Raw genomic sequence first — 60,948 nt, forward strand, 5'->3', positions numbered from 1 at the left:
AGCCTGGTGCACTGCAGCTTTCGCTATTGCAAAGCTGTAGGCTGAGCTCTGTTCCATCACCTCCGCCCCCAAAGCAAAGTTTTTCGCAGTGCCACCTCCTGAGAAGTCTGTAGCCAGGTTTACAAGTGACCTGGTAAGGGCTAGCATCTATCCTGATAGAACGCACCTGAGCAGGCCTGAAATAGGACATTTAGTTAGAAATCTGAATTACATTAGATGCTATTGCTATAAAAAAGAACTACTAACCACCAAATCTGTGATGCATTTACAGTATTAGCACCTGAACTTGTTGCTATGCAGGCAGCAGCCACCTGGATGGATGTCACACCTGTTCCCAACACAGCCTTCCTGCAGGTTCAGTGCCCTGTCCCCAGGGAGGGCAGCAGAATGCATTGCTGTGAGCACCACACTCACCCCTGCTAACACTTCCCTCCTGCCACCAGGCCCCTGCAGTGCTTTCTGCACCTCCCAACCACTCACTGTTTGCATCTGCTGGAGCTTGGAAGAGCTCCTCCTCTCCCTCCATGGCTTATAGGACCTTCCCTAGAGCTGGAGATGCAGAGCTGGTGGTTGGCAGCCCTGCATGGGGGGGGTTGGAGCTGGGAGGTCTGTCAGCATTCATCCAACCCATCCATTCCATGATTGTAACTGTAGCTTCTGCCATGGAGCATTTTCTGCTGATGCTGCCTCAGAATTGTGCTCCAATGGAGTATTATTTCATCTCAACTTTTCCACTATTGTGACTTTCCTAGTCCAAAGGTCCAACATCAACAAAGATTAAAACTTCCACTCTGGTTACATATCTACGAAAGCAGCAGCCTCCTTCTTGGGAGATAAACACTACCAGATGCTCTGGTAAACAGCAGACAGGGGAGAGAGGGGGAAAAAACAATGGTTGGGAAAAGGAAAGGGGTGAAAATAAGATAGAAACGGCTGAAGGAGAGACTAGAAAAGTAATTCTTGGTGGCTCCTGGTGCATGGCAGTGAAGAGGTTAAGCCCCAGTGCGCTGCCATCTCCAGACAGAATTGGTTGTTATTGCATTGATAAAACCCCGGGTTGTGTTTTCCTTGTCCATTTTGACCCGTAACTGACGTTAGCATTGCAAATGATGTCTGCTGCCATTCAACCAGCCGAAGTGAGCGGACAGAAACAAGACAGAGAGCTCCACAAGACGCTACTAATGGAAGGGGTGGGGAAAAGTCTGATTTGCATGTAATTAATGATTATTTATATAAAAACCATATCACTGTGGTGGTTCTTGACATCATTTAAAGCCGCTTTTCAGAAGTGGAGTCTCTCCTGTTAGCGCTCCGATCTTTTCTGTGCTGTATGAATGGAGGTGGAGGTGCCCACTGTGCTGATAACCACTGCTGGGGGCTGAGCAGCACGGTGCTGCCCTCAGTCCCAAACCTCTGCAGCAGTTGCCCTAGGAGCCATTTGGTGGAGCACCGTCGGCTCTCAGGCTGATGCTCTGCAGAAGGTGATGGAGCTATGCACAGATGTTGCGAAGGAGTTTCAGATTAAATAAATGGATTTTCTTCCGAGCTTGTAAAATGATTAACTTATTTGATTTCAACATCTAATCGCGAAATAATTGCCTAGCCCAGCCCCGAGATATCTTGGCAGAGTTGTTTGAGATGCTTTGGCACAGACAATAAGCTCCCGCAGGAAGGCATCCATCTCTCTGCACCAATGAAACCGGTCCTTGGAAAGGAAGGGCGCAGCTCCGCCCCGGCTCCTGCACACCCATAGCTCCCAGTCACATCCCTGTACACCGGCCCAGCCAGCTTGGGCTGCATATGGCAGCATGACCTAATTTATTGGGCTCTGCTGGACAAAATCTGCGTGGCGGAAGGCTTATTGGCTGCCTCTCACAGATTCCCTCTAATTTGCCCAAGGAGCTGCTGGGTAGGAAACTCAACCTCAATGATGGCAGGGACAGATTAAAGAGAGCTGGGCTCAAAAACAAGCAGGTCTCAAGCACCCTTCTTAATAAAGAAAAGCAAACCACAGCACTAATTGGAGCAATTGGACAGAGCAGCAACTGAGGCTCGAGCCTGGGAGAGGGGGGGACAGCCTGAGCTCAGGTGGGAGGAATGTCACACTGGGGATGCTCCAACGCAGAGCAAACCTGGGTGTGCTGCTGCAGATCAAAGACCACCACAGGCAGATATCCACCTGCAAGGTCCCACCCAGCCTTCTGCTTTTCGAGAACAGCATCATACGTCATGTTCTCCCATCACTGCCTCCTGGCAGCACCAAAGCATAGCTCATTGCACCTAGGGGAACAGGTCACCCCCAGAACACACAAAGCAGCCCAAACTGCCCACTTCCATGTTGCTCAGCGTGTGTTGTGGCTGGGGTGGGAGGCCCATCCTACCTTCAGCAATGGTCAGCTGGTGGGGTGAGATGGCTCATCCAGCCTTGCCCAGATTGAGCAGGAATTGATGCCAGACGGGCACCCAGACTCCTAGGTTAAAAAAGAAAGAAAAAGAGGAAAAAAAGAAAAGCAAAAGTGATTTCTCATAGTAGATCTCATCTCCCCCTTTGCATTATTTTATCAAAAGTAGCCTGATGAAGAGCTACTGCCATTGTGAGCATTGTGCAAACCCAGGTAACAAGCAGCACGCTTGGCAGAAGGAGCTCCTGGAGCAGACTCCAGGAAGGTTGGTTCCCTTGCCAGCCACCCCATTTCAGACTTCAATGCTTTCCATTCCATTTCCAGTATTTTTCACTTATATCATCAACACTTTTCTCCCCGTTGTTTTATTTGTAAGTCACACTTGCCATAGGGCTGCTATCTCTGCATTCCAACATTCACATTCGGCAGAACTGAGTGAGGTCAGCATCAGGACTGTTTCCCCCCTGAAATTAGCACAAAAATGGGACAGGAGCAATATCAGAGCTACCGAAAGCTTTCTTTATCAGCTTGACCTGGAGACCAGATGTTTTGCTACAAACTCTTCAGCTCTCAGTGGTTCACAAGCGCTCTCTGCCATCTCCGCACATCAAACGTTGGCAGAGCAAAGAGTGTTTTGAATCTCAGCAAAATTTCAGACTTTCAGGAGGGCCATTATTTCTGGGAGAAGAAATTACTTAAATGGAATCCTCACGCCCAAGAGCCTTCTGGCTGTTTCTTCCTGCTCAGGGTAATTCTCTGGCAGACGCGTTGCAGCTTCCACCCCGATACTGAGAGGCTGAGGCACATCTCCGCCAACCCTCGGACTGCCTTAATCACATCAGATATTTTGTTTACGAAGCTCAGCTCTACAAAGCCCAACCTGGAAGCAGGTATTCATCCTCCCATAGACAACTACTTTTGCTGTAATTTCTTCTAGAGTCAAAGCTGATCCTTATCTACAAAAGGCCAGAGCAATAAGGACTTAATGTGTTTAGAAAACATGGCTCTTTCACCACACCTGCAGCCTGGCTGCCAGTTTTCCACCATCTGCACTCTCTGCTGCTCTGGGAGCCATGAGGGAAGCAGGAGAGCTTTCCCTGCCATCCCTTCCAGCCGGCACCTCTCCCAGATGTCTGCACACACTCACATGCCCAAAGGGCTTTGCTCTGGTCCAGCATTTCCAAAGACTCATGTTTTGCAGTAGGAACTGGTGGCGCTTAGTTTGGTTTTTTCCTGCTCCACTTCCTCCATGCTGTCCTATTCATGACTTTGCAACAGACACAGAAGAACTCTTGCTGCTGAGCAACGGCAGGACCCATTTCAGGAGGTACTCCTAAGATTTTTCTGTCCCCCTTTTTAAGAGATGGATTAAATCCCCCTCTTTTTCAGGCTTCCAGAGGCAGTAGCTTGTCCCAGCTCCCCAGTTTGCTTCTGCCATTTACTTCTGTCTTACACAAGGCAGCATCCTGTACATCCCTCCCTTGAGCTCATTTTGATGCTCCCTCCCAGTGCTCATTTTGGTCATAGCAATGCCACCAAACAAACTTCAAAGAAAAAGCAGCGTGGAGCAGCGTGGAGCCAAGGAGAAGTGCCTGGGGTGGGGCAAGGGGTGAGAGCACGCAGGTAACAAATCTCCCAGCAGCATCCTCATGCCAACAGCCACAAAGCTTTTGTGCCTCCAAGTCCTGTCACGATTTCCCAAGATCCCAGTTCATTTTGGAAAAGAAAGAAGCAGGCAAGGGTTAAAGCCCAGCCGTGCACCCCACCCCCAGCCCATTCACAGCAGAAGGAAATCTGTCTCTCCCACCCCTCAGCATCCTGTCTGTGCTGCCTTGGAAAACACAGCTCCCTGCCCGCATCCGGAGGTGCCGGACCTCAGCACGACCCCGGCCCCTGCCCCCCTGCAGCAGCCTCTGGGTGCTGTCCTGGCAGTTCCCGTGGCCAGGTGCCCACACCCAACCCCAGGTGAACTCCCCAAAAGCAGCTTTCATCCCCGATCCCTCTCAGGAGGTCTGGCCCAATGGGTCATTTCCCTTTTTCTCCCTCCAGCTGACGTGAGCAGACAGAATGGAGTTGGAACTGCTCACTCCCAGCTGTCCCATGCTCATCCCACTGGTCTCCCAAGACTTCCCCATGCGACCCAATGGTTCCAAGGAGCTGAGACACACCACCCTCATGGCAACAAGCAGTTGGAGATAGGGTGCATGGAGTTTCAATGGCAAGTGAAGCCCCAATTGGTCATACAGTGTCATTGCTTTCCCAAACAAGGCCCCTGGCACTGCAGAGCACACTCGCCTGGCCATGCAGAAAGGCCACAGGTCCTTATTCTCCTCCTCTCCAACAGACCTAGAAGATGCACAATTGATCCATTTGCCCCTACAAGAAGCCAAGGAGGGAACACAGCACTGCACTCAGCAGGTCTCAGAGCACTCTGAGGCTGGAGGGCCCAACATGTGTACAACAGCATCACCTAGGAGCCATGCCCATGCTAGAAGTGCACATGCAACACTCAAAGCTACTTCTGGTCCACCACCACATGGCTGCCAGCTAGAGGGGCTCCAACGCACACACCCCAAATTACTCAGATAGAGGCATGTCCTGAGACTGTTCCCAAAGGGCAGGTACACAGGGAATGCATGCCATAGAAGCAGGGCTCTGTGGATTCCCAGCCCAGCTCTCTGTGCTGGGACTTGTTGGTGCAGACAGACGAGCCCCGTGTGGCTCCTTCCAGCGCTCCTGGCCACGTGGGAGCAGAGCTGTGGCCGTGCCAGAGCCGAGCACTCAAAATCATGAGTCACAGTTTCCAAAAGTTATCTAACTGGTATTAAAAAAAAAAAAAGGAATTTAATGAATTCCATTTTTTCATTTTTCAGATGACACCCAAAAGTTTCTCCACAGCTCTCGGTGCTGGAAACCAAAGGAAAAACAAACACATGACAGAAAGCAGAAGTAAGAGATTTTCATGCATTCTCGTGATCCCAGGAGCTGGAGCTTTAAGGAGAAGAAAACAACAAACAACAAAAGCATATGATATAAGAATTATGATTTGGCTGGCAGCAGAAGGAAAGCCTCATGATTTATGCGACAAACCTCAACGAACAACCCAGCTCAAAAACTTGGAAAAAGGTGAAACATTCCAGCATCGTTCAGGCTGCCAAAATAACAGCAACAATCATGCAGAATTCCAGCACAAGAAAAAAAAAATAAAATGAATGAGATTTTCTTCACTTTCATGAACTCAAAGACAAACAGATGTTGACAAGAAGATGTTGCAAACACTTTTGCTGTTGTTGAGCTGAGCCCAGCTCACAGCAATAGCAGCACATCTCTCCCTCATTGCCAGCCCTTCTGCTCTCAGTGGAGCTCAGGCAGCAGCCACCATCCACATGCTGTGTGCTCTTCCACATCTTGTTCCAACACAAGGGGTTTAATTACAGCTTCTTGTATGCCACATTAACACTTGCAATTAGTTACTAAGCATTCATTCTACTGGAGAACACCCACACTGGGTACTTCCCTAAAAGTGTACAGCCCTATGAAAAGTGCCCCACTCAGTAACATCTGCACTTGTCAGTGCAGTCCTACAATTCTATGTGTTCCAAAGGGCCCGTCTGACTCCTGCGTGCTACTTTCTGTGCTCCTTTAATACTGAAGAAGCCATTAATTTTATTTAGCAGAGATTAGACTTGCAGGACCCAACCTGATACAGAGTTCCAAGAGGCCCTCTCCTGGAAAAAGGCCTCAGAAATGGATCCCATGTCCAAATGGAAGATGACGCCAGCACTGGTTTCATTTCAAGGCCATCCAGATGTTCTGTAAAGTGATTAGGAAGTGCCGTGTATCAAATATAAGATACCCTGCATTGAACTAATGCATTTATTTGCTCTGAATGGTTTTCCAGTTCAGGGCAGCACTTTGCCTGTCACAAGTAAAGTGCTTTGACAGAACACATGGACATTTCTGCTGCTTAAACTGAGCCAGGGTACAGAGTGGCCAGCAACTCTTAGATCTCAGCAAGAGCCCAGAGAAGTACTTTCACTCTGATATATTTATTTCCTGGTCAACTAAAAGATGAGTCCAAATCCCATTTGTCAGCATCCTGCACATCCACAGTCATTTGAAAGGAAGCAAATAAACATAATGTTATCATGGAGTCATTGAGTTTCCACTGTGTTACAGGCTAGCAGGTGTCCAGAACATCACAGAGATTGGGTAATGCAGCCCTCTGCTTTGAAGAATGGCAACTGAGAGCTGGTCCTGTCTATTGGGGATGTTGAATCTCCACCCAGACATGCTTGGTTTCCTCCAGCGCTGGATCCAAGCACACTTGGAGTGGTGAGGTGTTGGTACAGATGTCCTATCCCTAGAGGTGTTCAAGACCTGGCAGGATGGGGTGCTGGGCAGCCTAAGATGGCGAGTGGCCATCAGTCCACGGCAGGGGGAGAGACCTAGGGGACCTTTAGAGGCCTTGGAGACCTTCAGTGCCCCTTCCAACCTTAGCAAGCTACGATTCTGATAACCTGGCCTCAGCTGTGTGGCTGTGACAAGGGCAATGCCATGGGAACCTGCTGGTGAAGAAGCTTTCAGCAGATGTGTTGACATCACCTCTGTCATTGATTTTTTTTTTTTTTAGGGTTACAAAAAAACAACTCCAAATAGTCACAAAAACAAACAAACAACCACCACTATTCCTAGAGACACCACAGCCTATGTGAATGTGGCTCCATCCAGATCAGGAGGGCATGAGCTACACCATCCCATCCAAACACAGTATCCACTCATGTGCATGGGAGCTTCTGTGCTGACAGGGACCCTCCTGACTTCAGGTTTGGTCTCTGCTGTCTCACCAAGCTTCTCTTTGCACCTTCTACTTGTGTACAGGAGAGAACTCACAGGCACATGGGAGGAAAAATATCCAGATAAGAAAATGCAGCTGGATTGTAATTTGTAGTTTCACAGTCCTCTGTGGATAAGCCCCTACACAATACATCCATTTGCCTGCAAATTGAGAATTGTGTTAAACCCACAGTAGTTCTGATGTAACAATATCTTCATGCTGAGAAACTTGAAGACTGCTGAGAAATACGGCACTTAAGCAGAACAAAAAGCAAATTCCCAGCAGCACCTTCCACCCCCATGTTTTTATTGAGTTTTAGTAGAAAAGAATTCAAGAATACAGAGGGCCTGCCGACCAGACTAGGCATTGTCTGCATTAATTTGGGGTATACATTACTTTCAGCTGATACTCAGCTGAAGAATTAACCCAGCATTCCTCCATGGCTTGGGATTTCGCCAACAAGCGTTGCAGACACATCCCTGCTCCCTGGATGCAAAGCTCTACAGTTCCACTTCCACAGGCAGGAGGAGCAGCAGCTCTGGGTGGGAGCATCAGGGGGCTGAAGTCTCCCAAGTGGGACAAGGCCAAGCAGAGCAGCCACAGCTCAGAGCCCTTCTGGAAGCAGCAATAGCAATGGGACTTCTCACCAGCTCCAGTGAGCACAGACTTTGGCCACCAGGTATCTGACCTGTGCTGGCCACACAAAAGCAAGTATTGGGAATAAAATGGAGTGGCAACAAGATCTTCAGCAGTGCCTGAAGGAACTGGAATCCACACCTCCACCCCTTGGTTTGAGGTAGCTTTGATGATTTTTATCCAAAGCTTTTTCCTTAAGCCAAAAGACAAAGTGTCCTAAGATACAGAGGTATCATGCTCCCAGCTGCTCTTACATTGCTATCACAAGACTTTCATTCTCAGTATATGTAATTTGATAGATGTCATTTCATTAGGTTATAGTTTATTTCTGACAGGCATTTTCATCAATCGCACATGACTTAGAATTATTTAGGTTGGAAAAGACCACTAAGATCACCAACCCCAACCCATTCCCACTAATCGTGCTCCTCAGTGGGGCATCTACTTAGTGGGACAATGCCTCCAGAAACAGTGTCTCCAACTTCAAGCACCCAAGGCCCTTCCTTTCACCACACTTGGGCTCCAGAAGCTCCACTACAAAACTCACTTGAGCCCCACCAATTGCCCTGCAGGATCCCAAGGCACGCAGTTCACCTCCAGCTCTACCAAAGCTGCTTCTCCCCTGCAGCACCCAAGGAAAAGAACAGAACAGCAAGACTTACCTCTCTTCCTCACCTTCAGCTCTCTTCCCATAGATCTGTGCTCTCTTCCTTCCAATCCATCCCCCAAAAAAGAAAACGCCGCTTCCTCTTGGGCTCTTATATCCCTGGGGAGCTCTGGGATAGCAGCACAGGCCCATTCCATCACCCCCTGCCCACAGGTGTGGGCACTTCCCTCTCCTGGCAATGGCTGCAGAAGCACCATGAACCACCCCATCCCACTAGGAGAGCTGAGCCTTTTTACAACAGATAAGGACAACATCAGTGTCAGTACTAGAGAAAGTCAAACATTCCATTTGCAACAAAATAAATTAAAAGCAATGCTAGCTGCAAGAGGTTGGCAAGAATTATCTTGGGCATCGTCACTGGAGTGTGGTCCAAAGCTGCAGCCACTAAACGTGGCCATTTCCATCGGGCATCACTCTGAAGATGCCCAGTGAAAGCAAATCATTGGGTGAGAAATGAAAATCAAGGAGGAAAAATATATCTGTGTTTCTGATTATTCTACCTTAATGTTGTGTTCTGTCATTACGGCAGATTGCTTAATTGTGCTGCTGATTACTTTTCCTGAATTCTTCCTACAGCTGTAGTTTTTGCAGTGCCGTGGAAACACTAATTAGTGGGAAGAACATTGCCTTGAATTTTGTTAGAATATCATACATGTTAAAAAAAAAAATAGAAAACCACAGTGTTACTTACTTGGTTCCTTCTCTTGTTGACTTAACTCAGCACACCGCCGTCCGTCCGTCTGTCCTGAGCGAGGTGCGGGTGGGAGTGCTGTGCCAGTGATGTCACCCAGACACGTAGCATAGATCAGCCCTTTCCACCCCACAGCGCTCACCTTGCAGAGCAATCCAAACATACACTTACCACAGGACAGGCCAGACTTTGCCTGCGTTCGCTGCTACCAGGAATTATCTCTATACTTTGCAATATGCAAAACAAGCTGCCGGTACAGAACATCTGCACGATGCTGTAATCTTACTGCACATTTAGGCTCCACATTCTTAATGATCCATCACGGGGAATGATTTGATGTTGTTTAACTCTTGTTTTACTAAGCTGGGGCGCGCATTCCCCCTACTTGTTCTGCAATATATCCACACGCTATGGAGAAAAGCTTCTTATTGTGTGAAAATTAATGCTGTGACTTTTTATTGTTGATTTTTCTGTCCCTAAGTGTTAGCTGCTGGCCCAGCCAGCCTTTCTCTTCTTTCTTCTCAATCATTCAATGAGCTCAATTCAGCACCTTCAACAGTGGGACATGCCCAAAAGTTGCCAGAATGGAGTTTGGCCATCTGGAAATTGGGAAAGAAATTGGAAATCTGGGCACAGCTAAGGACAGATCGCTGGGCTTCGTCTACAAGTGAGAATCCAACCAATGAGTGCTCTGGAGCAGAGGCAATGATGCACTGCCAGGTACTGCTCATGGGTATGACATAGATTGGCTTCTTCCTGCATATGGTTTCCCACCAATACACCGCTCCTGAAACACTGCTAAGGCATTGAGCAGCAGGGCAGGAAGGCAGAATACACCCTAATGGATAGGGAAAGCAGACAGCAGCCAAGATCAGACATTCATCCCAGCACCAGTCCGGGTTCATCAGGGTATAGGCACAAGAACCTCACTGCTAACCAAATCCCACTGATGTCACTGGACCTCTGTTCTCAGTCCCCACCCAAAACAGTGAGGAGCAGGAGGCAGGCAGCAGGGATCAGTGAAAACCAGCAGCACACACAGCAGACTGCTACAAACCAACACCAAACGCACCTCCTCCAGGAGAAAAGCCACTCTCTCTGCCGGTTCCTGGTAAGCACAGGAAGAGGTTTTGTGGTCACTACAAGTATTAGGATTGAATAATGTTGGCTATATTAACCCAAAGTGCACAGCAGGGAATAAGGTAATTTTTCCATCCTCTTGATTATATGTAGAAATTTTATATGCGCTTTTTGTGGATTTGATTGCAGCAGCTTGGGACGCTTCCCAATTTGCTCCTCTCCCAGGACTCTCTTTCTGGATCAGCTGCAAGCGAGCCCTGGTGGAACACATGGTATATAGTATTTGTTGCTTTAACATCTTAAACAATCTAGAGAGACAAGGTCACGCTCTCCTGGCACACGGCCCACGCGCTGCGCCTTCTTGTTCTGCTTTACTCTGCTGCAGCTGAGCAGCCAGAGTAGCGAGCTGGGGCTGCCATCCCCATGCACACATACAGGCACAAAGCCACGCTTCCCTTCCCTGGCACTCTTGCCTTTGCCAACAGTCTTCTGTGTGGTTACCGTGATGACATTTGACAACACCTTTCTGTCTGGTTACAGCACTGGCCTGTTGGCTAAAAGCAGCCTCCTCCCTTGCAGAGCATGCAGGTCACCTTGTTACTTAATTTCTGTGTTCCTCTATTAGAGGAGATGCTGCAAAGTACTCGAAATAATGTTCACAGCTGTGAACCGTGGTGCCCGATCAATGAGGGACACGACAGCCAATTACCCTTCCACTTTCTGATTGTCCCCAACAATCAGCCCGGATCGATGCCTTCAAACTCAATTGGCAGTGCATATCAAATCTGAAATAACCCTTTTCATTGTTTTGGAAGTGCTGTCATGTTACACACAGGTGGCCCCAGCATTTATTTAGTCATTCCTTCTGCTCCTGGCCCAGTCTGGCTGACCACGCTTCCAACTGTTCATATGCAGCGTTGCAGCACAAGCACCCATCAACTGCTGCAATGCACCCTGTGGGGAGCCTCAATGCAGGAACAGCTGTGTGGAGGGAGAAGAATGATGGAAACGGGGCAGGGTAGTGCAGCAGGAGGAGAGCGGGAATGGCAGCAGGAAAACTCATGGAGAAAGGAGATGGCGAGCACATATTCTGTCCATGCATCTGCCTTTGTTTCAGGAGACTCAGCAAAGCTTCCAAGCATTGGAAGCAGCACCGTGCCAGGAGCTCCTTCAGAGTTTCCTTTATAGGTGCCAGTTTGCACAGGCTTTTGTAATTGAGAAAGATCATTTACATGTGTAATGGTTTAAACCAAAAAACAGCCACCGTGCAGGTACCAGGAGCCCCTCGCTGTGGATCGATGCGAAAGAGCTCTCCTGTCCTACTGTCTTAAGCCCTGTAGGTTTGGGTTTGGTGCCCCAAAGCCTCCCTGTGGCTGCAGGCTCTCTACCTGCTTTAAAGCATAATCCCATGGTCCCACATGAGTGCTCCTCACAGCCATACAGGTGTGACTGCTCCCTGTGAACCTCTGAGCATCCCTGCCTTGCCTGATACCCCCAGTAAAACCCCCAGGTGACCGACCCCAGAGGGGGACAGCCATCTGCCCCAGGGCATCCTCCAGCTCCTATCCCTGCTCCTATTCCCACTCTGGACATGGTACTGCCTTTAGAGGCCAAGGTAATGAAATAGATGCAGATGAGCTCACCATGAGCTGCTTCATTGAGGTGCCCTGCATGCAAGGGAGGCAGGAGCGCAACGGAAAGCTAATGGGGCTGAAGCATTAGCTCTGTGATCGGAGCATGGCGAGGAGCCAAGGCACTCCCTTTTTGTTAATCCACAGCACTTGTTATAAGATTGAATATCCATTTGGGGGCAGAATTCACCCACTTTCCTTCGCCCATTCCCCTCTGAAAGCATTGTAATGCTTTACTTATTGGCATTTTATTTTGATGAATATGCTGTGACTGGCACAAAAAAAAAAATCCCAAATGGCATTAGGAGGCTCAGCCACGTGTCCGTTGGCCCATGTGCACTGAGTACCATCAGTCAAGGTTCATATTGCTCACAGGATGCTTCACCAAATGTTTTCCTAGCATCACCACCACCAGGAGCGTCAGCAGGGAAAAATCCCACTGCTGGTCCCATCACCAAACCCTCCACGTGCCACGGGGCAGGTTCCAAAATGCCACAGCCCACGTGCTGGCAGAGGGAAGGCTGCTACAATGCGTGGGTTGTGCCAGGATCCTGCCAGGATCGCTCCTGACCTTGTCAGCTTCACACGCGGGCACATCCCACTCTCCTTCTGAAGGCACGGAGCCATTGATGTGCCGCTGTTTGCTTTGGGAGCACAGCGGAGCCAAGGCCCTGTCTGAGCACTGCTCATGTTGTTTCTGGGCAAGGGAAGAGGAGGGAGGCAGCGATTCAGAAAGCAGTCCCTCTGCAGCACATAAAGAGGAGCCCTTCGTGGTTTAGGCTTTCTAATTACAATTAATTAGAAGTCATAGCTGTCGCGCTGCTTCTCGCACGGCTTCGGGCAGAACCGTTGGCAAAAGTTGTTTTCAAGAGCATTTTGTATCAAATCCATCACCAGCGCTGCAAGCACGGCCTGGGGAGGGCAGCACCTCAGGCTGGTGTGTGCTGGGAGAGGGGGAGCCCAGCAAAAGGCGATGACCGTTCTTAACGTGCTTTTATACACAGAAACGCCCCCAGCAACCAAAAGCTTTCTGAATTCGCCAGCAACGGTTAAAGAAAACCCATTTCCTTGTTGCTGCTCATAACTCAGAGAGCTTCCCCCTCTACTCCGCCGTTTATACACGAATTCTTACAGCGTTATGTGCTCTGTGTAAGCAGGAAAAGTCCGGTCCAGGCACGGCAGCGCTGAGTGACGGCACACCATCCCCCGCGAGCCGCGGGCAGCCCCGGGCTGTGCCGCCCATCCCCGGTCTCGCACTGCCATCTCATGGCAGCTCCGGGCCCGCGCTGAGCCCATCCGTTTCCTTTCAACTCTTCTCAAGTGTTTGATTCAGTTGCTCTGCGATGGTTTCAGATCTATACATTCAAACAAAACGCGGAGTGTAAATGAGTTTTTAATTACCGAAAGCTCGCCGTCCAAAACCTAGAAGCCTTCAAAGGCGGCCCTGGGATGGAGCACACCAGCACAGAGCTCATTTATCTCCTTGCGAGACATCCCGTCCAGACTGCTATATACATGTAACACTATCCAAACATGTGCCTTCCACATTACAGTCCATCTCTAATGGCTCCTTTATTTCAGGAGAGAGGGAGGGAAAAAAAAATGAATAAATAAAAAGGAGATAAAGCCAGACTGGAATCTGGAAGCCATCGCAGCCTTTGAGAAGGAAAGCTATCGCAAATGTGGAACTTCCATCACCGCCTCCTCGTGGCTCCAAGGAATTCCCAGCAGTAAAACCTCCCCATTGCAGGGACACCACATGCTGCACCTCTGGGTGCACAGAGGGACCCTTGGTCCCCTGAGGAGGAGGAGCTGCCACCCAACAAGCTGCCACCCCCCCGTCCCACAGCATGCTGCTGAGCCACAGAGGTGTGCCAGGAAAGCCATGCTGTCAAAGAGCTTTCCTCCCAGGCTTCAGCTCTCCCTGTGCCTGCAGGAGGATCAGAGGAGGCCTAATCCAGGGATTAGGGCTGGATGCAGGCGGAAGGAAGGGCTCAGCTGTGAGAGCACAGTGCTGCAGGGGGCAGCTGCCAGAGCAGCAAAGCCCAACAAAACTAGATTAACTTCTTTTTTTTTTTTTTTTTTTTTTTTTTTCTCCCCAATAGCTCAGGATCCTATTGCAAAGGACAAAACCATGATGGGAAATGGGACATTATCACAGAGTTGGGACCTGAGCACAGGACCCATCCTGGGGCACCATGGGTATCATCTCCTCCATGGAGCAGCACCCAGTCACAGCTGTGGGCTTTCACAGCATGCAATGCAAAGAGTGAGGAGCAAAGCCAGTCCAACCCACAGAGAATCCTCAGCCTGGAAGGTGGCTGGAGCCTGGCACCACATGTGGCTACAGTAAAGTCGGGCACAGCAGTGAAGAATGTAAGTTCCTCCCATTTTACATCTCAGAGCTCCAGAAGATCTCTGACCAACCCCACCACACCAATAGGTCCCTCTTTGGAAAAACCCTGTGTTTACACAGCTCTGCTGATGAACCACAAAACCCTCAATGACACGATGATGCTCTGCTCACCCAGAACAGCACCAGGCAATGCAAACTACAGTACAGCACAGGGCTACACACACTGCCTGGCACCTGTTGGATGCCTCGTTTTTCCTTTGCACACTTGTATGGAAATATAAGTGCAAAACATTCCTTCAAACTACTCCTCAGCGCACAAATATAGCTTTAAATGACTTCTCTAGGAAAGAATCCTCACTATTTTATACAAATTGTCTCGCATGTTTATTGCTCAGAATCATGATCCAAGAAGAAGGGGATTCATCCCATGCCTATTCATAACACTGCTCTCCCAGACTCATTACAAGCTGAATGCAGTCCAGGCCCTGCACATGATGGATGATGCCTGCTTTGGGCTCCGCTTTCAGTCTGCTCTGATTTGCTTATTTATGGAGCAGCACCAGTGGAAACCCTTCTTGCACAGTTTTACCTTTTCAGCTTTATCTCCTCCCAACCATAGGAATATCAACCCCACCATAGGAAAAATAGGAATTGTTACTTCTCTGTGCCATTACCTGGCTACAGCAAGGCACTGTCTAAGCCCCTCCTGCCCTGCAGAGCTTTGTGTTCTCAAGTACTGAGTTGATTAATTACTACTGACGAGAGCATGTCATCCTGCCCTGAGCCTGCCAGGCTGCAATAAAGGCCCACAGAGGACCCAGCAAGACCCATAGCACAAAGTGGCTTTAGACTGAAGATGCTTTGATGCATTCCTCCACAGTCAGCAGCATCCCTAAGGCACGCTGCACAACAGAAAATAAATAAATAAAAAATAAAAACAGCAGCAAACCCAAGCTGCCTGAGTCACACGCCTGCTGGAGAATGAAAGAACAAAGCCCTATGGCCAGAAGCAACTGCTTGGGTATGGGCTCTTGAGGCAGCATTGCCTATCCTTGCCTGCTAACTCTTAGCAGGCAACTCTTAACATTTCATCAAATAAGCTATGTTCAACAAACTGCCATTTAATTAGCAGAGCAGAATCCTGCTAATTAGCCTGGCCCAGAAGGCGGCCCTTCATCCCCACTAAGTGGCATTCCCAGCTAATCCCTGAGGGCACAGCTGTGCCACAGCCTGGGGAGATGAGCAGCACAGAGGTGGGTGTTCACAGCAAGGGAGGAGGGGGCTGCACATATTCTGCATGGCTTTTAAATGCAGTGCTTGCTAAACTCCAAAATGCCATTTGTCTGGTACCTGAAAGCTTGTATTGCACATTTTGATCCAAGCTCAGTTTCAGATTGTGGCATACTTGGAGAATTTTAGTCATCACTCATCAAACCAGGTATTAATTAGCATCATCAGAGTTTTAAGATGCCCAGGAAAAAAAAAATCCACAAAACAAATTAAAAACCCCAAACCGTAATTTAATTTTAATACTACAATAGGGACACTGAATAAGGAAAATGAATAAGGAAAACTTGACAAGCTTGCAAGGTATCCTTTGGTGGTGAACAGACAGCTCTTCCATATCATGGCTAAAATAAAATCACCACCTATCCAATATTCGAGCAGAGATCTTTCTTAAAGAAAGAGTAGGCAAGACAGCTAGAAAAATCCTTCCCTTCAGTGAGATGAGTAAGGTAATAACTAACCCATGACACTGCCAGGCGTCACCGAGGCCACGGAGCAGGAACACTTCATCCCAGAAATGCAATTTTTAGGGTGGAGACACATTGGAACAGGCTGCCCAAGGAGGCTGTGGATGCCCCATCCCTGGAGGCATTCAAGGTCAGGCTGGATGTGGCTCTGGGCAGCCTGGTCTGGTGGCTGGAGACCCTGCACACAGCAGGGGGTTGGAATTAGATAAGCTTTGTGGTCCTTTTCAACCCAGGCTTCTATGATGATTCAGAAAGCAACCGCAGAAGCAAGACATTGGATTTTCAAAGTTTTGTTTAATTAATAATGCTCGCTAACTGCACAGTTTGAATTCATAAATACAAAGTTGTAAAAAATAATAATAATAATAATAAAAAACAACCAACCTCTCCTATGTGTAATTCTTATTGCTACATTTGATTCTAATGGCTGCTTCTTCATACACCAAACATGTGGAGATCAGTGCCATTGGACCAGCTGCCAAACAAGAACTCTTACCCACAAAGCAATGCTGAGCAGAGTGCAAATCCTTCTCTATCTTATGGCTTCTTCTTGCACAAGGAGATAAATTAATCTTTGGTAGAACAGTAAAGCAAACCAGCACCTCAATTAATACAAACATTTACAGATTAAAGCAGTTAATATTCACATTCATGCCACAAAACAAAATCCATTTGTTTCCTGTAAATTAAAGAAAATAGGTGACCTGGGGAGCCATGACAGCTTGGAAGTACGAGTGACAGAATTTCTTCCTTTGCACCAAAGCAAACAGCACTTCTGATCTGAGCCTCTACAGGTGCAGGCCTAACATCTCCAGAAGCATGAGGGATGAATCAGGTTAGGCAAATGGGTTAGAAAGAATTTGTGACTTCTGTCATGAATGTACAGAGAAAGATCATAAGCTGAAAAGATTATAAGCACCATCCCTTCTGAAATAAATTGGAGGTGGGGGGTTCACAGGGTTTCTTACTGCAAAATCTCTAAATCCTAGCCTGAACCAGGGTTCTTTGGGAGTCACCACACTTTAAACATTCAACATCATCTCACCCGGGGTCAGACCATATAAATGCATCTCTTCAGCTGCCCATTCAGTGAACACTTTGCTATTTACTTTTGCAGGATGTGTGCTGTTGTCAGTGCAAGAGCCCGCTAGGATAATGCCATGCAACTCCTTCATCTCCCGGGACAAAGACAGGGAGTAGATCTTCATATGATAGGAATGTCTCAAAAGGAAAACTGAAACACATTTCACCCAGGCAGTATTCCTCCATCTCAAAAAAGCAGCACCCAACATTTGTGCATGTTTGCATTTAACTACAAACAGTTCAGAAAAATCCAAAGTGTTGTATCCTCATAGGAATCAAACGATCTGATTGAAAAAAATAGTGGCCAAATAACTTTTTAAAGAAAAAAAACCCAATGAATTAAAATCACAACTAAGCAAAAAGTCATGAATGGCACATTTAGCAGTCAGGGCAACTGTGTTTCCTCATTTTCAGTAGCAAGAGCCCAATGAGAAGCATAAAATTCAAGAGGACCATGACATGTTATGTTTCTGCAAGGCCTCCTGCTGTCCTTCTCACTCAGACACCTCACCACAGTGCAAGTGACAAATGTAAGGCTGCATTTAATGCCTCCCACGTCGGCCTTCAAAGGCATGGTGCTCTCTGTGTGCTGGGGGAGAGAGAAGGGGAAAGATGTACAAAAAACATCAGTTCTGCCAAGAAGTTGAAAAGATGAACAGAAGACAAAGATGCCCAAGCAGCCTAGGAAGATGCAGTGTGCTGAGCAATCTTTGGGAATGCACTACTTAAATACATGTTTAAATAGAGCCTAAAGAAAGAGATCCCTTCAATTCCCAAAGTTATAATTTCAGTGCAATGAGAGATGTTGCATTTCCAAACAGCTGATGAGGAACTAGTGAGGTTATTCCCATGGAAACACCCCACCAGCACCTTGTCTCTCTAACAAAGGTGGAGATCAGCCAGTAGAAAATACTCACGTTTGTAGAACACGGCTCTGAAAGAGGTGTGAGGCAGAAGTTTATGTATCTTTTCTAACACTTTTGCTTCACTTGCTAAGGAGGCATCCCCATTCCAGATTTGTACAACATCTTCACGGTCACGAACGCTGATGCTCACCCCTATGACTTCATCATCTGCAGAGCACAGGAAGCATCATTAAAAACTACTTTAAATGAGACATGTCTAATTCAATACTTATGTACTGTGAAAGTGCCCACAAGTTGAACAAACTGAAGCAATGAAGGAGCAGTCCCCAAAGAAGAGAATACCAATGCTCAAACCAGACAGAACAGTTAACAGAAGGAAACAAACACTGCATTTATAGAAACTGTTGTACTATGTAAATGTACCTCATAGTGGCTTTAATGAAGTGCCATAAAATCATTCACCTTTAATATCACTTCTATCCTTGCCTACACAGGAATCAAGAGCCCACCAGGGCTAACAGGGGCATCTATCCAACTTGGCTTCTTCCAACTCTGACAGTACTGTGGTACACAAACATAATTTGGGGTTCCAGAACTGTGGCACTGTAGAATTTAATACCAACCATTTAAATGCTGGCTAAGAGATGTTTACAACCCTGATAACCTGCCGTCCTCCCAGGAACACAGGCTGGTGAGCTGGGGACCAGAGGCAGCTCCATGCTGCAACACCAGAATGCCTCGTCCTCCTCCTCCTGGTAACCATATGGACACAGCAGCAGCAATCACAAGTTACCTGCAGCACAGCAGTCTGTGAACTGCTCTCCAACAGTTGCTAACAGGAGCTCTTTCCAAACTGCTGCCTAAGAAGAAGAAGTAGCAGTAGTTACTTTTGCCCTGCTATCTCAATTTAAAAGTTCCCTTTCTTAGCTCAGTTTTGAGTGAGTTCTCATTATGAGGTTGTCCAGACCAAAAAGAATGTTTGTAGCAAGTACACATTGTGTTACATAATTTCTTCAATACAGCTGGAACAAGAATTCAGACCTTGAAAATAAAAACTGATAAAAATATATTTTAGAAAAAAAAAAATGTTTAATATTTAAACTATAAATTTACCTTCACTATGTCCATGTCTCACTGCACATTGAAGTCTCCCAAGAATTTCCCATGAGAAAAGACCCTAAGGCTTTAATTGTGATGGTTTGTTTCTGTGGAAAGGAATCACTGTCTGTGCTAAGAGAAGTGCCAGAAAAACCCTACCAGTAAATGAAATAGATGTATATTTAAGCATCCCATCTGATTTGCCCTGCCTATGAAATAAGCCTGTCTTTCAACAGTACGAATGCTCACTAGGGATTTCAAATAAGGGGAGCAGCTATCTGCAGTTTTCTTTGGCTCTGTTAGATCAGTTACAGTCTTATCTCCTTTTGACATTTGTTATCACCCAAGTCAAAGCCCATACAAAACTTGGAATGCCTCTGGACCAACGCATACAGTAATACGCTCCAAGATGAGCATTCTGAGTGACAGAATATATATATGTATATAAAGAATATATCAACCTCTGTATTTGACTGCATCGCCACAGTGCATGCTGCCTTAAAAGAATGCCTTTTCTGCTGTTTGAGATAACTTGAGTTTTGGTGCTATTAAAAAGAAACAGCAACTTAAACACACCGAGGTTAAAGCAAAAAGCAAGCAGCTATGAAGACAACAAACCAATAAACTGCTTTAAGGAGTTTCCAAGCACTGCTATACCATCTTTGGGAACACACAGGGCTGCACATTTCTGTAACTCGTTATCATCTCATCCTATATAACATACAGCCAGGCTATGGGACAGCTGATGCTCTAGAGGTGGGACAGCATGTGAGGCGACGTCCTTGCCAGTGACCAGCCCAGACATGAATGTGGAATGACTATGCACTCTCGTTACCAGGCACAGTGCTCACTACTGAGTTGTCCTAATGGCCTCATGGGTAGGAAGCACCTCATCCAGTAGCAAGCAGTTGCAGGATCAGGCTTATGAGGATCTAAAAAGTATTAGTTTCTGTATTAAGAACCAGCATACAGAAGCATTGTACACATGCAACAACTTTTCAGTGTCAGTATTTTGTCAGTCATACCACTAGAAAGACTGATTTCCTCAAAAAAACTGCCTTTCCCTCCCACCCTCACCAAGTTTTGCTCAAGCATATCAGCTTTTCCAATGAGGGCTGTACAAGATAGTTCTGCTTGGCCAAAGAGATGCTGTGGGGGTTTGTGATGGTTGGAAGCACAGAGCCAAAAATGGAGAAATGGGCATGGGTTATTATTCATGCTATTTACAAAAGTAATAGAAATTGAGTAAAGTTCTCTTTCAATTAAACCTCTCAGGGGCAAGTGGGGGTATTTATCATTTGAGATATCAGAAAGCATCCCCATCTCAAGAAGTGGTGATCATTCAGCCTCTGAAACACGCGGCTTCTCTGAGCTCCCTAAATTCACCACCCGGCAATGCAGCTCCCAAAACCATTTATCACCTCTGACCATCTTCACACCTTGGATTACAATAAAGAAAATAACATTTCAGACTCTTTTGTGATCACTTGGGACTGGAGGGAAGAAAGCTGCAATTCACATACGAAAGAAAGCTCACAGGCAAAACCAATTAGCTTTTGGCTGAAGTTTCAAGTACCATCTTTCAGCATCTAATGCCTTCCTCAAGGCTGTCACATTTTTCTCACACTTCATGTTCACTGTTGGAAGGTCTGACCCAGCCCCCACTCGCACACAAATAACACGTGAACAGCTCAGACCTTCCCTTCATGACAGGTTGCAGGAAAGTCACTCAGCACGCATTTGATAGGGGCACAACACCCAGCACACAGCCACTTGTTTCAGCAGGGAGAGAACAACAACGTGTCTGAACAGATCTCATCTTCCGTGTTTCCAAATTTCAGAAAGAAAACTCAAACTGCAGTTTCACAAGAGGTGCACAGTGACAGACAACCAACTCTCGCACAGGGGACACCACTCTTCTTCTTTACTCCCATACACTTAACAAAAAACTCCCCTGGCTACACAATCATATTACAAAAAAGCACAAATACTTTATATGACGTCACAAACAGCCTGATCAGCAGCAGGGCCATCACAGGAGGGACTGGGAAAAGAGACTGAGCAAGATCCTTTCCTACCAGTGGGAGACACTGGATGAGACCCACCATCCCCTGAGAACATTAGTCCTCATTGGGCACAGCAAAGCACAGTGCTCCTCACCCCCATACAGGGTGGGCACAGGCAGTGCCAAGCACAACACTCCTATTGAGTCAGATAGTTTGGGAGCATTTGATGCTCAGTGAAACTCTGGCACTTGTGCTGAATGGTGTGTGGAGTCTTGAGAGCATTGTTGAGGTTCTGGCTATAATCAGAAAGAGATGTTTGTATATTTTGAGTGCCTGCAGGCAAACCAAGTCTTGTGGATACAGTTGGTTAGAAATATGGCGTTTGCCAAATGGAAATGCAACAGAATGCTGCAGCTTTCATTTGATTTGTAATACATCAACAAATGTGACTGAAAGTGCAAAATACTGAATCATCTGAAAAGAAACTTTCCCTCACTATCTTAAAGCAAAGCATTGTAGACTTAGATGGTGTTTGCTTGTTACTTTAGGTAATGTCAAACCTAGAAAGTTTTACAACAGCTACTTTGCATGGAACTAAAAGAAACCCCTTATTAAATATTTCTAAATAAAGTATTACATACCGTACTTTCTTTAGCGACCTTCATTTTCCATATACCTCCTTTGGCATTGCTTTCCTCTTCCCTAGTTATGGGAAACAGATCAGTAAAATAAGCACTGAAATGCACATCTAGATAAACCTATGTCTGGGGGTTAATTTGCCTGGAAAATTCCCTTTTGAAACGCAATTACCGACTCTGGGTAGCATGACTCAAGTTATGACTTCTGACATCAGATATAATTCTTTCATTGTTCGTATGAACTGCATCTCTCAACACCTAATCTCTCTCCTCAGGTTTGTGTGTTGGAAAATATATACGTTTTCCCTGGCTACAGACAGGCTTTGAAGTGGCTGAACACTGCATGGGAACAAGCCACAAAGCAATTTCATGTCTTACTATGGTAACCTTTTATTTTGGAAAAACTCAGGCATATTTTCACAGAAGCAGCTTATTACTCTCCAGTTTACCCAGTTTAATTTAAACAAACAAACAAACACAACAACAAAACCACAACAAACGAGCACACTTCATTTCAGCTTTGTGACAACCAGAAATTAATTTCCCTATTCTTACAAAAAAACGAAAAAAAAAAACCATCCTGAAGCTTGTTTGGGCTGCTGATGGCACCGACCTCCTGCAATCCCTTCCCAAAATGCAGCACCTGTACTTGCACTGCCTTAACACAGATGCAGTGCCATCAAGAAAGGACTCTGCATTTTACTTGTCTAATCAAACCAAAACTAAAACTAGAAGAAAACCAAAAGTGTTCTCACTCACCCTTCCAGAGTTCCCAAGTACTGCATACAAGGGCTTCTACACACACCATCATCTCTCTATAAATCAACTCAGCTATTCTGCTCAGTCACAATATTGTTAGAAAACTAACGCTGATCTTCACATGCATTTCCCTTTAGGAAAGCATTTCCTTTTAACACAGGGTAGGCCAGAAACCTCCCAGAGTAAACTCAACATCCAGTTATTGAGACTATGATCTGGTTAGGAAACCTTAATCCAATCACAATCTGGTGCAAATGATGTCCAAGAGATCAAGTCTCTTCAGTAAATGGCTCAGCTAATTAAGATGTGAAGGAACTGGATCAGGAAGAAGGCATGCTAAACTCAATTTCCAAAAGGAAAACATCAGTGATTCATACATTACTTCATTACTGTCCCACAGTCAAGTGGGAATTTGCTGCAGTGCATCACTTCATGATGCCTTAAATTATTTTTAACCTAAGCTCATATGCACATCTTTATGCACACTCTGCTTTTGTACAGGTGAAGAGCAGTTAAGGATGCAGTCATTTGCATCATGATTAAACCAGCATCAGTGCAAAGAGAAAAAAGCAACAGAGCATTTCAGACACAAGTAATGCTGTTTGTATTCCCAAACTGGATTTCAAAGCCACATTTTAATTTCTTAATTGTTAATTCACAATTTAATTTCTTTCTGACCTTTACGTTCCAAAGCAGACAATCAAATTCCAGCCTGCGTTTTTAAGTAAGATTCTCTTTTGAGCTCGACACGAGCCCAGAACACTCCTTGTGGCTCTCACACTGTGGCACTGGCTGGCAGCAGAAACACAGCCCTCCTCCTGCCCATGCCCCCCCTCTCTCCACGCTCGGTTTCTCCCTGCCCATTCCCAGAAGCACCACAGGGCAGCACTCACCACAGGGGCCGTCTTTCTCCACGCATCAGGTGGTAACTGCATCTCAGGGGCAAACTCGTCACGGGAGGGATGTTGTTGTAGACACTCCAGAAATCCTTCATCGAGCAAACACACAGAAATACTAATTGCATTAAGAGAATGGATTCAGTGCAAATTTACTTCTGGGGTCATTTTCTCTAAAACAATTGTGCACCCTACTGCCAAAGAGCCTTCTATACAACAAGAAGATGCTCCAAAGTCAACTGATTGCAGCTTACAGGGGAGGGTGGGGAAGATCCAATCCTGCTTAAGGTGGAGGTAGAAAGAAGGATACCAATGACATCCTAAAATCTACCAAACATCTATCAGTAACTCCGAATGACTGTGCCCCAGCGTGTGGCAAATATTTGTTATGTTTATTTAATTTGCTTCATATGCTTTAGAGCCAAAGTCTGTAGGAATAGAGAGAAAAAAATATCAAAATCAGAGTTATGCTGAGTTGTGTCAGAACAAACCAGCACTGGAAACTTTTTAAACATACTAGAAGTACATACTTAAATGTATTTTATGTAAAAACTCTCCACTTTGCATCAATTAGGACTCATCCAAAACTTCACTGGAATCAGCCTCAACTACAACAAATAAACAAAACCAAGCAATAATTCTGCTGAGCCAAGTGCCTAACTATAATCCAAATTCTCTGCCTAGATTCACAAGAAAAGGTTTCATGAGACCATGAATCTGAGATGCATGCATTAGTGCAGGAATGGGGGAGAATGAAAGGACCAGGACCCACCAGCTCACTTTCTAACTTTTCTGCTGAAAAAAAGTAGAAGCAGTGATGCACTTGGGTGGATAAAAGGCACTAACAGCAGCAGTGAGCAACAGGGAGGGAAGAGTAAAGAGATCCCAATTCCCTTTCTTCTTTATCCAGCAGTTGGGAGGAAGAAAGGCCTTTAAACACTTGTGTTGCACCAACACGCAGAGATGTAACACTGAGCATTAGTGCAACTATTTAAGTATTAGTTCATCTACTATTTAATCATTAGCACAACTTCAGAAACAAAGACTGCAACGCTATATGGTAAAATCCCACAGCCCTTGGCTCTTCTCTCTAAAAGCCATTGCCCTCACTAGCAAAGAAGGAAAAGTCACTCCAGTTTCCCTCCCACACTGCCCTGCTGCCTCCCTGCACTCCTGGTCCCAAACCCTGGGCCTGCAAACAGCCTCCATGCCCTGAGCCAGCCGTAGACATCCTCACCCAGCACCTCCTACACGCAGGCTGTCTCCCAGGGCTGCTGCTGGAGACAACATCACACACGGCGCAGGGCTGAGAGTCACTGACAAGGAAACCCAATGGAAACCATCCCTACTTCACTGCCATCAGCATGACTTCAGAGGCTTCACCAACTGAGCACCATGGTAAGACAAAGACTAATCCTCTGAATTTCACACTAACACTGGTATTAAAAGAGAAACCTGATTTACTTGCAAGAGATGCCCACTGATTGGCACCAACAGATGACACACACGCAGAATTCCTCATTGCTGTGAGTACTTGATGTGATGTAAGAGCACTTTAATGCAAGACAGCTTGATGGAAGTATCAGAAAAATTCATGCTCAAGCACAGAGAGAAAAATGAGCACGGGCCGTAATACTGTGCCTTTGTGCAATGATTTTCTGCATTCAAACTTTGAGAAAAGACAGAAAACACACTGGAAATCACCAAGTGTAACAGTGCAGCACGGGCACCAGTGGGAACTGGAAATGGCAGAGGGGGCATGTCTGCTCACACCAGGTCCCTCCATCCCCTCTTCTGGTTGGCAAAGCCAAGGGCAATTCAGACCAAAGGACACCACACACAGCCACGAGGTGCATCTCCCACCACGGGGAAGCAAAGCCAAGTGTGCCTCACCCAGATGGGCGTTCGGGTAACTTCACACCTTACGTTTCATGTTTGCAGCACGCAATTCCAGTACCTCACCTGCACTGTTTGTACTCTGTAAATCTTCTTCAGGTTTGAGGCGCATTCTGCTGCTGTGGTACCAGGAAGGGACCTTGAGGGAAGAAAAAAAGAAAAACAAAGCTGTCCAATTCGAGCATCTCGTCTCCCAGCAAACTTCTGAGTAATTGCAATTAGCGCAAACCCGACCCGCTTCCCACGTGCCCGGCCGTCCTCCCCGCTCCGAACCTCAGGCAGCGCCGCCAGTGTTCGCTGCGGTCGCGGCGCTGCCCCCTCCCGCCGCCAGGTGGCGGTGTGTGGCAGCGCGTCCCGGCCAGCACCGCCGCTGAGGGGTCGGCACGGGGCGGGGGAAGGAGCCAGAGCGACTCGTCCTGCAAGGGGCAGCGCGCTGAGAAGCACCGGGTGCGAGGCTGAGTGATGGGAGTGGCAAAAACACAGCCTGACGTTGTGAATTCCTGCTGTGAGCTTAACTGGAAAAAAAAATAAAAAGAGGAAAAGGGGGAGGGAAAAGAAAAGAGGAAAAGGAAAGAGAGAGAGGGAAGAGAAAGGGAAGGGAGGAGAGGGAAAAGGGAGAGAAATCTGTGTGGCTCATGAACTACAGAAGCACATATCATTGTCCATAAGTGGGCAAAATCCAAGCTAACTTTGCTCCTTTATGTCTCACACCGCTGACCAAGAAATGACCCATGTCTTACTACCAGCCTGCAGACCTCAGAGCTCCACTGCCTGGGGGTGGCTGTGCAGTACAACGGCCCAGTGAAGCTGTGTGTCCCACTGAGGTGCCCAAGCCCACACTGGATGGGATACAGGCAAGGGGTTGGAACTAGATGATCTTTAAGGCCCCTTCCAACCCAACCATTCTGCAGCATCTTTTCTCTCCATGAGCTCACACTGATGCTGCTCTCAGGTGCTGCTGTGGTAAGGGCTGCTCTCTTAAAAACAGATTATCTGCTCCGTAACGACAGCTTTCAAAGGTTATCCGTGTAATTGCAGTAGCCGTGTAGCTATTTAATGCCACTTTCAAGCTCAGCTACAAATGAGAAACAGAATATTCCACTCCCAGGCCAGAAGGTGGTTCATTGTGATGCTGAAGAACTATCAGCTGAAAAAAAAAAAAAAACCCACCTGACATCAAGTTATTGGTTTTGGAAGTTAAGGTCATGGACTGTTCATTTATTTCTATTCCTAAGCGAGGAACAGTCAGGTGGTCAGGCCTTTGCTGAAGGGCTCCATACACAAGATAGGAAGCTTCATCTAAGGGTCAGTATTTGCAGGTTATTACGGAGTTTTTCCACTTTGGATAATTTTACTGCTATCAACAACAGAATTCAGCTGGTACATCCATACTGAACTTCCAATTACTGCCACTGTGGACAATTAGTTTTGAATTGAACTCAACAAGCACTGCAAATAGCTATGAGCAGGAAGGAACGGCCCAGCCAGCCGTGCCAGGAGCAGCAGCTGGACACAGAAAGCTCAGCTGGAGATGGGCATTAATGGGTTGGTGGCCCACTGGAGTTGCCATCTGGATTCCCCACGGAAAGCCTGCCCAGGGAATATCCAGCAGCTCTCCTACCTGCCCACTCTGTGCCCTATGGCTCCCAACACTCTCCTGCACCTTCTGAATATTTGGGGCTGACATTTCAAAGCTACTTCAGGGTTGCTCAAGCAGCTCAGACCCACCGTCCCACATCTCATAGGGCTGTTTGGTCAAAGCGGAGCATGGAAACAGGAATAACCACCCAAACTGAGCCCTGCTGCCAGCTTCAAGAATAAAGAACAAGAGACCCAAAGATAAATTCCATTGTTTTACCCATGAATAAACCTCCAGGTGGTTGTGCTGATGTTAATGCTTACTGCTGAACTGTGGCTCTTCTGTTTCCCTGCACAGAACCAAGGATAGGAGTTGTTTTCAGACGTGCTCACACTGCCCTTTGTTTCCCAGTGGGAATCAATCCCTGCCTCTCGCCAGAGCCTTAAAAGCCACTGAGCACTTCTGGAGACACCACTGTCAGTATTTCAGCCCCAATGGCTTTGCTACAAATAAGCAAAATATTTACTTACAAAGCATAAGCTCAAAAACATGCTGTGGCAACTAAATAAATCCAGCAATCCATTCTGCATGCAGACAAAGACTGATTTCAAGCCATCAAAGCCTGTCAAAATGCATTTACTGGGTTGAACATTTTTATAATATTAACCATCATTTTTCATTGTAAGCCACCTACTCATGAGCTTTAATAGATGAAATAGATGATTCTAGATAAATAGGATTTTGCTATAGGGAAAAAGGGAAATTATTCAGCTTAGTTTCAAATATTTGATGTGCTCAGTTATAACAATTCCCAATTATTATGGAAACGGCTCGGTTATCAGAATTTATCTACTAAATGACATTTGTATGGATCTCATCAGTACAACCTGGGGAGAGAAAAAGCAGTATATAAGGATACATTTAACCGCAAATGTTTACTCTTTCCTCCAGTTTATAAACATTACTTTACATTTGATAACACTTCTTAGCATATTTTTCACCTGAAAGTTACACAAAAGTTACAACAGAAACAAAAGCACTGCTGGAGCAAAGCGAGAAGAAAAGCAGTTGGGTCAGAGCCCTGCAGTGCAAGCTGCACCGCTGTGCACACACACACTGCCACTGGCAGGAGTGCATCTTGGACAGTTTATCTAGAATTGAGGCTTCTACAGTGGGCTCTTGTGTGAGCTCTGTTCCATTTCTGGTGGCACTGATTTGTAAAGAAGGGTGCTGGTATTCTGCTACCGGCTGGAAGCGGCATGCCAGCAAAGCTGGCAGCTCAGATGCACTCTGATCTTCCAAAGGTGCCTTTTTGTAAGGATGTACATCCTCTCCATCCCTGCGAGCACACACGTGTTGGACAAGAGCTGCTGCTGCCAAAACCTGCAGCTTTCCATGGGAAAAAGCAGGCAGGTAGCAGCTCTGGTACCTTCTTATTTCAGCAGGGAAGGACTTACCTAGCATAGCTGTAAACATTTAAGGGCACACTGAACCAAGCAGGCTATCTGCATCACAGCCAAACATACACATCGAAAAAACAAAATCAGTTTCACCATCTATATATTTACACAGATGTACAACCCCAGCTCCCATTAAGGGATGGTTTCAGGTTGCCAGCCTGTCCTGTTATCCATGACATCGGAGCCTTTTGCCATTTCACTTCAATTCCCACTTGTGCAATCTTCACATTGAATACACTGTCCAATACGAATATAATGACCAGATTTCTAATCCTCGCTTTTACATTATTACATTTTGTGAGGCATAATCACACTGTTCAGTGTGTGTGCATATATATCAAGCAACCCACAGTACTGCAAAAATCAGGAAAACAACCTTTCATTTAAAAGGCAGAGCCCCACACCAATCCCTCGCTGTGACAAGCCACCAGCAGGAATCTGCTTCCTAGTGTGACACCAAAGGCATCTGCAAACCCTGCTGACACTGCCCAGGCCTCCAACGTCACAAGAGCACTGCATGCAAAGCGCTATGGAGACATCATGCCAGTATGAGCTCGGGAACCTGCAGATCTTGACCTTGAAGCACTTCAACAATTTAAGATGGAAATCTCATTTCTTCCCACAGAAGGAAAAAAAAAAGCCAGCTTCTCTGTCTCATGTCTGCCTATGAGTATTTCCACACAGCCCCTTCTCCAAAAGAGTGGTCAGTTCCCAGGGAGGTGGTGCAGTTGCCATCCGTGCAGGTGTTTAAGGCAAGGACAGATGTGGTGCAAAGGGACGCAGTTAGCAGACAATATTGGTGATGGATGGATGGTTGGACTGGATGCTCTTAGAGGTCTTTTCCAACCTTAATGAATCTATGATTCTATGACAAAGAGCATTACCAGATTTAGTATTTTAGACACACACCAAGGAAGGCTCTGCGCTTACAGGAAATGCAAATCTCCCACGATGTGTGTGAGATAACAGCAACAAACCTGGGCACGGGATCACAGCCCCCACACGCTACACTTGTGCCATGGCACTTAGAGAAGCAGTGCTGATGTGGATCAGATAAAGAAAGCCATTCACTACTGAGGCAGGAGCTGCACCAGGGAAGCTGTAATAAAAGTGAGGCCGCTGAGCCCAGGTGAATCGCTCGTATCACTAGCTGCTATAGGAAGTGCTGCTTCTTGGGTATATATTTTAAGTGTGACTTAATAAAAAGACACACATTGGTGGTGTTGAAACACATGCCATGGATCTCCCACACTAGAGTATAACAGAACGATACACATCTCTACATACCCCTCCCAACTTGTATTTACCCTCCAGTGTCACTTCATCCTGCATGTCAGCCCAAATACCAGGATTAACACACAGCTGCAGTCAAAATCAATACCATCTCCTAGCTAACAGCACTGCTCCATACCAGGTGTTACTGAGGCACAGCAACAACACCCAGCTGTACTCTGTGGTGTGTTCATCCTGTATGAGCCCAAGCAACACCTCATCAGCAGGTGCACCAACAACATTACAGAGCCCATAGCGACACAGCAACTTCCTCACACTGCAGTTCTTGGCCATGCAATAAAAGATATCTCATGTGTGCTTTTAAATGCCTTAGGTATTTATTTTAATGCATGGAACACCTCTTCTGTTTTGTTCTCATCCCTGTTCCCCGCCATCATTCTCTTACTCTTGGTGGCAAACACAACTCAGTGTTGTGTGTATGTATGACTGAAGACATGCAGAGCGCTGGTACCACTTTCTTAATATATTATATGATTTAATAAGATAAAGAAGAACAACACTGCCTAATTAAATGTACTTAGAAGGGATCAGAATGAAGGATAAAGTAAGATCATGAATTCTAAGACTCTAAAATATAGCAGAATCAAGACATAAGGAAAAAAAAGTAAATCACGATACACCTCAGTAACTTGAAGTGGCCTTTAACTTCCAGCAGTGGTTGTACAGCTGGGCTGCTCCTCCCTACCTGGCTCGTGGACACAGCACACCTGCACAGCAGCTTCAGCAGCACACAGCAGTGTTTAAGAGTAACCAAACTGAAAGCACAGCTTAGACCCTGACCCTACCTGCAACCAAATCAGGAGGTCAGAAATAACTGCTGGGGTTACTTGTAAGACTTGATTTGCAGGACCTGAGATCACCTGCACGCTTCCAGCGGTTCCACGCCACCCACAGAGATGTTTGAGTTGAAAGGGACCTTTAAAGGTCATCCAGTCCAACTGCCCTGCAATGAACCTGCTCCATTTCTTTGTCACCGTGTTTAAGAGATACAACCTGGAGGAGCAGAGCCTTGCGGAGTGAGGAAAGGCCTTCAGAGCAGAAGAGTGCTCTTGAGCAAGGGGAGAGAAGAAACACCAGAAACAGAAAACGGAGGAACACAGAAGATTAATAACAAGACGACAGACGCACAGCAAAGCAAGGTAAATAAATAGGGCAGGATTCAAGCTTTCTGTTTCGGTTTCCAGTGCTTATATGCAGCACGGGGAAGCTCCCTGTGACCGCTGGAGATGGGAGATAAAAGTTCAGGCACACGAAGTGCGGTACGCACGGAGGCACAGCGCTGTGATAACGCGTTTTCGCTCACCCTCATAACTGCTCTCTTCCCACCCGTAGGATCCCGGGCCCGGCACGAAGGGTTACGGCCCTACGGCCGCTGCCCCGAGCGGCGTCACGGCTAAAACTGCGGCGTGGAGATCGTCCGCACCGACGTGCGGCTGTCGAAGGACAACAGAAGCGGCTCGTCGAGTGGCTGCGTGAAATACAGCCCCGCAACGCGGCCCGTTACACCAGAAGTTTTCCTATACTCAGCACACGACCCGACTCCCGCTGTCCCACCGCCGAGCCAGAAGGAGCAGCGATTTCCCCCCAGCCGCCCCGCCCCGCTCACTTATCGAGCCAGAAGGTCCACGCCGAGTGCAGCGGCAGCCCCGGAGCTTCGGCCCCCTCCTCATCGCCTCCCGGTGGTCGCGGCGCCTCCGGGCCCGGGGCGCTCAGCTCCATGTCCCGCCCGCCGGCCCGCAGCACCGCCCCCGGGGGATGGGGCGGGACGGGGGAGGGCGCGGGGTGGGGACCGGGGATGGCCGAGTCCAACCCCCGGCTGCTCCGCACGGCATCGCCCGAACCCAATCGTATGGCTGTCGGGACGCTTCGTGAGCCCGCGGCCCCCGCCCTCCCCTGGCACAGCTTTCCAGACCTGAAGGGGTTAATTCGTTTCTTCTCATCTTCTCTACCACCTGTTTAATTTGCACGCTTGTTTAAAGGGAGGTATTTCTCATCATCCAGCATGTGCTTAAAAGGCTCACATTATTTTTGTAATACTGTTTTCTTAAATTAAGATTCTCCCCAGTGGGACTGTAGTAAAGTTAAACACCCACATAAGCGATAGCAGGATCAAAGACCATGAATCACATAGGATTCTTTGCAAGAACCGTTAGTAGGATGAATAATTTTATACGTGCTCCTTCCTAAAAGAAGAATCAATGGAGCTGCGCTCCTGCAAAGAAATGAAATGTGGCAGTCAGGGCAGAGATTGCCCGTGAAAAGCAATCTGCACAGTGACAGTGAAGAAACAACAAAAAAAAAAGTTAATGATTATGTTGTGCAGATGGAAAATGTTAACTGCTCAGCTAAATTAAATAAGGTCTGGAAAACCAGTTGCACCATCTCCTGCAATTTAATTTACTGCTCTTTAAATAGAAGGCAAGATAATGACTGGGTGAGCTCGAAGTCTGAAATTCATTGGTGCGCCCACCCTGAGCAAGCTCTCTGTTCCAACGGTGAGCCATCCAAGATGTTAAACCTGAGCAAAGCACTGCAATAGATGACTGTATCTGGGCACAGCAGCCTGGGTTTGATCAGCAGAGATGGAGAAGTAAGTAGGAGAGAACCGATTTGCTGTGACCTAAAGGGGCGCCACTCTCTCTGGGCCACCAACAGCCCTCACACATGTGATGTTTTTATTGCCCCTCTGCTGAAGCTGCCAATGAAGTGTTCATTTTCTACTGTGCTGCACAGCCCCTCTGGAACTAAGGCCAGAGCCAGCAGCACACATTACAAGTACTAAATCCCTTTGAAGCCACCTCTGATGGGACAAACACGCTTCAGTGAAAGCCTCCAGATCCCATCACCAGAGAGCTGCTCATCCTCCAGAATATTACAGCTGAGGCTGAAAACAAATGATTTTGTTGCAAACAACCTGAGCTGTAAGGAACAATATCAAAGCACAACCCCCACACTTCCAACACAGAGCAAATAGCAGGCAGCACAGCCTGTGTCATCATGCCAAATGAGACATGTAAACCTCCATTTACTTCTTGTTTACAGCAGTAAATAGCAGGCTTCGCAGGGGCAGAAGTTTTGTCATGGGAATCTCAGATAACAGTAAATTAATCTGGTTTGGGAGGAAGAGCAATCACAGGATGCATTGAATTAGCACATACATCCTACACCTACAGAGATTTCTAAGAAGTCGTGACACAGAGGCAAGAACACATCTCCTGAGGGGGATCTCACAAGGAGAAACGAAGGTGAGAGCAACGTCCTGATCCTGCTCAGCCTCCTTGCACTGAACAAAACCAATTCAGAGATTAGGAGTCCCAGGAAATTGCTAGCACTTTGAGAGAGAGATTTATAGGCTTTAATTAACAATGCGTTTCATTGATATTTACCGCATACCCAGAATGTTCACTTTTAAAGAAACCCTGCTGATGCCATCTCCTGTGCCTCCATACCTTCCCCAGCAGATTTGCCACACACAAACTGTGTCAGCATGCAACTCCGTGCTCCAAAGCTGTGCAAAGATGGGGTGACCACAGCTCACCTCTGCAAAAGGTCGAAAAAGAAAAAGAAAAGTTCTTACACAGCAGAACTGGGTGGCTAAGAGGAGGAGGCAGCAGGTAGGTCAGCTCAGCTGATTGCAGACTGGTAACAGCTGAATTTTCCCAGTCAAGCACTGCCAAGGTGGTTTGGGAAGAAAGAAAACAAACAAGTGAGGTAGAGTGAGAGATACAGTTCAGGTCCATTCTGCACGCTCTTAGCACTGCTTTCCTGCACCTAGTTTAAGTACTTGTTTGCTATAAGTGCCCAAGCAGTTTGGCATGGAGCTGACTAGCACTGAAGCAGGCGCATTGCAGCTGGAAAAAAACACTGTAACTCCTTCCATGGTTTTGACATTTAAAGCCTTGCCCTTATCATCCCTAAGCCTGGCAGCAACACTTGCTCAAGGCATTATCTGCCTGCTTGGGTGGCTTTTCTCACAGCTCCTGCTTCCAGCTAGAGCAGAGGACTCCTGCAATGCAAGCAGCAGAGGCTGGAAGGGGCAGACAGCCTCTTAAAGCATTCAGGACCATCCTTCCACTTGGCAGTTGTATAACATCACTGTGGCAACTACAGTGCTTGCATACATGAGAAATATTAGGAAAGCATTAAGCTTATTTTAGCTATGTTTTAACACTGTTTAGCACCTGCAAGCGAGGAAGAGAACAAGCACCATCTGAGCAGTCATGTTGCACTGCCATGTTGGAAGCATTCCAAGCTATTTCCAAGGCAGTAGGTATGACACCTTCGAGAACATCAAGCTGATAACCAGCTTTTGCTTATTTGGTTCTCCTGATAAAAAAGGAACTTAGTGAGATGTTGAGAAAGACCTCTGTCTAGCTGCTGATCCTCTTTTTCAAAGAGCCTGCTGCAGCATAAACCTCCCTGGCCTTGATTGCTGGCTGGAGCACAAGCCCTGGCTGCTGTGCCCAGCTGCTGCTGGTGCCCTGCTGGCATACAGAGCCAACAGCCATGAAATGTGATTCCTGTACCAAAGGCTGCTGTCATGATTACCACTGGCTCTTGAAACACTGCCTGTGCCTTCAGAAGCATATTAAGTAATGCAGGAGCTGCTTCTGATTGCTTCTCAGGAAGATAAACTGATCAAGTGGAAGCCAAAGCAGAGGTGAGGATGAAGGGATTTGATTTGATATTTGCTTCCAAAGGCTTAAATAAACATTTTTTTTAAAACCTAAAGCATGATATTAAAGAGTTGAATCCAAATGCTTTTGGCAAAAGCTCCCCCATCTAGGAATGATTTCATATCAGCCAAGCTGTTAAGCAGAGGTTGTCATGGAAACAAGTTATATTCAAATGATATGGCCAGAGATATACTGTATTTAGTGAGTTCTTCATTTGCTGCATATTGGGAACATGTCAGAACTAAACGATATTGCATAACTTTGTTTTGTTCAAAACTAACTGGCTTGCACCCCCTGTTTTTCTGGCAGGCATGAGCCAGCGCCTGGGGCAGCGAGCAGCACTGAGCAGTGCTCTGCAGGACAGGCTTTTCCCCTCTGCCTCCTGGAAACTGCCTTCCACAGAGGCAAGGGGCACAGACCTACCAAACACGTGCACATGTGGACATCCCACAGGTGTCCATCACCTCCTTACAAACACAGCCTACTATTCACTTTCTGTCTGTGAATGACAGTGGAGCAAATCTCAGACAGGACTCTGGATACTGAGTTCCTACATCCACTTTTTTTTTTCGCTATTAAGAAGTGCAGCTTTTACTCAGCAGTGTGCAAAGGAAAGTACTTGGGGTGATCTCCTGAGAGGTGGAGAAGCTGACCATCAGGAAGAAGTTAAAGAGAAGTAAAGCTTACCCTTAAAGTCCTCACAGAACTGTAAAACTGCACAGAGAGATGACAGCACATCACAACTTCTTGTTCCAGGGTCCCGTGAAATCCTATGAGGGTTTGCTCACTCTGAGGCAGATGGTACTAAACTTTTCTCAGCATTCTCTTCCTTACAGTTTATAAAGCAAAACCAACACTAAATAGCAACTCAGGTTTATGACAAAGCAAATAAAACCCCGTTTTGTTTTGGGTTTTTTTGCCATAAGTGAATATGCTCATGAAGAAAACAGTATAAACTCCCTGCTCACCTTTGCTCAGTGCACCAGTGTGAAGGACATCAGCCTTTCCAGGTGCTTTGTGTTGCAGAATCACTGCTGTTTGGTCACAGCTGCTCATGAAGTTTCAGCCCAACCCAAAGCCCTTATCTTTATTTTTGACCCAGCTGCTTTTGGGGAACTGAACTGGCATGATATCCAACCCACACAGCAGGCTTTAGGAGACCTGAATTTCTGACACAGCTTTCAGAAGACTGATAACAGGCTTCTGATTTCATCCCTTCCTGTTCCCCATGCAGGGAGGCATTACACCTATCCTAGGACCTAAAGAAACAATGCCTAGTGGAAATGAGATCATGAGCAGAAATGCAAGAAACCTGTGGACCACAAATCTGAGCTGAATTATACACTGGGCACAACTTCCAAACAGCTTTCCTTTGCTTATTTCCTAGCAAAATATCTGCACAATGTTTCACTTAGATATTGCTTCCCCAAACATGGGGATCTCAAAATAGCATCATCCACCATGCTATTCAATGTGTTACATTAAATTCAAAGGAATATTATTGGCACCACATCTGGCAATGGCTTTGATGTGGAACATGAGCTTAAATACTGATTTTTTTTTGACAGGCAGCCCAGCATGCAGCTGAAGGAAATAATATGGAAGAGTCACATCCTACAGGCTGAGCAGAACACGTTGGGCTGTACTGCAGGGAGCCACGGGTGGAAGCTTCATCTTGTATTGATACTGCAAGAAATGGAAGAATTACAAAACAGAAAAGAAGTACAAATAAACTCATTTGTGCAGACCTGATGCTCATCTCACGCACATTAGGAGCTCAACACCGCTCACAGAGGGTCGCTGAACTTTGCATCGCACCCTGGCGAATTGTACCCAGTGAGGGCAGTGAAACCGAAGGCCCTCCGGAAGCGAACCACTAGAGGGAGACTGACTTCATGCTGTGACATCGATCCCGCACCTCCAACGCCAGATTCAGATCGAACGCGCTCCAAATAGCTCAAGTCAAAACTACTCGTGTGTGGCTTCCTCTCAACTAAAAGTGGATGAAACGAATAGGTCGAGTCTGCCTTATTACTGTAAAGTGGGAGAGCGTTGTGTAAATGGGATCAGGCAATCAGGTATCCTACTGTCTGTAAGAGAGGTGAGACCCAACCTATGAAAAAAACACACCAAAAAATACCCCAGCCACTGAAAATACTAATAGCTGTATCCTAGCAACATCACACGTTCCTTGTGGACTTTGTTCTGGAGCCTACAGTCTTATTTCATCAAAATTATTGACTTTCTCAAAGTCTCTAAACGACCATCAAAAACCAGTTAGTGCTTAAAAAATACAAACATTTAATTAGTCGCATTAATAAGCAAAGAAGAAAAGGAGCTTTGCATGCTAGCACTGCCTTTTCATGGAGCTCAGTTTAGCATCCTGTGAAATCAGCATCAAAATCTCCACTTTATTTGTTGGTGAGAGAGCCAGGTCCCACCTCAGGGAAGAAAAGGTGCAAATGGGGGTTGGCAGATGGGAGCTGTTCCCTAGGTTGGACTCAGACATTGCTCAGCTGAAGCCCATACAGCTCCCCACGGCTCTTCTAATCGTCATGTTCTTACTGGGAAGGTAAAATGGCATTTACAGGGTATGCAGGGGCTTTGCACTGTGCACATTACCAAATAAAGGAGAAAAAAATCAAGCAAAAAACAACTAGCAACAGCAACACAACCCAACGACAGAGAAATTGGCTGCTCGTTATCCATAACAGCTTGCACGATGATCTGAACAGTCCTGGGGGGCATGTTACATTTAGCTCAGGGTTTGGGCAGGCTCAGATTTCGGTGCAATTTTCACTCAGCTCCAAACTGCATCACAGCTTTTCTGATAGTTTTTCTCTATTATTTCAAGCTCAGCTTCAGTGAGTTAGCAAGACATTTTAGCAGAGAGAAAGTGCCATTAAAATAATAAATTCCTTCTCATGAGGCTGCCTTAAAAGCTCAGTTGATAGAACAGTACAACAAAAAGCGCTTCTCGTGCTTTACTTGGCCCACAAAGTTGCTTGAGACTCATGAACACTTCCGAACTGCATAAGCTTTTTATGTGCTATTTCTGTAGTTCAAAACTAACCAAGAGAGTGCCTTTGTTGAAGCAGCAATTTAAGAGCACAGAAGTGTTAGCAGCTCTCTCAGAGAAGAGAAGAACCTATACTTTATAATTGCAACTGAAGTCATTACTTTGTATTCCTCAGAATAGATTATAATGAAAGACTCTGATTGGTAAATGAACCTTTGAACTAATGTCACCAGTGGTACAGGAACCCACTCAAGTACCTCCAGCAATGTAAATAAGTCAATAGTTCTCCCTGACAATTAGATTTATCCCCAAAGTGCTCAAAGGTAATCAGCTAATGAAAAATTTAGAGATTCATCCCAAGTTATGCTCCTTGTTATACCCTGTTGGGCTAATTTCTACCTAGGTGATATATAAAAAGGGAGAAAAAAGCAAAATGCATCACATGTACCACCAAAACAAAGGTGTGAAGCACAGACTGGCTAGATGGTTGTAACTGCATAGGGAAGAGAACGAACAGGAAAATCTGTACATGGGGAGATGCCCCTGAGACCTCAGAGGAAGGACTTTCTGTAGCTTGCTCAGCACTGCTGTGGGCCTGGAGCAGCAGCAGAAAGGCTCAGTGCTGTGGGCAGCTTGTGCCTCGCTGAGGCCGTGCCCTGCAGCGGGGGAGTGCTGCAAAAGCTTCAGAAGAGCAGCATGTCCCCGGCCATTCAGAGGCTCAGCGAAGAAGAGGCAGTGAGAGAAGCGAGCAGGAGGCAGCCATTCTTCCCCTCTGCTTTCTTCCCTCTCCATTGAGTGCACTTTAAAGGCCCGCTCCCTTTGCAGGGCGCTCAGAACTTCCAGCAAGTGGCACACAGAGGCACTCACAGCCATGATACCTGCGTCTGGTTATTTCCAGTCAAAATAATCTCCTACTCAATTATGGAGAAGAATAGAGGAGCTCAGCCTGACTCACAGTCACATGGGGGAAAAATGAGAGGAGTTGCTGGAGTTCAAAACGTTCTGCTGCTGTGGAGGAGGATCAGTGCAGCGGGAAGGAGTGCTGCTCTGCAGCAGCGCATCTCTGAGGGATGGAGGAGACCTGAGCCTGCTCCCCGCTGTGCCAACTGCACTCCTCCACTCTTCTCTCCTCCCTCCCCAGGAGAGCACATGGAGTATTGCACAGCCGGGGAGAAGCCCTTGGAAGATGCGAGGGCTGTCAGATGCCGCTCTCCAAATGCATGCAAAGCAATTTTGGGTTCAGCAGCGACACTAATGCTCCATCTGCTCTGCTGTCATTTGTTCATTTGGTGTGCCTGTGCCAACACTTCTGTGAACAAAGCCACATCCAAACCCTTTGTTACTGCCCTGCTGACCGAGGAATCACACTCAGCCTGATGGCAGCGCTCTGTGCCTGCCCTCCCCAACCCCCTGCCCCAACACCTGTGCAGTGCTTTCCCAAAGCTGCTTCAAAGCTGCTCTCCCTCATTTTGCTCCCATGTAGCAAAGCTGTACCATGCTTAGAAGGCAAGCATGACTCCTGTTCAAAGCATTCAAGGTAGTAGCATAAATTTTGCAGACATAGAGCCTCTCATTTTATTTTCACGTTAGCCAGTATCTGAACGTTACCTTAATGTGTCATTTTTTCATTCTGCCATTGTCACCAAGTATCACTGAGACCTTGTAGCTCCCTACAACTCCCTGAAAGGAGGGCATAGCAAGGTGGGGGTCAACCTCTGCTCCCAGGTAACAGCGATAGGACAAGAGGGAACGGCCTCACATTGCACCAGGGGAGGTTTGGATTGGATTTTGGGTGAAATTTCTTCTCAGAAAGAGCAATAAAGCATTGGCACAGGTTGTCCAGGGAAGTGGTGTGGTCACCATCCCTGGAGGTGCTAGAGAACTGTGGAGATGTGGCACGGAGGGACACAGGGACATGGTCAGTGGGGATGGATTGGGGATGGACTCAGGAATCACGGAGATCTTCTCCAACTTTAATGGTTCTATCACTCCTCAATTACTATACCTGAAAACTTGTCCTTGCCTGAATTGCATGTGATGGCAAAATCATTGTGGCTGACTGCTCCCACCTACTCCACTTCCCAGCAGTGTCTCTGCTATGGCAGGAGCTCAGATTTTAACCTTCAGGCACATCCTGACATTTCCTGCTTCCCTTGGATCACCCAGGAGATAACACTTTGGTTGCTGCTGCAGTGGTGCCAAGGACACGTGGTGAAGACACTGTGACTGTCCCTGCACTTCCTTCTGGCTTAAGCTCTCTCCAAGCTACAGGTGGAAGAAAGATGAGCTAGCAGTTTGCTGTGAGCCTGGCACAGCAGCTGTGAATTACAGCAGTGCCCAAGAAAGCTCAGCTGCGCTGGTGTGCATGCAGGGAAGCACAGAGGAGAGAAGAAGATGAGCTGCTGCCTTGCTCACAGAGCTCCCATAGCAGGTAAGGTTCCCTTTGGTCCCCCGTGTGCCCAGGGCCAACCAGTCCTGGGCTGCTGGTGGTGGCCCCAGTGCCCCAGGCACGAGATCCCCCCATGTCCCACAGAAAGCTGCTCCCGGTGCCAGCTGCCAAGAGGACACCACACACCCAGAGCTTGTCACCACCCGCAGTGCCTGTGTGGGAGACTGCAGAGAGCACTGAGCAACCCGTGGGCAATCCTCTGTCACAGCACAACTCCAGTGCAAATGAGAAACCTAACTACTGCGAACAGCTCAGATGTGTTGGTAGAAAGCAAAAAGCAGCCTCAATTAGCTGCCTTTTTGTGTGTGTGTGTGCTTTTAGAATTTCTTTGCACTCAATAAATACAAGATCCAAACCAGACTCAAGGGCAATGGGCACGTCGCCCTCAACCACCCTTTGGGCTGAAGTCAGCTGTAGGCTCCACCAGTGTCCAAACACTACAGCTGCTCCGGATGTCTGAGGTCTGCATGCAGCCCCAGCTCAGATTTCTGACACCGCTCACAAAGCCCTGCTTGAAGGCTGCTCCACCAGAACCGGCATTTGGGGCTGATGCGGATAATTTATTTGCAATCGTTTCTGGAATATCACCGAATTTACTGATGGCTTTTAATCCTTTGAAAGGGATTTTGGATGCGTCCTTCATGAGAGCCATGATGGAAATTCAGCAGCAGCACAATAATTGCATTAGCATCTTCAGCATGCCCAGGGCCTTGCCCTAAATATCCTTCTTTTCTGCCTGTTTAGGTGCATCAGACCCCACACGTCAGGGCTCTGACTCGCAGAGGCGGCACTGTGTTCCCGCTGAGACGTGTGTCCATCAGCTCGCTGCAGAGCTGCACCCTCTGAAGCACTCCCTGCCCAGCGGGGACAACCGCAGCAACAGGCGGCATCTTCCCTCCGCGCACACACGGGGAGAGCTCCGGCACGGCTGTATCCAGCGGCAGCGCGCTGCTGACCGCGGCACGGCGAGGTACATCTCTGCCACACGGATACCCGCACGCTGCGGCTCTCAGCGGGCACGTCCGTGGGTGCGCACCCACCTGTGCCGCGCACGCACCTCCAGCCATGACTTCACCCCTCCGCCCCCACCTCTCCGAGGCCGCCGCGCAGCGGCACCGCACGGCCGTGCCTTCCCCTCCCGCACACCGCCAGCGGTTCGGCTCCGCGACGGACAGCGGGGCGGGGACAGGCGGCTCCGCTCCGGGTCGCGCTGCGGCAGCGAAACCTCCGCACCGCTCCGCGCCGCTGCGCGCTCTCCTCGGTCCCGCGCTCCGCAGGGGCCGGGCTGCGCGGGGGGCGGAGGCAGTTGCGGAGAGAGGGAGGGAAGGAAGGAAGGAAGAAAGGAGGGAGGGGGATTTACCCCATTGTCCTCGCCGGGAGCTGGGCAGAGCCGCCGCCGCTGTGCGCAGGCTCGGCCGGCCCCTCGCCCCGCGCGGCGGCGGAGCAGCTCGGTGGTGGTAAGGGGGGAGGGGGGTCCGCGCCGCTCCGCGCCTCGCCCCCAGAGCCCCTTCCTTCCTCCATCCCTCCATCGCTCCATCCCTCCCCTACATGGGGCGGCGGCGGCGCGGGGCGCGGCCCTAGCGGGGCGCGGAGCCGCATGGCCCGCGGGGAGTGCGGCGGCAGCGCCGCTCCTCGCCCGAGCGGCGGCGGCGGCGGCGGAGGGGGGAGAACGGCGGCGGCGACGGGGATGGGGGTGCCGCGCGGCGCGGGTTGGGCGGCGGAAGGCGGCGGTGATGGCGGGGCCCGCGGCCCCGGAGCGCCACCGCTGCGCTGAGCCCCCGGGCCTGCCGCGAGGAGGAGGAGGAGGTGGAGGAGGAGGAGGAGGAGGAGGAAGGACCCGATGGCGAACAGCAGCGAGCTGGGGAGCAGCAGCAGCCCGCACCTGCCCAGCGCCGGCGGCCTGCTGAGCGCCTCCGGGCTGAAGCTGGCCACGCTGGGGCTGATCCTCTGCGTGAGCCTGGCAGGCAACGTGCTCTTCGCTTGGCTCATCCTCAAGGACCGACACCTGCACCGTGCCCCATACTACCTGCTGCTGGACCTCTGCTTGGCCGATGGGCTCCGCTCGCTGGCCTGCTTCCCCTTCGTCATGCTGTCGGTGCGCAGCGGGGCCGCCTGGCCCCACGGGCTGCTCAGCTGCAAGGTGCTGGCCTTCCTGGCCGTGCTCTTCTGCTTCCACGCCGCCTTCCTGCTCTTCTGCGTGGGGGTCACGCGCTACATGGCCATCGCCCACCACCGCTTCTATGCCAAGCGCATGACGGGCTGGACCTGCCTGGCTGTGGTGTGCATGGTGTGGACTCTCTCCATGGCCATGGCCTTCCCTCCCGTCTTCGATGTGGGCACCTACAAGTTCATCCGGGAGGAGGAGCAGTGCATCTTTGAGCACCGCTACGTCAAGGCCAACGACACGCTGGGCTTCATGCTCATGCTGGCGGCCGTCATCGCCGCCACCCACCTGGTCTACATCAAGCTGCTCTTCTTCATCCACGGCCACCGCAAAATGAAGCCGGCCCAGCTGGTCCCAGCCATCAGCCAGAACTGGACCTTCCATGGGCCGGGGGCCACGGGCCAGGCGGCGGCCAACTGGACGGCTGGCTTTGGTAGGGGACCCACGCCGCCCACCCTGGTGGGCATCAGGCAGGCCACCCACAGCCAGATCAAGAGGCTGCTAGTGCTGGAGGAGTTTAAGATGGAGAAAAGGCTCTGCAAGATGTTCTACATGATCACCTTGCTTTTCCTGCTCCTCTGGTCCCCCTACATTGTGGCCTGCTACCTGCGGGTCTTCATTAAGGCCAGCTCCATCCCCCAGGTGTACCTGACCACCTCTGTCTGGATGACATTTGCCCAGGCCGGGGTCAACCCCATCCTTTGCTTCATCTTCAACAAGGAGCTCAGGGTCTGCCTCCGAGCCCACTTCCCGTGCTGCCAAAGCATCCAGAGCACCCAGGGCACCATCCTGTGCGATCTCAAGAGCTTTGGGATGTAGGGGGGCTTCCTCAGCCTACAAAAAAGAAAGATGGATACCATTTTCCATGTTTCTGCATATGATCTCAAGAAAGTGTGACCCGTGGGGGATGTACTGAGCCACCACCCGGCACCCAAACCTTAGGCTGTAAGAAGCTGTTTTATTTATTTTTCTATACTCTGCGTGTGCTCTCCAGAACATAACAGGTTGCTGTTTATGGAAACAGGTACTTGAGCAGAACACCCCCAAACCTTAGGCTGTACGAAGCTGTTTCTCTTTGTGATTATGTGGTTTTTAACAACAAAACAGGGCTCCAAGTTTCTGGTCTTGCTTCTAATGTTTCTAGACATGATTCCAACAGATACGGATTAAGGCCATGACGTTTTCTTTTTTTTTTTTTTCCTATTCCTGTCTGTTTTGATAAAGGCTTAACAATTTTACTCATGTAATATTTGATAAAAGCCAAGACAATTTTATACTAAAGTTATTTTTGATGACCTCAAGAGGTGTTGTTTTCTTATCATTTGATTTCAGTGAAGAACAAGAAGAGGACGTTCCTGGTGTGCTTTAGTGGAAGTCGGTTTTTGGTGGGAGCTGTGGGTTCATTCATTCTCAAATGGTTTGAGTATTTGAAGCAGTTACTTATAACTTTTGCCTGACATGCAAACAGTGTAGAACTAATTTCGATTTTCTCGTTGCACTATTTATTTGGTAATATTTCGGAACTATTTGTGAAATGTGATTTTAAAATACCAACTTTAAAACTAATCAACTATAGCAGTTTTTAAAAACCTAGATTGAAATTCATATTTTACTGCCTTTATAGGAAGTTATCTACAAACCTGGGTAACACTTGTACATTTTGACTGTTTTCTTTAATAAAATCTTGAAAACCTTGACTGTATGTAATTGTCTCAGAATGACAGCATTCTGCTTTGCTGACAAATAGCTTGTGTATCTGGAAGGTTGTATGTCTTGTGTCTGAGTAGATTTCACAGCCGGGGTCATTATGGACAAGCACAATCCTTACTTTGCTGTTAGATCTCAATTTAGGTGTTTTTACCAATAAAAATGACTGATGCTATTTTTAAGGAGACTTAAGTTCATGATGGGCAACAGGTTTATGTAGTGCAATGGTAGAGCAGATGTCTGCGAGGATCACTGATTTGAGTTGGAGAAGCAGTTCCTTAACGTGATGGCTTGGGTAACACTGGTCTCAAACTGCATTCTTAATGGGTAACTTAAACTTACTCAGCACAGCACATCCTAACTTGTTTCATTTAGAAAAACTTCTTTGGAAGTGCTTCAGCTGGCAGCACGATGGCAGGATCCTGATGTGACTCAGAGGAAGCTGCGTGCTTTCAGGTGCGTTGTGCAGCATTTAGCAAACATCAGTCAGCGCCGCGCTGCTGCCTGTCGCACAATGACAGCAACAAGCTCCCCTTCCATAAAGAAATCATGCCTGAGCTGGAAGCAGCTCTGCAGTCAGAGGCTGTTAGCCATCAGCTGAGCAACGGCTGTAGTGTGGCTGTTAAGGACCGTGCTCCTGGGTAGGGTAGAACAAAGCAGGACTATTGCTTCCAGATCTGTTAGTGAAAGTGCATCTGGGTACAGCAGGAGCCCTGTCAGAACTTCAGGTGGTGGCAGAAGCTGGCTATCAGCACTGCTCATGTTTTCATCCTCAAGTGCCAGATCATGGCTTAGTAAACCTGGATGAGTAATCCAGGTAGAGCTGTTATGAAGAGGAACATGCAACGCATTGATGCTGTTACTAGTAATTGCATTCCAAATGTCCTTTGAGTGCCCGCTTTACTGTTTAGCTCTTTTTTATGGGATCCCAAATTGTTCAGAATCATCTCCTTGAAGTTTAAAAAAAATCTCTTGTGCAGATAAAGTATCTTTCTGGGGCCTAGAACTGTGATCTCCAACTGAAGTTCTGTGTTCTCATGCAGCCCAATTAAGAAACAGCCCATGTTTCCTCACTTAAGCTATTAAAAGTGTCAGATATTTTGGCATCCCAGCTATAAGTAGTGTGCTTATGATTCTATTTAAACCCCAGAGATAGGAGAGCTGTTATTTTAAAACAGCCCTAAAAGCTGCAAGGACCACATTTTTCTCTTCCAGGAGAATTAAGCACAGGTTGTGTAGTTGGTTGGATATACAGGGGGTGATGAATTGCCCTTAGGGGGGTTGGTCTGTTTGCTGTCTGCTGGATGGAACCGCCGCCTTGCTGTCACCACTGGTGGCAACCAGACCCATGGCAAAAAGATACAGAGAGATGTAGAATGGGTATCTCTACCATACCTTTTGTTTGCACAGAGACCTGTCAGGACTTCCCTTAGGACAGAATTGGTGCCTTTAAAAGTTAATTTGGTACCTGAGGTCCTTCTAATACCAGGCTCATGACGATCCTAGCTTCACCAGCACAAGGGAGAAGGAACTCCACTAGCTTTAATTGAGGCTTTAGATGGATGTTGAACAATAGAGCTTCATTCCAGAGGGGGGGAGGAGGGTGAAACTAAGTATAAAAGGACAGATAGGTGGCAGAAAATGTAGCAGTGTTCAGTGACTAGCATTGCAAGTCCAGCCTGGGGCTGAGCATGCCAAGGAAATGTGCAGGGCAGAAAGGTCTGGGGGAGCACCAGGGGATGAGTATTCCTTCTGGAATGTGAGAACAGATAAGGAAGTTTCAAAAAACAAACAAAAACAACCAAGCTGAGCATCACCAAGGCACAGCATTAACATATTCTCACAGTGTCCTTCAGTCTGGATATGGGGAAAGTGGGTCACAGGGATTAACTGCTTTGGCCATGCTTAGAGAAGGGGAGTCAGAGGATGAAACCTGCTGTGAAGTGCAGGAATAAAGCAAAGGAGAATGGGCTGAGGCCTGGAAGTCTTCTCTGGTGCTGGTAGGACCCCTGAGGAGCAGCTGTGAGCTCTGTGCCCTCGGCTGCCCATTGAACACCACTGCTCTGCTCTGCCTCAAAGTGCTAATGGACGGAGCTCAGCAGGAGCTGAGTGCAATAATTACCTCCTGCAGCCACACGGGAAGCTATTGCAGCTCGTTGTGCAAGTGCTGGGCTCACGTGCAAAAACTCAGATGCTTTGAACCCGTTCCCATCCCCTCTAACCACAATGCAAATCTATGGTGAGCTCAGTGGGCGGCACGGCAGCAGGGCACTCACCTCTCCCACCTACCTGTGCTCAGTCAACGTGCAGATCAAACCCTTTTCACAACAGGACATTTGTAATGGTTTCATATTCTCTGGGCAACAGGAGTCGGCATCACGTGAAATGCCATCATCATCCCCCCTGGAGACTCTCCACTGTCTGGCTCAGAGCTCACAGCACGCTTGCTGTTGCATGGCTGTGGTAAAGAGTTGCAGTTGCTGTGGCAGCTGTGCTGCACTGGGAAATCTTACCGCTGCTGGCATCTTCCCTCACTCCCCAGATATTTAACACATTCCTTGCAAGCATTCTCAGCAGAAATCTTGCTATGCTGTGTCAGCGGAGGTTTTAGCACAAATTTCTATATCAGGGCAGCGTGAAAAGTGACACTGATCTGAAATCTCAGCAAGTACTGCCTTATGGGCATCTCTGCTTCGCAGCACTCAGAGCCTGTGAATACTGCAGGGTGCCTCTGTTGTTCAGCTTTGGAAAGTTTGCTGGGAAGAGCTGAAATATTTAACTCTTGAGCATTACATTGATGTGTGAAGGTCTCACATTTGGTGGTGGAGGTGAGTGGGGGACATGTAGCCCGTGGGCTCTTGCTGTTTGCTCTGACAGCGCCAAGTCTGCACCAGGGAAGACAAAACTGCCTCCCAGAACAGCGTGAAGTCAGTTGCCTTGAGGAAAAGGGCAGGAATTTGGCTTATTCCTATAGCAGAAATTCTTCCCTGGGGCTCTACCTGGCTGTGATACAGCTCCACCTCCGGCAGGCTGCTCTGCCATATGCTGCAGGACTGCCCCAGGACACACCGAGCTCAGCTCAGAGCTGGCACTGTCCCTCCTTTCCAAGCAAAGGATGCTCAGCATTGGGCTGGATCTCTGCCACCTGCCCACATGGTTACAAACAGTTACGTTTCCCGTTGCGGTGCTGGTATTTGCTCAGAGTTGCCTGCAAAGCACCCAGCAGAGCAGTGGCTCGGGCAGCGATACACACCTACAGGCAGAACACAATGCCAGGTGGCTCAAGGCACTCATCAACTTATGCTGCAGAGGAGGGATTCTGTGACATCAGAATGGGCCAGAAACCGTACAACATAGCTGTATCTCAAACCAAAGTGAGATAATAAACACAGCAAGGGGGCTGTTTTCTAATAGATCTCTCCTATGATCCCCCCCTACGATTTTTAGCACAGCTTCTTTCATAGTTGCTCAAGAACTGCAAAGGCTACAATCAGCCATTGCAATAGGAACCAGGAAGCATCTCCTATGCTGGGTGTTGGTACACGCAGGAGTATCGTAACATACACAGCAACCACAGCAGCAGAGCCATCAAAGAGAGACCATCTCTGAAGGAGTTCTCCTAAAGCTAGCATAGAATGCCAGGATGGGGCTGATAGAAGCCTTGCCCCAACACCTTCCCGTGCTGGTGCCCTCGATCAATGCTATGTCATTGATAGGGCCTCACACAGTCTTCACTCACCCATTAACTGTAGAGTTGGTGACTGAGGGCTGAATTTTCAGTGGGCCTTTTGCACCACTCTGCCTTTCCCTAGAGCTGATCCTGAACATCCCTGAGCCCATTTTCACTTGGCCCATGTCACTGTCTGCTTCAAGCCTTGGTGTTATATCTGAAAAAATGATTAATTATTCTGGCTCACCTTCCTGAAGCCCAGAACCACTGAAGGCCAGAGCAAACCTTTATCACAGGCAAACAATCGCTGACTATAGAAGCTTTCATCACTCAGCTTTAAAGTCAAGCTAAGCCTTTAATGCGAGCTGTTGCATTTCTGTATTTCTATTCATGTTTAATGACCTCAACACTTGCACTGTGCCTTTGATCTCATGAGTCACGCATGGTCTGACTGTGGATGCATTTATTGGAAGGCCACTTTCTTCAACACTGTGTTTTTCGCCCCTGCTATGACCAGGTTGATGCCGCAGAGCACTTTGTGTAGGAGGCTTTCAAGTTCAAAGCGAGTCTTGCAAGGACACAGGGAACTGTGAAGTCCTGGCTAATTTTAGGCACTCATCAGTGCTGATAGAGTAGGCAGCAATCAGGCGATCACCCAGCGAAGAGACACCCCTCCTAAAGCATTATTTACTGGTGTGCCATTAAAAAATGCAGTCCTATGTTTGTGGAAGGATGATTAATCATTGGAACAAGTCATCCAGGGAAGGAAGGGTGCTCCATCTGTGAGCAGCAGCAGCCCATGTGCCCACCCACAGCCAGCAGCCACACTGTGCCCAGGGCTCTGCCTAAGTGCCTGGGGTGGCAAAAACCAGGAGCACTTGTACACAGCACCACATCCCGTCTGTCTGAAAGCAACGCGTTCCTTTCTTTCACTGCCTGACAAAACCCATTATCACTCCTTACCCATTATCACTCCTTATAAACACCAGTGCAGCTCTCGGAAAATTCAGCAGAGATAGAGCCAAAAGGGCTTTGCCATTTAAAAAAAAATATCCAGAAGGGGGAAACACAGGCAGAATTAGAAGTGGAGTAGAAGTCTGGGTGCTTTCTGACAGTGAGAGAAAGAGGGATGATTTAGTGAAATACAACCTCCCTCCATCACACCGCTCAATCTGCTCCCATCTGTCACCGGGGAGCTGAAGGAGGCAGTGAGCAACCCGGTAGCTGGGTGAATCAGTGGGGCCCTCCTGCTTGCTCCCCCTCCATGGGCCCCATACACAGCACTGCACAGCCAAATCCAGCTGGGCAGAGGACATCTGGGTGCAGAGGATGGCAGCTGAGCATACGATGTACAGTCAGACCAAGGGGAATGTGGGCACCCAAGTCAAGGAGCTGACAAGGCAGCGTGAAGCCATGGTGTGATATCACCTCTGGGCATGGAGGTGTGCCCACTTTGTCCCTGTAGATCCCAAACACTCAGAGGACGACGTTTCCTTACTCTATGCTTACACAATCTCTGTCTGAGCAAAAGTGCTGATGTAAGCCAGCCCCAGGTCACCAAAAGCTCTGTTGCAACGCATAAAGGTCTGTTTGAGACTTCAGGGAGTTCAGAGGAACCAGAGCGGAGGGTGAAACGATGACAACACAGCAGCCAAAAAGCTCCGCCATTGTACCAAGAGGGCTCAGGGACCCTCCTGGTAAGGCTTCATCCATGTAAGTAGGAAAAAAAAAAAAAGGAGACAAGAAAATCTCCTTTTTGTGCTGAGAAAGAGCCCACAAATACCCATGTGATGAACAACAAAGCATACTCACATGTGCAAGAGAAGTAAGCAGGGTTTGGTTCTGCTCACTTTCCTTTAGGAAATTGTAGGTGATTTTCTCTACGTTTGACATGCATTAAGCTCATCTCCATTCCTGTGCTCACAGCATTGATCAGTAACAGCTGTACCCCTGCTGTTTTGGCATTTCATTTCTATCTAATAGAGAGAGGCACATTGATTTTGCCGTTATCAAAATCCCCTTGTATTTGCACAGCCTTTTCTCCTCCTGCAATTTTCTAATTCCTTCTGGAAAACATGTTACACATTGTCAAGATCAAATTCCTGAGACATCTTGTTTAAATCAAGGGACTCTCAGCACCTTCTGTTTCTTTTGAATATCCATCTGTGCAGTAATAACAAATCAGAGTGCTGCTGGAGTGGGAGGGTGTCCACAAGGACCCAGGGCTGCACTCTGCTCACTGGGGCTGCACAGCATCAGGGCTCATTGTGCTGACAGTGCAGATCAGCAAAGGGCCTCTTTGCTGGGCACATGATGAGATCTCACATGGTGCAGCCACAAAACAACAACAAGCCCAAGGTTTCCAACCCACCTTCATAGTAGCATGAGTAAAATCCAAATACCCCATTTCACATACCTTATAGCAGCCCCACACAGTACAGGCTGTTTTTCCAGCTCTCCAGCCCACCTGGATGACCCCCAGCCTTGTACCAACTTCAGCTCCTCATGCACAACCCAGGCCTTAGTTAGGGCAAACACCTGCTCAGATCTCAACCCCACTAACCAAGCAGCTAAGAGAATTTGTTACACACCACCACCTACACCCAAAGACTTTGTAAGGCTTTCAAAAGGGACATTTCCCAGTGAGGGATTATATGCAGGAGAGTGCAGACAAGGCCATACTCCAGCTGGGCTTTGTGCTGCTCCCCATCCCTCAGGCTCACAGGTGCTGCCTGCCCTGCAAAGCACCTCACCTCACCTACCTAATTAGCAAGAAATCAAATTAAGGCAGCAGCTCGTTATGTTTTGCAGCATCCTTTCTTACAATGGCTTTTTGCTAAGCCAAAATCTGGTGATAAACAGGGAACTTCTCTCAGCTTGAAGGGATAGCATCGTTATTCTGTAACATGCCTGTAATATCAATATTAATACAACATTAAAAATTAATGCACATATTTGTATTAATAATTAATAATATTTCTCCAATATTAATAAAACTGCACTCAGCATTAGCATGGATCTCCCAGGTAGAGAGGATGAAGGAGAGCACTACAGCCAGAAGCTGATGCAGACCAGCCTGCAGTTGCTGCAGGGTCACAGCAGTGGCAGCCAGGAGCAGGGCTGAGAGCTGCTGCTCTAATCCATTCTGACCATGTGCTTTGTGGGGATGAATGGAGTGAGAGGTGGGAACACACACACATCTGGGCTGCTTCTGTGTTCCTTCCTAAAAATGGAAGCCCAGGGAGAACCTGAGAAGGTCTTAGTGGGTAAAGATCAGTGCTGGCATCAGGACATGAGCCCTGGGCTTGGGCTGCTCTGAGCCAGAAAGGTGCAATGCCATCCCTCCAGTCTCTCCAAATCTATTTTTCTAATGCCAAAGCAGCAGTTCCAGTGGCTGCTTGCTGCTTCCAGAGGGCCGTGGGGGCAGGTGCCTGGTGAATGCACTGGGACATGTGTCCTCTCAGCAGTACAGGTGTTTGCTTTAGTGTCGCATGCTAGTTGCTCCATCCCATCATCACCACCAGCAAAGGCTCTGATTGTTGGAAGATGAGCAGCTTCCCTTTCCCAGAGGCAGCATACGTTTGCCTGTCTGAGAGCAGAAATGTGTGAACCTCACACAAACTATCAGAATTCCATCTCCAGGGCCACAAGTAAGCATGGAGTTGCATGGTACTCCATAGAGAACCCACCAACTGCACGTCTGACAGGCTGAAGGCTTTGAGGCATGTGCAAAGACAAACCTCTCACATTAACTCCTCCAACATTCCCCATCCTCCACCTCCCAGAGCACAGCTTGGTTGTGATAACAGGGATGCGATCACAGGGTACACTGAATAAAAACTGAAAACCACAATGACAAAATAATGTTATAATATTAAAATAAATCAAATAATATACTGCCATTATTCTGATACAGAATTTTTACACAGCAAATTCGGTACATATACAAGAAGTCAGGCAGCCCATTACAATAAACGTCAGGGTTCCTTTTTTAATATAAACTACATCTTAATACATAGTTTGGGATGATCAGGTAGTTTTACACCAACTCCAGTAACAAAGACTTTTCCTAATCTCAGAGTATTAAAATAACAGAGTCTTGTAATGCTTTGAGTATTGAAATGCTTTGGTTCTGTCAGCCACTTTTTAAAAGTGTAAAATCTACATCTACTGGTTAAACGTTTAACATGGAGGTGTGCCTAACTTACAGACAGTTATATTAACCAAGGAGTGAAATAGAAGGGTAGGTTTTTGGTAACTGTTATATGCTTCCCTCCGTATAATTATTCAAATCTCAGTTCGGTTCAAGCATTCCAAAGTGTAAAAATGCAGCCAAAGTTTTCCAAAAGTGATAACTATTGTGGCTGGTTTCATTCTGGGGTTAAGCTGGAGCCACACAGACAACAGGACTGTCCAGCAACAGAGCTCCTTATGTCAGAAATCTGCACTGCGCAGCAAATCCCACTTCACCCCCCCCAAAATGAAAGCCCTTCAGAAAACCTTGGCCGCTACAGCACAGCACGGCATCATCACTGTGATGTTGGTGAGGCAGGGAAGGATGGGAGAGGGGTCCCAGCGAGTACCTTGCTCATCACAACAACAAACAGAACACGGGCGGCTCCTCCTCAGAACACCGAGCAGCTCCTGCTAAAAGAAGACATCTTCTTTCCTGAAGTCTGGCAAACACCTGAACTTGCTGGGTGATGCCCGCATGCAGGCCAGGCTGGGGAGGCAGGGGCAGGTATGGTGCATCCGCCGCCCTGGGAAGGGCACCTGGAAGGAGGAACGCGGGTGTCAGCAGGGCACGGCCACGGTGGAGCTGTGGTAGGAGCGCTCAGAGAGCATTGCCCTGCAGCCTGCGCAGGAAGTGGCACCATAACGACCCACAGTGGCCGGCTCTCCCTGCCCAGTACCCCTTCCAACTTCCCTGCACCTTATCCCAGCCCAGCCTGGGTCACCGGCCGCAGAGCCTGCAGGAATGATGCCATTCCTTTTCCATGCCATTCCATTCTTGGCTGCCTGCGCAACACAGAACCTGCAATCACAGCTCTGCTGCTGGCAGGACTGACTCATTGCAGCTTCCAGCAGCCTAAGTGATATATTCTAGACCCTCCACATGCATAGCTCTGGGTTTAGGATGGGTGATAGCAGCATGGTGACACAGAGACACGGGAGGGATGCAGGGTCTATATGCAAGGTGCATAATAGCAGTGATGCCACCTACAGACATGTTGCAGACCCTGCCCTTGTGATGCCATCAGATTGCTAATAGCATCAAGCTGACACCATCTCGTTGCTGAGAAGGAAAGCAGAAGGTGGGGAGCCAATCGCCAGACATCTGTAGGTCCCCTGGAGGTCTCCAAGGTGTTGGAGTGGCCATGGGGTCACTACTGATAGGGACACAAAGCTCTGTTCCACCTGGTCCCAGCCAGGATCCCCACCAGGAGTAAGGATGCTGTTACATTCCGCACATCACAGGGCCTATAACCACAGAGGCTATGACCATTTGCAGTTGCAGCCCTGCTCCTCAGCCCTACTCACCCGGTGGCTCAGAGGATGGCACTCCTCTCCTACATTGCCCATTGGTGTGCACATCCGCAGGCTGCGGATCCATAGGCTGACAGCACAGCACATCCCTCCTCCACACTGCTGGTCTCTGTCGCAGGCCTGCGGTTCCAGAAAGAGAAATTGTTTATTCTGTTTGCATAAATACTTTCCACCCATAGCCGGAGCCTAAGGGAGCTCAGGGAGATGCGAGGACACAGAGCACCAGACAAATGGAATCGCATCTTACAGAGAAGCTAAGGATTGAAATCATCCATGAATTTAAAGACTTCTAGAGACCTATTCCTTCTAGTTTCTTATGGTAATATCTGATGGTTGAGTGCCTTTCAAATGCAAGTGCTTGATAGTTCTGTTAGCAAACTGCAAGTGGAAGTAGATAAAATCCAAGTTTAAATAGGGAATGTATGGCTGTTACCTAGAATTACATGTAACTAAAAGATGTCCCGACTGTATAACTGAAAACACTTTGTGTGAGTGCCCATGCCCAAGAAAATGTGGTAGCACATACCCTGCAAGGGGAAACTGAAATTATCAGTCATTTATCGGATGTGTTTTGTGGCCTAGATAGCACAAACTAAAATTAAGCTACTGGGTATATTTCAAAAACCAGAAACCATGAAGAGCAATCGATATATTAGGGCTTGGAACAGGTTACTGCACATCTTTGTTTTTGTAGACCAGAAGATCATCGGACTCTCAGTCATATTCTCTCATTGCCAAAGCAGTGAGAAATTCTGTCAGTTCAAGGTTCTGATGATGCCCCAACAGTAGGGTCAGGCACCTTGCTGCTCTCATGTCTGGCAGCGGGGCTGAGAGGCCAGAGGCACAGCAAGAGGCAGCTTCTAAAAATGCACCTAAAAGCCAGGAAGGCTGCTCAGCAGGACAGTCATTGAGTCAGTGCCTACGGGTCTCACCTTGGGATCTACATGATAAATGCCAACAGATTGCACTCTGCTGAGTAAACGTTGCACTGTTTCAAACAGCAATGCCAGATCAGCGAGTAATTTGGGGAAAAGCTGTTGCAATTACTGTCAGTATGTGTGTAACCCAATGGCCAGCACTTCTCCTCAACGCATGTAAGGAAGCAGAGCTCTGTGCTATGAGCGAGCCCAAACACGCAGCATATTTACTTAAAAGAATAGAGTGGCCATAAAACTACCAATGCAGCCTTCCAGGTAGGTAATGTTTGCTTTCTTTCTTCTCTCTCTCTCAAAATAAAATAAAACAATCCCTCTGATGGTATGATTTTACCCTAGGCACAGGACTGATGGTCTTGGAGTCACTTTGCCCGCAGCAGAGCAGTGTAAGAGGTGCAGAACAGTTTGGGGAGAGGCAAGCAGTGCTGAACAGTGCTATGGTTTAGAACTCACTCTCATGCACATACATATATTCATCTGGCAGCGCTTTTAAGATCCCCCTTCCAAAATGTTTGATGAGCTATTAAAGCATGCATCCTCAGTGCTGCTGTGCACCCCGACCTTCCTGCCGTGCTCTGGGCACAGCTCATCCCCCCTCAGTGCCCCTTTTCACACAGCTTTGTGGAAAACGCAGCCTGAGAAAAAGTCCATGAAGAAATGCTGGCTCCAGAGCCAGCGGAAATCAGCACATGAGCTGCCACAAGGTTCTGTTTGAGTCTTAAATTGCAAAGGAAGAGCACTTTGTCTCAGAGGATGTGGATGAGAACACGTATGTCAGCTTCCACCTGAGATTTCCCTTTTCGTTCGGAAGCCAAAAACCCATCAGAGCAGCTTGAGCAGAAACACACTGCAGTAGTTACCAAAGTAACATCTTTAGTATAAACATTTTTGATTTTTTAACACTGTCTTTAATCTATGATTCAGAGCCTCGCAATTATTTAATTTATTCATTATGCTTTAGAGGTGTAGCCACAACCTTAACGACAGGCTAACCTACACCCGTCCTTTCGTTGCTCGAAACACTTCTGTTGAAAAGGAACATTCGTTTCTCAACTACGGAAAGATTCCTTCCTGCTGACACTCGGCTCCGTCCCGGGAGCTGCTCTGGAGTCCAGAGGACACCCGCAGCCCGCACGGCCCCGCAGTGCCTGGTGATTCCAGCAGCCATGTGAGCTGCCGAAAGAATGCCAGAGCTGGGTCACCGACCCAAAGCAAACACGAGAAAAATCATTTTACTTCGGAGTGATGCAACGCTTCGGGTTGAATAACGTCTTTGGGAAAAAAAAAAAAAAATCACAAGCAAAGTAAATCTCAAGCCTAAACACACAACAACAACAGAGGATTCGCTCGCAGTGAGGAAAAAAACCAGCACGGTCATACTTAAAAAAAAAAAAAAAAGCAGCGTTTAGCGGTGATGGCAGTAAAGGTGATGGCAGTAGCGGTGCCGCCGGGCGGGCACACGGCTGCAAGAGCCGCGCGGACCCCGAGTCGGGCAGCGCCGGGGGCAGCGGGTGGGCCGGAGCCCCCGCCCCGCCGGGAGCAGCGCCCCGGGCACAGACCTCGTGCTGCGCATCCTTCGGCGCAGCGCCCCGCGGGTCCCGCTGCCACCCGGACATCTCTCACCCCGGAGAGTCCCCTAAGTCCTGGTGTCGCTCAGCGCAGGGAGACCCCCAGTTCCGCTCAGCCCCAGCCCCAGAGAGCCCCGCACGTCTCTCTGTCGCTTACCCACACAAGTCCCAGCGCCTCTCCGGCGCCCACACAGCCCCACGACCGCCGTCCCGCTATCGGTTATCCCAGACCCCCAGCCCGGCACCTTTTACCCCCGCATAGCCCTCCGCCCGCCGGCGCGCCCGGCGGTGCCGTCCCGGTGCCGTGCGAAGGCGCTCACCCCGGTGATGACGGCTCCGCGCCCCGCGGGCAGCAACGCCAGCAGCAGCAGCAGCGCAGCTCCGCGCAGGCTCCGCATGCTGCCGGCCCCCGGCCCCCTGCGCTCCCCGCGGGCGCGGCGCGGTGGAGCCGTCCCGGTGCCGCCCCGGCCGTTATAAAGCTGGGGGCTGCCGTGCCGCGCCGTGAGTCACCCCCGCCCTGGCAGCGCCGCGGGACGCCGTGCGCACCCCTCCGCGGGGCCGGAGCGAGGCGGGGGGGCACCCGCGGTCGGCTGGGGACAGCCCGGGGCACGTCGGGGGGGCGAGCCGCCGGGTGTCCCGCTACGGCCGAGGGACATCCCCGGAGGCATCGCTCAGTGGGTCCTGGGGAGATGTCCCGCAGTAACCGAGGGCAACCCCAGGGAGCATCCTACTGCAAGTAGGGAGCATCGCGCGGCAGCTAGGGGACATCCTAGGGGGCGTCCTGCGAGATGTAGGGAGCATCACACAGCAGGTCCAAGGGGACCCTGCAGCAGGTGGGAGACCATGCTGCAGGTTAGGGCACATCCTAGGCTAGCGGCAGCCCAAAGTGGCTGGTGCCAGCCTGAAGATCTGCCCACACCGATGCCCGAGTCCTCTCTGCTTTTGTTCCTGCAGGTTCTGTGGTTCTGCAGTTCCCCCCAGTCCAGCTTTGGAGGAAGAAATGAGAGGAGTGGGGTTGGGGACCCTCAGCACTGCTTGCAGCCCCAGCACCAGCACAATAGCTGATCACCTCTGTGGGCTGCTGAGGTGGAAGGGTTGATGGTGCTGCTTTTGGGAACCTCCGTCCCCTCTGGAGAGAAGACACCAAAGCGCAGTGAACGTGCAAACTTTCAGAGAAGCAGTGAAACACATGCAGAGCTCCCTTCAGTGCCCCTCACTGTGTTTTTGTCTGTTCTCTTTTCCTTATTTTTCAACTCTCTATTCTTATTTTCACCTTTCCTCTAATTCATCTCTATCCCCTTTCTGCCTCCCTGTCCCCACCTCGCCCATCCCTCCCTCCCACCCCCACTGCTTCACCCCTTCCCACACGTAGCTCCCTGTTCTCTCAGATTTTTCAAATTCTCTTTTTCCAAACAGGAAGGCTGAGTCTTTGCGCAGCCCGTATTTACACGATTCCTGAAACAGTCTCATTCTTTGGCTGAAGTGAGGCTAAGTGCAGCTGAAGGGGAGCATATAACGCACTTATTGTCTGGGCACAGCCCTGCTCCGCTCCATCCTGGTCGGGAGCTGTCGGATCGATTTGTTGGCGGCACCCCCGGGGGGGTCGGGCTGTCTGGCACTGTTTGCATTACAGACGTGGCCTTTTTGGTGCTTATGGCTATTTCGTAAAAGTGCACTCAAGACAAATACGGTCTGAGTAAATGGAGTCACACTCCAAGGATGTTTTAAAAGTAAATTGGGATAGGCCGATTTTGACGCACAAGAAGTATTAAAAATAACCAGGCTGGATTTGTGGCTGTTGTGAGCACACGTGGCTGGCTTGAGCCATCACCAGTCGAACCAGCTGAAGGGCACAGTGTGCTTTTATTCTTATTTGTATCCTAGAAACAAACAACAAATAAATAAATATAAAACATGAATTATTATTTCCATAATGCCCAGGTGCACAGAAGTTAAAATAAAAAGTACAAATTATCTTTCTTGGCTTCAAAACCACAGCAGAACTAAAGATGAACTAAAAAGGAGGAAATAACACCGTGGAGCTCTACATCATGGACATCATTGCTTGTAATGCTGCTTGCACCACAGGTGTGATGTGTGAGAGGCTACCAGCCCAGGAGGTCAGTGCTGTACCCTGGATGGCTGCAATGGACTTAACATCCATCACGATGCCATTCTTCTCACAACCAACACGTGCTAGAGCTTGTCTGCTGTTAGAAAAGATCTTACACATCTACATGGCCTGTAGGTGACTGCAAAATTGGTATGAAAAATACATTGGGTCCAATTAAATGGCTGATGTTCTAAAGAAAGTCAAAGCTTGGGAGGTGAGTCTCCATATTTCACTGCTGTTATGCCTTAGGGCTTCTGTGGCTGCACCTTTGGCTGCTCAGGAAGGATTAAGTTTCAAAAGAAGGAACCCCAAAAGCCCAATTTTCGGATCACCTTCCTAAATCTGCTGAATGTCTCCTATTGTAAAAACTCAAACATCAGAATTAGGAAATACCATTCTGAAATACCCACGCGATGTTAGATTTGACACAGTGAATTGATGATCACGTAAAAGACCTCAGCTCTTGAAGATGCATATTTTTAGCTCCCAGTGTGGTTAGTAGCTCTATCTAATTCTCCTTGAAGCCTCAATTTCACTGAAAGCCAACTGTCTGTGAGTAGGCATTCAGATAATTATTTGGCCTATTCAAGTGATAATGCACTACAGAGTTTACAGGTTCCTGAAAAAACTAAGAATGGGAATAAATCAGCCATCTAAAAAGAAAATTTTCTCATAAAAGAACTGAGAAAAAGCAGATAATGTGAGACAGGAGAATTAACTTCTTATCCTAAAAACTCTCCTAATAACAACAGCATGTGATTTGTTCGATCTTTCACACTATGTGTCAAGCAATGGGTGGAATTCAGTGCAAGTTTGCTGACTCCAGAATGGGAAGAATAGCATCACCTGTATCAAGTGCTTCCATGGACAGGTGCAGGACCATGACCAACCTTCCCCAGGGCTGCAAGTTCTGCTTTTTCCTAAAGATTGTCTCAGCTGCACACTGTATCTGCTGCAGGAGGGGTGCAGCATGCGCTGCCTGCAGGCAGCAGTGTGGGGTTAGCATGGATCTGCCCCACCATGGGCCTTGGCCACCAGGAGGGGACAGCTCGCTGCCTGCAGGCCAGAGCCATGGCCGTCTGTTCTGTGGTTACCACACCATGGACTCGCCTCCAGCACCAGTTAAACCAACTGGTTAAATGGCAAGTCGTAAGAGATTTGCAGGTTTTAGGGTTAGAAGAGGGCGGTTTGGTCTAAGTTCCATTAGTGAATGCTAAATAGGCAGAATGAACCTTTTGTTGAACAAGAGCATACCTCAAGAGAAATCAAACCTGGACTGAAAACAGTGAAGATTTCACCACCTCCAACAGTAAACTGCTCTGACCCTGAAAACCTCGTTTCCAGTTGAGTTTAACCTACTTGGAGCAGCAGGTGATATCACACCCTGTAGCACCACAGGTTTCCACCTTCTGCAAAGAAATACAAGCTGGGAACAAGTTCCACAACACCTCAGCCAGGCTTTGCCATCATCACAACCCTCAGCCCATCCCACCCCCAGCCTTCCCCAGCACACCCACAAACTCCACCAGGTCTCTGGTGCTACTGCAGGAGCCTCCTCATCAGGAGGAACAGCCACCCAGCTCTGCCCTGCGAGCTTCACAGACCCAGCGAGCCACGAGCTCAACAGCAGAAGCAGCCCTTTGAGCACAGGAATAAAGTGAGAGCTGAAAACATCATTAGCGACCAAAAAGCATCCAGAAGTGTTTTCCTTTCTGAGGTCAGATAAGAATAGCTGTGATGAGCTGCTGTTCTAGCAGCGTGTTCCTCGCACTCTTTGTGTCTCATTATGCCGTTTTTCAGGGCCGTTGTCATAGTAGTCTGCGAAGAACCTTATGTAAGAAGAAAGATGATGGTTCTGCAGCTTGTTAAAAAAGAGCATTTAACAGATAAGTGCTAATGTTCTAGATTAGGGATTCTTGCTCCCTTACACTGTGCTGGATCATGTAAGCACATGAATCACTTGGATTGCAAAGTACACATCCTCCCATCAGCTCGGAGTTGAAGATTACAGTGTCTACTCATGAAACTGTGGCATCAGTAGAACAAAAATAAGAATAAAATCTGCAGCCACACAAACAAAACTACTGATTCCTTGTTTCTCATGAGAAACGACTCCTTTGACTTGTTGACAACAACCCTTGTTGTATTTACTCTTCTACATTCGTGCCACTGCATTTCCACATTCCAGGGTGGCACAACTGCAAGTGAATCAATGGGATTTATGTGACAGACAGGGACTCACTGCCCCTCTGCAACTTTCATGGATGTCTTTTTAAATAATGCAGACCTTTTGCCAAGAAGACATAGTGTTGCTTTCGGGAAGGTCACTGGACTTTGGGGAAATATGCTTTCAATCTTTATTCTTCCCACTGATTGCTTTGGGGAGAAAGCTTCTCTCTTCTGAGCACACACCAGCACAGCCTTCTGCCAGCCCCAACTCATTGCAGCCAAGCAATGGGCTGGTGGGAAGGGGATGGAGATGCTCCTGCCATGCCACTGCCAGCCTTGGGATGCTCTGTTCAGCTCTGCTTCCACCAGGGATGGGTCATTTATTAGCAGCTCGAGGCCAGAGGACACAACTGCAGATCTCATCTGCTTTCTGACCTGTACCTTCAGATCCATCACAAGATTTTTTCTTGCACTATCTTTTCCACCTTTCTCACTTCTGTCCTTTTTTTCCTCGTTTTCTCTCCCTGCCACCACTGCTTAAAGGCAGGGCTTCCACTCAGTGCCAGAGCTGCAGTACCGCTGAATCCCTTTTTCTCCTTTTCATCCATAAGTGAGATTGCTCAGAAAGGTGAAAATCCCAGTGAGAAGGCACATTAGCAAAAAGCACGCACTGAAAGCCCTGCAGGGACAGCTGCAAACTGCTTCACCTCACCAGAGCCATCCCCAGTGTGGAAACTTCACTCCTTGTTCTAAATGTGAACTTTGAGGATTCTGACGTCTCTCTGGTGACACGCATCTCCAAGGACCCCAGAGTACTGAGCAAATTGCATGCTCCTGAATCACTCCAGCCATGGCTGGGGTGACAACTAACAAATGTCTGCCTTCCCAGGCCCACATTAAAGAACAGCTTTGGATGGGAAAAGGACTAAAACCCCGGCTTGGTAGTTTTGGGGCTTTATTGTGGGCTTTTCTTTTTTTTTCTGTTATTGTTAGGATACAGAAAATAAAGCGCTGACATGGACCTTGGATCTCAGTGTACTGGGGTTACTCAGAGGGAAAGTCGTGGTGTCCTTCTCATCTCCAGGAGGTTATCATCTTCTCATCTCTCCCAGAGACACTGGGCTTGGCAGGGAGGTGGCAGTGGAAGGCTGTGGGTGCAGCTCCCACCCAGCTTACAAGGAACGAGTGCGACCTCCTGCGTCACCTGCGGGTGAGATGCTACAAAGGACAAATGACCCCGCTCACCCTCCTCGCTCTGATCTCCTGCCAGCTCCCATTTCCACAGCCACTAGTGCAAAGGGCA

The 60,948-nt window shown here is 48.2% G+C and overlaps 3 protein-coding genes across 5 annotated transcripts; 1 reads left to right on the top strand and 2 right to left on the bottom strand.

Annotated features, from left to right (window-relative positions):
• Positions 1-16,328: 16,328 nt before the first annotated feature.
• Positions 16,329-35,363, bottom strand: EIF4E3 (eukaryotic translation initiation factor 4E family member 3). Of its 3 annotated transcripts, XM_048957532.1 has the most exons (9): positions 35,273-35,363; positions 34,992-35,133; positions 25,570-25,811; positions 25,363-25,435; positions 23,398-23,492; positions 21,749-21,809; positions 18,797-18,863; positions 18,055-18,210; positions 16,329-17,726 (listed from the first exon to the last, which is right to left on the bottom strand). In XM_048957532.1, exons 2-9 carry the CDS (start codon positions 35,040-35,042, stop codon positions 17,680-17,682), a joined length of 792 nt encoding a protein of 263 aa, XP_048813489.1. In that variant the 5' UTR covers positions 35,043-35,133; positions 35,273-35,363; the 3' UTR covers positions 16,329-17,679. The 3 variants fall into 3 exon arrangements, with proteins under 3 accessions (XP_048813489.1, XP_048813490.1, XP_048813488.1); XM_048957533.1 differs by lacking the exons at positions 25,570-25,811; positions 34,992-35,133; positions 35,273-35,363 and adding an exon at positions 31,235-31,381; XM_048957531.1 differs by lacking the exons at positions 34,992-35,133; positions 35,273-35,363 and having other exon boundaries at positions 25,570-30,916.
• A 6,129-nt stretch (positions 35,364-41,492) lies between these two features.
• On the top strand, positions 41,493-43,629 carry GPR27 (G protein-coupled receptor 27). The gene has a single exon (XM_048957314.1). It carries the CDS (start codon positions 41,613-41,615, stop codon positions 42,753-42,755), a length of 1,143 nt encoding a protein of 380 aa, XP_048813271.1. The 5' UTR covers positions 41,493-41,612; the 3' UTR covers positions 42,756-43,629.
• Positions 43,630-51,259: 7,630 nt separating this feature from the next.
• Positions 51,260-55,773, bottom strand: PROK2 (prokineticin 2). The gene is made up of 3 exons (XM_048957467.1): positions 55,684-55,773; positions 52,855-52,980; positions 51,260-52,086 (listed from the first exon to the last, which is right to left on the bottom strand). Exons 1-3 carry the CDS (start codon positions 55,759-55,761, stop codon positions 51,961-51,963), a joined length of 330 nt encoding a protein of 109 aa, XP_048813424.1. The 5' UTR covers positions 55,762-55,773; the 3' UTR covers positions 51,260-51,960.
• Between the last annotated feature and the right edge of the window lie 5,175 nt (positions 55,774-60,948).

The sequence above is a fragment of the Lagopus muta genome, chromosome 11 (genome assembly GCF_023343835.1).
Source record: "Lagopus muta isolate bLagMut1 chromosome 11, bLagMut1 primary, whole genome shotgun sequence".
NCBI lineage: Eukaryota > Metazoa > Chordata > Aves > Galliformes > Phasianidae > Lagopus > Lagopus muta.

Bases quoted from the DNA above. Each gene is read 5' to 3' on its own strand.
- EIF4E3 (XM_048957531.1), bottom strand. From the start codon at position 25,955: ATGATATGTGCTTCTGTAGTTCATGAGCCACACAGATTTCTCTCCCTT. The intron at 25,436-25,569 runs GTTCGGAGCGGG...TCTTCCCTCAAG, and splicing joins CACTGGCGGCGCTGCCTGAG to GTCCCTTCCTGGTACCACAG. The intron at 18,864-21,748 runs GTATGTAATACT...TCTTCTTCTTAG, and splicing joins AGGTCGCTAAAGAAAGTACG to GCAGCAGTTTGGAAAGAGCT.
- GPR27 (XM_048957314.1), top strand. From the start codon at position 41,613: ATGGCGAACAGCAGCGAGCTGGGGAGCAGCAGCAGCCCGCACCTGCCC.
- PROK2 (XM_048957467.1), bottom strand. From the start codon at position 55,761: ATGCGGAGCCTGCGCGGAGCTGCGCTGCTGCTGCTGCTGGCGTTGCTG. The intron at 52,981-55,683 runs GTGAGCGCCTTC...CTGGAACCGCAG, and splicing joins GCGGAGCCGTCATCACCGGG to GCCTGCGACAGAGACCAGCA. The intron at 52,087-52,854 runs GTGAGTAGGGCT...TCCTCCTTCCAG, and splicing joins GCCATCCTCTGAGCCACCGG to GTGCCCTTCCCAGGGCGGCG.